At 39.9% G+C, this 60948-nt stretch overlaps 1 pseudogene; it reads left to right on the plus strand.

Moving 5' to 3' along the window:
- Window positions 1-12479: 12479 nt before the first annotated feature.
- LOC140614330 (U1 small nuclear ribonucleoprotein A pseudogene) lies at window positions 12480-58685 on the plus strand (annotated as a pseudogene).
- Window positions 58686-60948: the final 2263 nt, after the last annotated feature.

Raw genomic sequence — 60948 nt, forward strand, 5'->3', positions numbered from 1 at the left:
ATATAATATTCATTATTATATATATTCATTATATATATTATTCAGCCATTAAAAAGATAAGGAAATCTTGCTGTATATGATAACATGGATGGCACTTTAGGGTATTATGCTAAGTAAAATAAATCAGAGAAAGACAAATACTGTATGATCCTATTTATATGTGGAATCTAAACAAAGAAAATAAGCTTATAGATACAGAGAACATATTGGTGGTTGCCAGAGATGGGTGAAATGGGTGAAATGGGTCAACAGTACAAGAAGAAAGAAAAAAAAGAAAGAAAGAATTGCTATTCTATTTTAGAGTCAGAATTACTTTTGCACAAGTGAACCTAACTCCTTTCCATAGTACAATATCATGTTAAAAGTCTCTCTGGTTTATAACTCACTTTCAACAGAATTTACAATACTTTCCCATTATACATTCTGGACTCAGTCCGTGCACCACTCCTGACAAGCTGGGCCCTGCCTCCCCCTTCCACCGTGGATCTCAGCCACTTTCTTTGTATAAGTGTCACATGTTTGTTAAGGACTAGTTTGGCTCTGGAGCTAGATGGCCTAGGTTTGAGGTGGCTTCTGCATTTACAAGTCTTATGGCCTGGCGTAAGTTACTTACCTTCTTTGCCTCAGTTTTCTCACCTGGCAAATGGGGGTGCCGTGAGCTTAACTAGCTGTTCAGTTTGAGGGAACAATCCTCCATAAAAGTGAAGGATTCTCACTTCTGACTCCAATTGCAAGCTGGAGAAGTTCCCAAAACTACCCACAGGTTCAATAATTTGCTGGTAAGACTCACAGAACTCACTGAAAGCAATTATACTCAGAGTTTATTACAGTGAAAAGATGCAGGTTAAAATTAGCCTCAGGAAGCGACTCACAGGGCTGAGTCTAGGAAGGGTCCAAATACAGAGCTTCCAGTTGTCCTCTTCCTATGGAGTCCTAGATGGCATTACCTTTTCTAGCCACACTGTAACAATACACACAGGATATTGCCAGCCAGGGAAGGTCACTGAGTGTCTACTGGTGATTGACCAAATACTGCTTAGGTGTCTAACCTTTAGTCCTCTCTTCCTCCAGAAGTCAGAACTGATAAAGCATGGCCTAAAGTCTCTATCATAAATAACGTTGTTAGAATATCTGGTGGCTGAAGCCCCCAGGCACCTATCAGGCAAGACATACCAGGGTCTAAAGATCAACCAGACCTAGGGTCAAGTTCATTCTTCAATACAGCAGTTCAATAACAGCTCTTATTTCATGGGCTCATTATGAGGAGTAAATGAGTTAACACAAGTCTACCCAATGCAAATCCAAGGTCCCAAATACTCTGAAAACTGGAATTTTCTCACAAATCAGTTAGTGGCAAAATTTACAGCGCAATTAGTGGGAATTTTCATTTTCCCACAAATATCCTGCATTTTCCTACAGAAATATCACTTGGGTGTGATTTAGGAGAGAGTGCTACAAACCCCTCCAGGGGGTACAACAGTATAATCAGCATCTACCACACATTGCCCTTCTAAAACCCAAAAGTCTACCTGGCCCCAGGGACTTGGATAAGGAGTTGTGGGGGATAAATGCAGGTACTAATAAGCTTCTAGCATATAGAAACCATTCAATAAATGACAACTATTATTATTATTTTTTAAGTTAGTGGCTTTATTTTTTTAATTTATTTTTATTTATTTTTGATAGACATAGAGAGAGAGGGAGAGGCAGCGACACAGGCAGAGGGAGAAGCAGGCTCCATGCTAGGAGCCCCACAAGGGACCCGATCCCGGGACTCCAGGATCGCGCCCTGGGCCAAAGGCAGGCGCGAAACCACTGAGCCACCCAGGGATCCCCATGACAACTATTATTATTATCTAGTAACATAAATAAAAATGTAGTAAAAGAAGAAAACACCTCTGGAAGTGATCAAGACCACTGACTGAATATTCCTCTGGCAAAATTTTACCCCAACAAATTTTCACAAGAAAATTCCAGCAGAATATACAGTAAAAATAAACTTTGTAGAATATTGCCCTTGTTAGCTTTAGTATCATAAGTATTACATATTATATATTTTTACATAATAAATACAAATTAAACATTGCCATAACAAAGTTAAGCAGGGTTTGCTGAGAATTGGGGGAACAGAGACTGTATCATGGTAGTTTTGAGGGTTTGCCACAGGCTTTCAGCCCTTTGTGTTTATTGACAAACTTAATGTATATTTAGTTCTGAACTGCCTGAAACTTGTCACCTGGTGAATTTCTTAGCACTTCCTACCAATGTTTAGACAATTCCATTTGTTGCTCCCTGAGGCTACTAATTAAGCGTTTACATTATTGTTTTTCCCTCTCTAAAAAAAAATTCTTTAAAACCGTCCTTATGCGATTGTGTCAAAGGAGTAGAGGCATGCCTGAAACCAGACCACTGGGAAAGGCAAATTAGGATAGCAATGTCACAGAAGAAAGGGAAATTCACAAGAGCCTACTCACATTACAAGCGGAGGAAAACAGAGCTATCCGGGAGCTAGCCTTTCCACTTGTTTCCACATGGTCCTTTCGGGAAGCAGTAGGAAAATGGATAGGTGGACAGAGAGACTGATCAGAAGACAACTACCTGGGGCAGCCCCAGTGGTGCAGCGGTTTGGCGCCGCTTGCAGCCCAGGGCGTGGGCCTGGAGACCCGGGATGGCCGGCGTCCGGCTCCCTGCATGGAGCCTGCCTCTCCCTCTGCCTGTGTCTCTGCCTCTCTCTCTCTCTCTCTCTCTCTCTGTCGCTCATGAATAAATAAATAAAATCTTTTAAAAAAGAAAAAAAAAAAAAAAAGAAGACAACTACCTCTAATTTCCAATCCCCAAATCCAAAGAGCTCTGAAAACAGAAAGATTTATCTGTCACTTAGTTACAAACATGCCCTGGACTGATGAGGGGCTATTTTTAGTCTTTATGCTGCTCAATGTGAAATATTCATAGTTTTGGCTACAGAAATATTAATGTCTTTGATTACAGGGTACTTCCCCAGTCTCCACTGGGGGTGTTAAATAATATATGTGCTGAATTACCTTTCTAAAAATCCCCAAAATTCTGAATTTAGAAATACATCAAGGTTTTTGGATAAGGGATTACAGTCTTACAATTGCATGAAACCCCAAGGAGTAGATGTTATCTTTTATCTTAAGGATTATAAAACATATGTAGAGATGTTAAGTAACTTGCTCAAGGTCACACAATAAGCAGCAAAATATTATAAGCTTTGATAGAACAACTATGTCAGTTGCAACTTCCAATGAACAAGACTTTGAATGACACAACTAGGAAACTGATGGTTCCTGAAGGTACACTGAAAATTATGAAGAGAGCTTTTGCCACTGGCAAAGTTATGCTACTGAGATTTCAGACCAGGTCCCAGAGAGGCCTTCTATCCCCAATTTCAAGGAAACCATGCCCTCTGACTTTAAGAAAATAAATTTCTTCTCATCCCTGAAAAGTAGAGGAATTTGATAAAGAAGTTGCCTGGCAAAGAAAAAAAACTCACCAGACTGAAATCAAAACAAATCATTTTTTGCATATTAATCAGGCTTTTGATTGAAACTGTGATGGTTGCTTCCAGAGAGGAATATTAACAGTAAAGTGCTGCTAATTTAAGCACAACCAATTTAAAAAGATGTACCTAGAAATGGCCACATGGGAGAATCACTTAAGCTGCATCAACCACCCACTTCATTTGGTGGGATATGCCTGGTTTGGGAGATCCAATGTCACGACATTTGCTCGTCCCTGAGGGGGACGTAATCCACAGATCTCTGGTTTTTAAGAATCCATCCCAATTTACTCCTTCCAAGTAAGCAAGAAAGGTCTGGAGGAAGGAGCCTGATCTTGGGCTAAAAAAACTATCGAGGAACTGCCACAAAGTTTGAGCTCCATTCCCATGATACTAGAAGGCCACCCCTTCCAAGAAGGCAGTAACATAAAATCAGCATTGGGCTCAATGGTAAACTTCATCTGTTAGAGCTCTTCCCAGATCCCCTCTCACTGGTTCTGTTTGTCCCTCTATGAGCTTCTTAATGCTTGTAGCCATAAGTCTCTTGGAAAGACTACTGGAGCTACTGGTGCAGCTTTGCCTGCAAGCACCATGCTTTCATCCCTGGGGTGACTGTAGACAAAGCCTGACTAATGCAAGAGTGTGGAAGCTTTGCTACCTTGCCTCCAGTCCAAGCAAAATTTAGGCCCCGGAGCTCCTTTGAGGGATCAAGTCAAAGCTGTGACTTTGCCTGAAATTGCCTTTCTGGACTGCTTCTCCCTCTTTCCCCACAGTCCCTTACTGATATTCTAAGAGCTTATCCTTTTAAAAAATCATCCCTTGAGTGTTATCCCACCCAAAACCATTATATCCAAGGTTTTGAGATCTCCATATAGAAAGTACATGTTACACGTTGAGGTGAATCATGAACCTCAAGTAAATCCTCTAGATTTCTGGAAAGGACCTACTTATTTAAAGATTATTTCATGGGTGAGCTCATCATTTGCCACCTGGGTCTGCATGGGGATGAGGCAAAAGAGAATAAGCTAGAACCAGAACAGAAAACATGACCCACTCAGATGCTCATCTTTCCTCTCTCCAGAGCTATGGATAACACAAAAGTATATCTGTTGTGGAGGCTTGTAGCTATCCCAAGGACTACCCTCCCTTCTCTCTCATAACCATGGAACCACAGTTATAAACTGGACAGATACCTACCCAGTCAGCTACCATTCTAGTTAGATGTGGCCATGTGGCTAGATTCAAGCCAATAGGGTGTGAACTTCAGTGATTTGCACTTCTGAGGCATGCTTCCCTTCTCCATCACCCTATGTGGACATGGTGGGAGCCATTACAGACTATTTGGATGAAGGATACACGGATGTAAGTCAATTATTTCTCAATAAAACTAGGCGCGCGCGCGCACGCGCACACACACACACACACACACACACACACACACACACACCGTCACAGACCCCTGATAATCTCTTTCTATTACTACCAGGCTCACTAAGCACCAGAACAAGTAGATTCGATTTTAAAGGTTCTAATCATTTTGTTGGTAAATACAATTTTTTTTTTGTTCCCAGAAATAAAAATTCCCTGGCACTACCAGCTATCTATGTGCAGAGCAGGTCCAGCAGCCTATAGGTGGGTGCTAGCCATTGGAAGTGAAAACACACTGGGGGCCACATGCATAAAAATGATACTTGAATCCAAGGGAACATGAGTAAAGTGCTGACAAGGCCTGCTTAAAAAGGTCCTTTCTAAAATTTTTGCCTGGAGATCCCAAGTGATTACTTGTGGCACTTATTCATGTAATCCTTTTTATAGGAAACAAGTCCGACTTTCACCTGGACATTTCTATTAGTTATGTTTTCAAGGGCCTAACATGGCATTTTTGTGGTAGCCACAATGAGAGACAGTTACATTTCATAGGTCTCTGCAAGTTCTAGAGAAAGGATAACAAATTTTAGGAGTTCCTGAGAGGGTCCTTTATTCCCCACTGATAGCTCAAAATATTCAGCAGCAGAAGGGATCCCTGGGTGGCTCAGCAGTTTAGCACCTGCCTTTGGCCCAGGGCGTGATCCTGGAGTCTCAGGATCGAGTCCCACATCAGGCTCCCTGTATGGAGCCTGCTTTTCCCTCTGCCTGTGTCTCTGCTTCTCTCTCTCTCTCTCCTCTCTCTCTGTGTGTGTCTCATGAATAAATAAATAAAGTCTTTAAAAAAATATTCAGCAGCAGAAGTCATCTGTCTGATTCCTGAATATAGAATAACAGTGACCAGATTTATTCCATACCTATTTAGGAACAATCACAGGCATTTCATTATATAAAAAGGCACTTGACAATATGGCCTGAGATGGATACATGTAATTCAAAACAAACTAGGGCTGAATGACTGAAAGCTGTACACACACACACACACACACACACAGAGGCACTCACACACACGCACATGCACACTCCCTCTCCTCCGTCTCTCTCTCTCTTTTAAAAAGCTCATCTAACATCATTTATACATATTAAATTGGAAAATATGATAAAGAGTGATAAGTCTTGGTGATGGTGAGTGAGGGTGCAGGAGCATAGGCACTCTTAGGTGCTGTTGATTGGGAGGCAAATTATCGCAACACTTCTGAAAGCCAATATGATTCAAAAGACTAAATATATGCATATACTTTGACCCTCAAAAGATCTGTGTTTAGGAAATTTGAGGGGTGTATAGTTCAATGAATTTTATACATATGTAGATTCAGGAAACCACCAACAATAAGCATACATTAAAAACCTCAAAAAATAAATAAAAAATAAAAACCTCTGGTGTGGGACACCTGGGGGGGCTCAGCAGTTGAGAGTCTGCCTTTGGCTCAGGTCTTGATCCCAGGGTTCTGGGATCCAGTTCCGCATTGGGCTCCCTGCAGGGAGCCTGCTTCTTCCACTGCCTGTGTTTCTTCCTCTCTCTGTGTGTCTCTCATGAATAAATAAATAAAATCTTTAAAAAATAAAAATAAAAACCTCTGGTGCTGTTCCCTTGAAGTCATTCTCTTCCTACCATAATTACTGGGAACCAGTGATTTGTTTTTCAATCCCTTCAGTTTATTTTTTCAAGAATGTCCTATAACTAGAATAATATTATGTAACCTTCTTTCACTCGATACAATGTGTTTTAGGCTCATCTAGGTTGTTGCGTTATCAATAATTTGTTTCTTTTTATTGTTGGCAGTGTATTCCATTGTATACATGTACTGTAGTTTATCCATTTGCTAATTAAATGATATTTGGGGGATGCCTGGATGGCTCAGCGGTTAAGCCTCTGCCTTTGGCTCAGGGCGTGATCCTGGAGTCCCCAGATCGAGTCCCACATCGCGGGACTCCCTGCATGGAGCCTGCTTCTATCTCTCTCCGTGTCTCTGCCTCTCTCTCTCATGAATAAATAAATAAAATCTTTAAAAAAATAAATAAAAAATAAATGATATTTGGGTTATTTGCAGTTTTGGGCAGTTATGAATACAGCTGCTACAAATATTTGTGTACAGGTTTTTAATAAACATAGGACTTCAATTCTCTGGATAACCAGTAGTGGATTGCTGCGTTATACTGTAAATAATTGGTTAACTATTAAAGAAACTATATTTTTACAAACAGCTGAACTATTTTCAAAATTTACATTCCTACCAACAACATAAGAGTTTCAATTATTCCACATCCTTTTAACACTCAGAATTGTATTACTTGTTTTCATCTTCTGCTAGATGTATAGTGTTATCTCATCACAGTTTTAAAGTACACTTACCTAATGATTGTGTTGAATATCTTTTTGTGTGCTTATTTGCCATCTGTATATTATCACCAATGAAATGTCTGTTCATGTCTTTTGCTAATTTTTTTTAATTGTTGAGTTTGAGAGTTCTTTATATTTTGGATATAATTCCTTTGTCAGGTATATGATTTCTAAATATTTTCTACCAGTCTGTAGCTTCTGTTTCATTCTTTCAAAAGTGTTATTTGCAGACCAAATTTTTAAATTTTAGTGAGGTCCAGTATATTAGTATTTTTCCCTTACAGATTGTCTAAGAGCTCTTTATCTAAATTTAAGTCCTGAAAACTGTGTCCTATGTTTTATTATAAAAGTTTTATAGTTTAATGTTTTACATTTGGATCTTTATTATTTCAGTTAACTTTCGTATAAAGTATAAGGTGTAGATTGAGGTTTATTTTTTTTGCCTGAGGATGCTCAATTCTTCCAACACTATTGAAAAAGCTATCCTTTCCCCCATTGAATTACTTTGAGTCCTTGTAAAAAAAACAGTTGGGCATATTCAAGTGAATCTATTTTTGTAGTCTCTAACCTATGTTTATTTGATTGTTATGCCTATCTCTTCATCAATATCATACTCTCTTGGTTACTGTAAGTATTAAAATCAAGTAGTCTAGTTTTTCCAACTATATTCTTCGTTTTCAAAATTGTTTTAGCTGTTCCAATTTATCTGTTTTCCGTAAAATTTAGGATAGTTTTATCTACATTTACCAAAAAACCTTTCTGGGAATTTGACTGATACTAAATAATCACTGTACATTATTAGTATATAGAAATATGACTAGTTTTTATATATTGATCTTGTATCCTGCAAACTTGCTTACCTCACTTATTAGTTCTAGGAGATTTTTTTGATGATTCATTGAGATTTTCTACATAGAAAGTCATGTTGTCTATGAAAGGGTATCATTTTATTTCTTCCGTTGCAACTTATATTTTTTTTAGTTGTTGTTCTTTTGTTTCATTTTGTTATTTGTTTCTTTTTTCCCAATTCCATTAGCTAACACTTCCAGTGTCATGTTGAATAGCGGTGGTGAGAAGACATCTTTGCCTTGTTCCTAGTGTTCTAATGTTAGAAGGAAATTATTCTACCTTTTACTAACAAGCATGTTAGCTGTAGATTTTTTTTTTTTTGTAGGCATCCTATATCAGGCTGAGGAGATTCTCTTCTACAATTCTGCACCCACTTCTGATATGTGTGTTTTCTACACCACTAAGCAATTCTGACACCAGCTCAGCATCTTACATTTCAATTCAATTCTGACACTATCTGGAAATAGCATCAGATTCCATGGGCTCAGTCCCACGAGACCACTCCCCTTCCCACTTCAGACAGCAATCACAAGACCAGGTTGTCACCTGTGCTTCTGACCTGCTGGCTACAGATTGGAAGTTGCAACAAACATCTCCTCTGATTTGACTAATTTGCTAGAGCAGCTCAGGACTCAGAGAAACATTTTACTAGATTATCAGTTTGTTATAAAAGGATCTAACTCAGGAACAGCCAGATGGAAGAGATGTGTAGGGCAGGGTATGTGGGAAGGGATGTGGAGCTTCCATGTCCTTTCCAGGCATACCACTCTCTCAGAACCCACCACATATTAACCAACTCAGAAGTTCTCTAAACCCATCCCTTTTGAGGGTTTTTGGGAAACTTCATTACATAAGCATGTTAATTAAATCATTGATGATAAAATTCAATCTCTGGCCTTTCTCCCTTCCCAGGAGGTATGTGTGTTGGAAAGTAGTGGCTGAAAGTTCCAACCATTTTTTTTTAAAGATTTTTATTTGTTTGAGAGAGAGAAAGAGAGTACATATGGGGGGAAGGGCAGAGAGTGGAGGAGAAGCAGACTCCCTGCTGAGCTTGGAGCCCTAGGCAGCCCCACTGTGGAGATCACTCTGAATCAAGGCGGGGATCACCAAGGGTTTCAACCCTAGGACTCTGACATCAGGATCTGAGCCGAAGTCAGGCACTTAACAGACTGAACCACTAAGGCATCCCTAAAAGTTACAACTTGCAAATCACACTGTTGATTCTCCTGGCAACCACCCCTATACTTAGGTGCTTTGTAAAAGTCATCTATTAACACAGTAAGAGACACTTTTATTGCTCTTATCACAGGAAATTCCAAGGGTTTTAGGAGCTCTGCCAGGAACAAGGACCTAATATATACATTTTATTATAAATCCCAATAATGCCTTAAATTCTTAGTTTGTTAAGAATTTTTATCAGGAATGTGATGTGGGGCCACATAGCAAATGGTCAAGAAAGAATTTTTGAGACATTTTTGATGCAAAAAATGTGCTTTTTTTTATGCAACAGGGAGAGGATCTATGGGCAGAAAGAGCTGCCCTGTGATTGTGTGGAGCAACTGATTATATACTTTTTAAGTTGGGTAGGGTAAGGATAACAGAAGTCTCTAAAGGGATTTCCATATGTTAAAGAAGACACAGAATCCTGGAGATGGTGCTATATTGTCAAGCTAAGGTTGCTTTTACTCTTTAGCAAAACATCAACATTAAGGCGGCCTTGAGTTCCTTAAGGAATGTCACACTCTGCATGTCTCAGATACCTTTCACTGGGTTACAAATTGTCAGGAAATTTAATTTTATCTACATTTCTCTTCCCTTTGTTCTCATCAGAATGGCTGTTGGAATTTGTCAAATGTCTTTTCTGCATGTATTGATTTGATCATATGGGGTCTTTTTTCTTTGGACTACCAATGGTCAATTACATGGATCAATTTCTGAATATCGAATCAGCTTGCATTCCCAAACTAAACCCCACTTGGTCACGTGTATTATCCTTTTTATGTATTGCCTCTTATAATTTGCTAATATTTTCTTGAGCACTTTTATATCTACTTTCATGAACAATGTTGGTATGTACTTTCATTTTTGTACTATCTCTGTTTTGGTATCAGGGTAATGCCAGACTTATAAAATGAATTGAGAAGTATTTCCTTCTCTTGGTATCAACTACTATCCCCACTTGACAGGATTACCTGGGGACTGGGATATAAGACAAAATAAATCCAGGAGGATTTCTGCCTTTCTTTTTCTTTCTCCCACCGCACCCAACCCCTCCCCCCCCCCCCGTGTGTGTGTGTGTGTGTGTGTGTGTGTGTGTATAAGTGTTAGCTTTCAGGGATCCCTGAGTGGCTCAGCGGTTTAGCGCCCCCTTCCGCCCAGAGCCTGATCCTGGAGTCCTGGGATAGAGTCATGTCGGGCTCCCTGCATAGAGCCTGCTTCTCCCTCTGCCTGTGTCTCTGCCTCTCTCTCTCTCTCTCTGTCTCTGATAAATAAATGAATAAAATCTTTAAAAAAAAAAAAAAAGAGTTAGCTATCCAACTCTTCAAGCAAGAAAGACTAAGGGATTCTCCTGGAGCTTTTCTGTGCCACAGTGCTCACTTCTGAGTCTCTGATTACATGGAGTTTGACTACTGTAGGGGGAAAAAAAACAGTAAACTCCCTACCAAATTGGTGGTACCTTTGTATCTGGGTTCTTCCTCAGTCAGCCTCTACTATTTATTTTTCAAAGTCCTCAAATAGCTATTTCATGCACTCTGTCCACGTTTCCTAGTCACATAAGGTAGAAGTGATGGACGGGTGCTTATTCTATCTTATTCAGAAAAAGAAAAGCAAGTTTAGGAATGTATCCTAAGGAAATAATCAAGTCATGTACTGATAATTGTTGCAGTAGCCCTCCCCCCACCCCCCTTATCCACAGTTTAGCTTTCTATAGTTGCATTTACTCAGTAAACCAGGGTCAAGAAGCTGATGATGATCCTTCTTGTGATAGGTTTTCTTTCTTTCTTTTTTTAAAAGATTTTCTTTATTTATGTGTCTCATGAGAGACACACAGAGAGAGGCAGAGACACAGGCAGAGGAGAAGCAGGGGAGCCTGATGTGGGACTCTATCCCAAGACCCTGGAATCATGACCTGAGCCAAAGGTAGATGCTCAACCACTGAGCAACCTGGATGCCCCTTATGACATATTTCCAGAAAGTCAATAGTAGCCTAACATTGTATCACAATGCCCACATCATTTGCCTCATTCCATCTCATCATGTAGGCATTTTATCATCTCACATCATCACAAGAAGTAGAAGGGTGAGTACAGTGCAATAAGATATTTTGAGAGAGAGAGAAACTAGATTACATAATTATAATTACAGTATATTGTTATAATTGTTCTTTTATTATGTTGATCTCCTACTGTTCTGAATTTATAAATTAAATTTTATAATAGGTATATATGTATAGAAAAAGCATAATAAAAGTCTAGGTACTATTTGCAGTTTCAGGCATCCACTAGGAGTTTTGGGATGTATCACAAGAAGATAAGGGGGTCAGCTATATCCTTAAAGGATTTTCATCACAGCCATGTTTAAAATAATTGTATAGTCTGTGTTATTCTTTAAGCAATAAAATCTGTTTATTTTAACTTAAATCTAGCAGATTTAAGCAGGATATGTATTTTTAAAGGGATATTGAATGGCTTAAAGAATGCCAAGAAGGATAAAGAAGAATTAATACCTATTTTTCTGAAAATGTTCCAAAAAATAGAAATGGAAGGCAAACTTCCAAACTCATTCTATGAGGCCAGCATTATCTGATCCAAAACCAGACAAAGGCCCTACTAAAATGGAGAATTACAGACCAATATCCCTGATGAACATGGATGCAAAAATTCTCAACAAAATACTAGCACATCGTATCCAACAGTACACCAAAAGAATTATTCATCACGACTAAGTAGGATTTATTCCTGGGCTGCAGGGGTGGTTCAACATCTGCAAATCAATCAACATGATACACTACATTAATAAAAGAAAGGATAAGAACTATATGATCCTCTCAATAGATGTGGAAAAAGCATTTGACAAAATACAGCATCCTTTCTTGATAAAACCTCCACAGTGTAGGGATAGAGAGAATATACCTCAATATCATAAAAGCTATCTATGAAAGACCCACAGCAAATGTCATCCTCAACAGGGAAAAATTTAGAGCTTTTTCCCTAAGATCAGGAACAAGACAGGGATCTCACCACTGCTGTTCAACATAGTACTGGAAGTCCTAGCCTCAGCAATCAGACAACAAAAAGAAATAAAGGCATCCAAATCAGCAAAGAAGTCAAACTTTTGGGTAACCACGCGGGGAGCAGAAGCGGTGTCCTGCTTTCGCTTTGTTTCCTAGCTGTACTTCCTTCCCTGCTCTCCAGACTTCCTCCTGGAAGGAAGATCCGCATCCCCGAGCAGCTCGTTAAGCCTGCTTTAGGGTAGATGATTTGGAGAAACCCGGGGCTGAAGTTAACCTTTTCCCCCTTCTTTCAGCTCTACCTCGGCACCTCTCTCCATGGCAGTTCCCGAGACCCGCCCCAACCACACTATTTATATCAACAACCTCAACGAGAAGATCAAGAAGGATGAGCTGAAGAAGTCCCTCTATGCCATCTTCTCCCAGTTTGGCCAGATCCTGGATATCCTGGTATCTCGAAGCTTGAAGATGAGGGGCCAGGCCTTTGTCATCTTCAAGGAAGCCAGCAGCGCCACCAATGCCCTGCCTCCATGCAGGGTTTCCCCTTCTACGACAAGCCCATGCGCATTCAGTATGCCAAGACTGACTCAGATATTATTGCCAAGATAAAGGGTACCTTCGTGGAGCGGGACCGCAAGCGGGAGAAGAGGAAGCCCAAAAGCCAGGAGACCCCAGCAGCCAAGAAGACTGTGCAGGGTGGGGCCGCCGCCCCTGTGGTGGGGGCTCTCCAGGGCCCTGTCCCGGGTATGCCCCCAATGACTCAAGCCCCCCCACATCATGCATCACATGCCAGGCCAGCCTCCCTACATGCTGCCTCCTGGCATGATCCCGCCTCCAGACCTGGCACCTAGACAAATCCCACCAGGAGCCATGCCCCCACAGCAGCTTATGCCGGGGCAGATGCCACCAGCCCAGCCTCTTTCAGAAAATCCACCAAATCACATCTTATTCCTCACCAACCTGCCCGAGGAGACCAATGAGCTCATGCCGTCCATGCTTTTCAACCAGTTCCCTGGCTTCAAGGAGGTACGACTGGTCCCCGGGCGGCACGACATTGCCTTTGTGGAGTTTGACAATGAGGTACAGGCAGGGGCCGCTCGCGATGCACTGCAGGGCTTCAAGATCACCCAGAACAATGCCATGAAGATCTCTTTTGCCAAGAAGTAGCACCTTTTACCCCTGCCTGCTCCTGCCCCCTGCTCTGGGGCCACCCCTTCCCCCCTTGGCTCAGCCCCCTGAAGGTAAGTCCCCCTCAGGGGCCTTCTCAGAGCCGTGTGTGAGTGAGTGGTCCCCACACAGCATTGTACCCAGAGTCTGTCCCCAGACATTGCACCTGGCGCTGTTAGGCCGGAATTAAAGTGTTTTTTTTTGAGGTTTGGTTTTTCACAAAAAAAAAAAAAAAAAGAAGAAGTCAAACTTTCACTCTTTGCAGGTGACATGATATTCTATGAAAAAAACCCAAAAAACTCCACCAAAAAATTACTAGAACTAATACACAATGTCAGCAAAGTTGCAGGATTTAAAATCAACACACAAAAGCAAGTTGCATTTCTAGACACTAACAATGAAGCAGCAGAAAGAGAAATCAAAGAATTGATCCCATTTACAATTGCACCAAAAGCCATAAGATACCTAGGAATTAACCTAACCAAAGAGGTAAAAGATCTGTACTTTGAAAACTATAGAACACTTATGAAAGAAATTGAGGAAGACACAATATGGAAAATCCACACCCATGGATTAGAAGAACAAATATTGTTAAAATGTCTACACTAAAAAAAATAAAATAAAATAAAATAAAATAAAATAAAATGTCTACACTACACAAAGCATTCTACACATTCATTGCAATCCCTATCAGCATTTTTCACAGAGCTAGAACAAACAATCCTAAAATTTGTATGGAACCAGAAAAGATTCCGAATAACCAAAAGAATGTTGAGGGGGAGAATAAAGGCTGGAGGCATCACAGTTCCTGACTTCGAGCTCTATTACACTGCTGTAGCCATCAAGTCAGTGTAGTACTGGCACAAAACAGACACATACATCAATGGAACAGAAGAGAAAACCCACAAATGGGCCCTCACCTCTATGGTCAATTAATATTTGACAAAGCAGGAGAGACTATCCAGTAGAAAAAAGAATCTCTTCAACAAATGGTGCTGGGAAAATTGAACAGCCACATGTAGAAGAATGAAACTGGACCACTTTCTTACACCATACACAAAATAAATTCAAAATGGATGAAATACCTTAATGTGAGACAGGAAACCATCAAAATCCTGGAGGGGAACACAGCTTTTTGTTAGACACATTTCCAGAGGCTAGGGAAACAGAAGCAAACGAACTATTGGGACTTCATCAGGACAAAAAGCATCTACACAGCAAAGGAAACAGTCAACAAAACTAAAAGGCACCTATAGAAAGGGATATTCTCAAATGACATAGCAGATTATGGGCTAGTATCTAAAATCTATAAAGAACTTAATAAATTCAGCACCTGAAAAACAAAAAATCTGGTCAAGAAGTGGGCAGAAGACATGAACAGACATTTTTCCAAAGAAGAAAGACAAATAGCTAATAGACACAAGAAAAATTATCACTTGTCATGAGGGAAATACAAATCAAAACCACAATGAGATACCACCTCACACCTGTCAGAATGGCTAAAATTAACCACTCAGGAAACAGCAGATGTTGGCAAGGTTGTAGAGAAAGGAGAACCCTCTTACTCTGTTGGTAGGAATGCAAACTTGTATAACCACTCTGGAAAACAGTATGGAGGTTTCTCAAAAAGTTAAAAACAGAACTACCCTACAATGCAGCCATTTCACTACTAGGTATTCATCCAAAGGATATAAAAATAGTGATTTGAAGGGGCACCTGCACCCCAGTGTTTATAGCAGCAATGCCCACAGTAGCCAGATTATGGAAAGAGCCTAGATGTCCATTGACAGATGAATGGATAAAGAAAATATGGCACATATATTTAATGGAATATTACTCAGCCATCAGAAAGAATGAAATCTTGCTATTTGCAATCATTTGCTAAGCAAAATAAGTGAGTCAGAGAATGACAAATAACTTATGATTTCACTCATATGTGGAACTTAAGAAACAAAACAGATGAACATAGGGGAAGGGAAGGAAAAATAAAATAAGCAGAAAACAGAGAGGGAGGCAAACCATGAGACTAGAGAACAAACTGAGTGTTGCTGGGGGGGAAATGGTTGGGAGGATAGGGTAATTGGGTGATGGGCATTAAGGAGGGCACATGATATAATGAGCACTGAGTGTTATATGCAACTGATGAATCACTAAATTCTACCCCTGAAACTAATATGTTTCACTATATATTAACTAAAATGAATTAAAATTTAAAAAAATAAAAAGAATGCCAAGGAGGATGAGAAACTACCTTAAGAGATTGTGTAACCTCAAACAATGCCCAAATTCAAGCCACTAGTGACTACCTCACAACATCATTATCCAGCTTTGGCTACTGTGAATTACACTGGACTCTGATCACCATTAATCATACTGTAGCCATTGCTGTCCTCAGATGCCACCATCAACAAAGACAATAAGCTGTTGTTCTCTCTTGCATCCCTTGAGCCACTCATAGTGTCTCTTCTCTATAACACTTCCAGAAGGCCAGTGAAGGCTTTGTGTTTTTTAATTTATTTTTACTAACACAAGATACTAACTTTAAGCACTAAACTATGTACCAAAGGTGATAAAGGTAGAATTTTAGAGGGCAGGACACCACTGAGAACGAGTCATAGGAAAAAAGATTTTTTGTAGAGTAGGGGCAGAGCTGGGTCATGAAGTATGATATCAGAAGGAGGGTTGTACAAGTCAGCTATTGTACAGACTGAAGTGTAACTATTTTTAAACAGTATTTCCCACTAATGGACTTAGAGCCAACCAGGGAAGTTCTAATTCTGGTATTAATTTTGTTTTCTACAGTTCTATGGACATTTGTGGTTTACATCTTCATATATCTCATAGCTTTCAACCTGGCAGCGTTAAGTTGTCCCAAGTTTGCATTGCAACAACCTGGCCTCACCAGTTCCTATAAGAATTTACTCATGTCAAATATTTTGTGGTTTTGTTATACTTCATCAAGGATTTGAGGGATCATGTGAAAGGGTACCATCTTGAAATACATGGCCTTCATCCACCTTGCTGGCTATTTTCTCTCTCTGTTTCTCCTCCTCCCCCTCCTTCTCCTTTTTTCATTCATTTCCACATCCCCCTCCTCTCTCAACCACAAATATCTTCTCTTTGCTTTCACTAACCATTTTACTTTCACCCTGTCCCCTCAGGGTCTCACCTGCTTCCCAGTGGCTTAACAAAGTACTTCTTTCAAACATATCCAGTACTCTACTCAAGAGAACACCTGGTAAAGAATATTCTCTCTCAAAGCAATCCCAGTTATGTGTTTTCTTCTATTGTGAATCAGTTATTCTTACTTAAGTTTTTATTCAATAATAACTAGACATGCAATAAGCAAATGATCTGTAGATTTAACCAATTTAAAAGGGGAAGAAATGAGATGTAGCTACCTATGTACTATCCCTTGAAGAAGCTTATAAAAGTACAGCCCCAGTAGCTGGGATGCTCTGAGGAGAACCCCATTGGGGAGAACAATGGCTAAAAATAGCACTTGACCTTGGGTATCTGAAAGGAAAATGATCAGAAGTGTTGACCAAAGAGTTTAAAGTATCTTTGAAGAAAAAAGAAAAATAAAAGCACACGCACTTTTTTTTTTTTTTTTTTTTTTTTTTTTTTTTTAAGTGCATGGAAGTCACCTTCTGCACTTTCTGGAAAGGAAAAGCTATTCAGCCAAGATGTAGGCTTTCGGGCATGACCTTCAATAGGCAAGGGGCAGCACTCCATGTACAAGAAGACGGTGGAGGCAACAGGGCAGCAAAGGAGAGTGATAGATGCCCCCCAAATACTGGAGAGATCACAAAGTAAGTTGCCAGATCAGGAGGCAGAGCTATCATGGAATCGAAACTAAAAAGGGCTGCTTTCACTCTCAGCAAAGAGATACATGTCAGATGGGCTGCAGGTTCTGGGACTGATGGCATTCATGGGGACTGAATGTTCCCACAGAGCAATGAGGGAGGAAGAATCTGATTCTAACATCTTACTACAAATGTGTTCACCAATGCCAGCACCCTAGCCACTTTGCAATGGAGATTCTTCTTAATGGGAGGAAACGAAAGAGTAAAAGAGGTTTCTTTTTGACTCTCACACTCCCCAGTTGCTGTCTTGCTCTGATCTTTCCCTTGTGTTATTCCCCTTACTCTTAACTACAAAAGAGCTCACCATGTGCTACCAACTGTGAAGAGCTCAGAAAGGAATGAGACCATCAGGATCCAGGCTGTAGAGAACCTAGTAAAATTAACAGGATAATGAAACATATGTAAAATAATAATAATAATAATAGTGCCCTTAGAAATAAGGAGGAAGACTTTGGTTCATGTAAGAAGTAGCTTTAAGCAAAGCCACGAAGAACATACAATACTGGGTAGAGCTGGGCTGGGAAAAAAGATCTTTAGTGGGTAGAGGTAAGTGTATCTGCCACGTGCTAGTTAGTTAAATTTGTAATAACAATTTATTGACTGATACTAGATGTCAGGCTCCAGGGAACCGGCTATGAACAGAGGAATCAGTTTCTTCACTGACAACTTTGTTGTCTGATGGTATGACAGGCAGAATAATGGCCTACCAACGTGTCTACATCCTAATCCTGAGAACCTATGAATATGTTATGTGGCAAAGAAGGATTAAGGTAGTGGGTGGTTAACTGATAGACATCTTAAATAGCTGGATGATCTTCATTGTAATGACAAAGATTCCCTAAATGTGGAATAGAGAGGCAGAAGACAAAGTGTCAGTGATTGATGTGAAAGACTTGACCAGCCATTGCTGGCTTTGAAGATGGGAGAGGCCTTCAGCAAAGACCATAGGCTGCCTCTAGAATCTGGAAAAGGCAATAAAATAGAGCCTTGAGAAAGGAACACAGTCCTACTGACATATGGATTTTAGCCCAGTAGCATTCATTTTGGACTGCTGACCTCCATAGCTATAAGATAATAAGTTTGTGCTGTTTCAAGTCACTAACTTTTGGGGAACTACATGTTGCTGCCAATGCTTTTCTCTGATAAGGAGTAAGGCAGAAAGGGCTATAGAAGGTGTGTTGCAGTGAGAGATGGCAAAATGCTTTATAAGAGAGGACTGGACAATGAAGGCATCCCCTCATTTGCTCATTTTGTGAGACTTGGTGCTTTGGGAGAGATAAGGATATGACTTCCTTTGACAGCATATCCTGATTAGGGAGACACCTATATGATGCAGTTGGAAGTGGTGGGGTTCAGAGCCAATGGCCAAGAAAGAATTTGAGATGTCTTTGGTGCAAAAAGGGGGTTTTATTAAAGGATGGAGATAGAACCCATGGACAGAAAGAGCTGCACTGAGGTTGTGAGGAGAGAGATTTTCTATCCTAAGACAGGGAGGGTGATGTTAGAGCTCCAGAAAATTGAGTCTATAGGTTTCTGGAGATTACCTTTTTTCTTGTAAATCATGAAGATAGTTGCAAACTGATGAAGACTCATATCCTGTGTGACTGTGATGTCTATCAGTTAACCATTTGTTTTTCCCTTTCCTTTGTTCTAGGGCAGTCGGGAGTACCAGAGGAATGTTACACATATCCCACCTTGGGGGTAGGGGGGAGGGAGGCAGTTGCAAGGTGTTAGCTTGTGCTTTGCCCTCAGCTTGCCTTCTGCTCCCTCATCATATAGAGCACCTCTCTTACTAGGCTCTTTGACCAGGCATTATGATAAATCTCCGCAAGTCAATGGATTAATAACAGTCACAAAACAAAGCATTTTGCTTGATTGGAAAGGCTAATCAGATTCTCTCAAAGCTATGTGAGCCCAGCCACTCCTGATTCCATACCATAGCTCAAAGGCTGGAACTTCCAACTTCCCCTGTCATGCCCAAGGTTTCTTTTTTCCATACTTTTTACCAACTTCAAATGTAATAAACATGATAAATAGGTAAATCTGATTATGCTTATTTGTCCTCAACTAGAATATTAACTCCCAGTTCGAGATTCCCAAAAGCTTAGACATGTGGCCAGCATTAATAGATGTTCTAACATTTGTTAACAAATTTTGAAATAATGTAAATTACTTCTGTTAGGTTTTTTCCAAAATGAACGGCAGAGAAATAAAAACAAAAACAAACAAACAAAAAAAAAAAACAAAAAAAAAAAACCAGCAGAGCCAGGCAGTAGGTCCGAGAGTGCTTTCGGGCGAGGTTCCGTGACTGGAGAGGAAGCACCGGGCGAGGTTCCGTGACTGGAGAGGAAGCACCGGCGTTGGGGAGTGTGGGGGTTCCGGGTCCGGATCCGGGTAGGTCCCTTGCCTAATTTGGAACACCGTGTCCCTAGGTGATTGGCTGGGGGTGGGAATAGTACAGACGATGGGGGGTGGTCCCTGGCTGGAAAGTCCTGGATGGAAAATTTCAGTTTCCCGTCTAGGCTCTGATTTACTGGAGATGATGTGGTGGTCACGACTGCTTTGGAGGGAAGATCAGCCATTTTGACCCAATTTGAGATGTCCGCCATTTTGGGTACCCCTGTCTCTCAGCCAGCCCAACAACTTCCAAATTTTAAGTTCAAAGATCATGGTCCAAAGCTGGTGGGCTGAGTGTCAGTGGTGTTTGTTATTAGAGAAGCCATTTGAGTATTACTGTTTATGAAAAGAAGAGTCCTGAATTATGCAAAGCTTATATTATGCAAGATTGTCATAAATGTCTCCTCATGTAAAATATAACCAGTTTGTAATTTATTACATATTCATGCAATAAATTAGTGTGCAATCATTAAGATTTAAAATATATTTAATGATATATGAAAAATATATGTTACAGTTATGTTACTTACAGTTTTGAGTTCAGATAATGGGACATAAAACTACACATAGAGGGGTTGGTGGATGGCTCAGTCAGTTAAGTGTCTGACTCTGGATTTCAGCTCAGGTTATAATCTTTGGGTTGTGAGATTGAGCTCCATGCTCAGTAGGAAGCTGCTTTTCTCCTCCCTTTCCTTTCACTCCTCCCCCTGCTGTCTCTCTCACACATGCTCTCTTTTTAAAGGATGTAAATAAATAAATCTTAAAACTACATATAGGGACGCCTGGGTGGCTCAGTGGTTGAGTGTCTGCCTTCTGCCCAGAGCATGATCCCGGAGTCCCGGGATCGAGTCCAACATCGGGGTCCCTGCATGGAGCCTGCTTCTCTCTCTGCCTGTGTCTCTCTGTGTCTTTCATGAATAAGTAAATAAAATCTTAAAAAAAAAAAAAAAACAACCCACTACATATAGAATATGAGAAGCACATTTCTGAAATGGGAATAAAATGAATCAGAAACACACATTAAACCAGAGTATATACCAAAACAGTTTTCTTTGCATCCTTTTGGTTTTCTGCTATTAACATGTAAAACTTGTACAATAAGAAAACACAAACCATCAACAAATTGAGAGTCCCTGGATGACAATTTTCTCTCAGAACAGAAGGCACTTTTAGGAACACCAAAGAAAGCATCATTGAACTAACCGTCCTATGGCCTCCTAGAAATCAGCCATGAAAGCAAAGAGGGGCCAGCAGCCATGGGAATGCATTAGTTTTGTCTGAGAGTATTTCTCAGCTGGATTGGGCCCTCTTCATATTAAAGTTTTGTGGTTGCCCCTGGGCCTTTCCAAAATGCCAGATATTCACCCTCACCTACCTTTCCAAATAACAACACCTAAAGCTGTAGGTAACAGAAAACCAATTTATCTGGTCTCAACTACAAGAACACTATTTCACATAAAAGAATCCAAAATGGGCAGGGCTTGGATTAGGCTTATAAAAGCCAGGTTATGGTTTCCCTTTCAATCACTCCAGTGCTTCAGTCTACCTCTAATTCTGATGCTGCAACAGCTATGGACATTTCTGGCCTCACTTGCAGGCAGATGGACAGGCAGAAGAGGTTCTGCCTCTTTCTTACACATAGAGAATGAGACTATCTTTCAAGAAAGACACTAGCTGGAGAAAGCTCGGGAGAATAGCAAAGTAAGAGGATCCTGAGCTCACCTTCTTCCATGGACACATTGAGGCAACAACTACATATAATGCAATTTACTCTGAAGACAATCTGAAGACTCCCTGAACAGATCATCCGCAGCTAAAGACATAAAGGAAAAGCTATATAAGAAGGGCAGGAGGGGCAGAAACATAATCAGAAAACAAACTCCCAGTGTGGTGACCCACAAGCAGGAGGGGTATCACAGGTGCAGAAGTCCTCCCTGAGTAGTGAAGGGATCAAGATCCACATCAGGCACCCTTAGCCCTAGAGACCTGAACCAGGAAGATAAGCCCCCATAATGTCTGCTTTTGAAAATTGGTAGCCATTAACTCGGGGAGAACCAGAGGGCTACAGGAAACCAAGTCTTCATTCCTAAAGGAGTAGCATTCTATATAACTCCAGCACTGAGGTTTGAAAAGAGCCTGGGTTGCACCTGAAGATTTACTTCAGAGTAAATCAGAGGGGCAAGGATCTGAAGGAGCTTTCTCTGGAGACAGAAGTGTTGGTAATTGCCATTTTTCTTGTTTTCCTTCAGCTTAGCTATCTGGATGCTTGTGAGAATCAGTTCTGACAATCTCTTCAATAAATGGTGCTGGGAAAATTGGACATCCACATGCAGAAGAATGAAACTGGACTATTCTCTTACATCAGACACAAAGATAAACTCAAAATGGACGAAAGATCTAACTGTGAGACAAGATTCCATCAAAATCCTAGAGAAGAACACAGGCAACACCCTTTATGAACTTGGCCACAGTAACTTCTTGCAAGATACATCCATGAAAGCAAGAGAAACAAAAGCAAAAATGAACTATTGGGACTTCATCAAGAAAAAAAGCTTTTGCACAGCAAACAGTCAACAAAAGTAAAAGACAACCTACAGAATGGGAGAAGATATTTGCCAATGACCTATCAGATAAAGGACTAGTATCCAAGATATATAAAGAACTTCTTAAACTCAACAGCAAAGAAACAAACAATCCAATCATGAAATGGGCAAAAGACATGAACAGAAATTTCATCAAAGAAGACATACACATGGCCAACAAGCACATGAGAAAATGCTCTGCATCACTTGCCATCAGGGAAATACAAATCAAAACCACAATGAGATACCACCTCACACCAGTGAGAATGGGGAAAATTAACAAGGCAGGAAACAACAAATGTTGGAGAGGCTGTGGAGAAAGGGGAACCCTCTTACACTGTTGGTGGGAATGTGAACTGGTGCAGCCACTCTGGAAAACTGTGTGGAGGTTCCTCAAAGAGTTAAAAATAGATCTGCCCTAGGACCCAGCAATAGCACTGCTGGGGATTTACCCCAAAGATACAGTTGCAATGAAACACCGGGACACCTGCACCCTGATGTTTCTAGCAGCAATGTCCACAATAGCCAAACTGTGGAAGGAGCCTCGGTGTCCATCGAAAGATGAATGGATAAAGAAGATGTGGTCTATGTATACAATGGAATATTACTCAGCCATTAGAAATGACAAATACCCACCATTTGCTTCAACGTGGATGGAACTGGAGGGTATTATGCTGAGTGAAATAAGTCAATCGGAGAAGACCAAACATATATGGGAATATAAAAAATAGTGGATGGGAATAAAGGGGAAAGGAAAAAATTGAGTGGGAAATATCAGAAAGGGAGACAGAACATGAGAAACTCCTAACTCTGGGAAACGAACAAGGGGTGGTGGAAAGGGAGGTGGGCGGGGGGTGGGGGTGACTGGGTGATGGGCACTGAGGGGGGCATTTGATGGGATGAGCACTGGGTGTTATGCTATATGTTGGCAAATTGAACTCCAATAATAAAAAAAAAAGAACCAGTTCTGAAACTTTCCATTTACTTTACTAGTACTGCTCACCCTGCATTATTATTCCCTTGTACAGCTGCCCCACCTAACACAACTGCTCCAGAAGGTACCCCTCCAATGTAGCTTCTTCCCTGCCATGCTCAGCTGGTAGTCTCAGTTGGGACCAGTGTTCCCTCAAAGTGACTACTGCCCTGCCAAACCCAAAAGACAGCCTAGGCACTCTTATGCTCTTTCTAGAGGGATTCCTGCCCCATTGAGGTGACCGCACCACCCACCCATGCATCTGCAGCCACTACAGTGGTATATAAGCCAGCCACACCCATCAACATACTCACAGCAGTCATAGCCCAGTTACAACAGGAGGGCACATACAGCCCACACAGAAGATTAGCAATCTACCTGATAGAGTTCAAAGTAATGGTCCTGAAGATGTTCATCAGACCTGAGAGAAGTATGGCTGAATTCAGAGAAAACCTCAACAGAGAGAGAGAAAATATAAAAAGGAACCAATCAGAGCTGAAGAACACAAGAACTAAAATGAACTAGAGGGATTCAACAGCAGATTCGAAGATACAGAAAAATGGCTCAATAATCTAAAAGACAGAGCAGTGGGGGCACCTGGCTGGCTCCGTTGGAGGAGGATGTGACTCTTGATCTCAGGTTGTGAGTTCAAGCACATTGGATATAAAAATTACTTAAATAAAGCTTTAAAAATAAACAAATTTTTAAAAGATTGGGCAGTGGAAAGCAACAAGCAGAAAATAAAAAAATTAAAAAAAAAAAAAGAATTTTTTTAAAAAGCAGGCTCCATACCTAGCACTGAGCCCAACACGGGGCTTGAACACACAACCCTGTGATCAAGAACTGGCTGACATCAAAAGTCAAACATTTAACTGACTGAGCCACCCCAGGTAACCCCCCCAATATTTTTTCCTGAGAAAAAGGACCGAAGGGACTTCTGGGACAACATTGAGTACACTAGCATTCATATTTTAAGGGCTTCAGAAGGAGAAGAGAAAAAAAGAGGTACAGAAAAATTATTTGAAGAACTAATAGTTGGAAACTTTCCTAACCTGGTGAAGAAAAAGATACCCAGGTCCAGAAAGCAAAGAGAGCTCCAAAGAAGATGAGCCTAAGGAGGTCCACACCAAGACACATAATAATTAAAATATCAGGTCCCCCCAGCCAGTGGTGACTGGTAGGTATGTGTGGGTGTGGGTAGCTACCTGCGCCATGGAGGTTGCTGGCTGCAGCAGCAGTGGGAGCAGCAGCAGGGCACAAAGGATGGTGCCAAGATGCAGGGAATGCAATGAAGTGGATGAGAAGGCAAGTATCCCCAGCTTTTCCAGGAATAATACCAGGAGTTTAAGATTGTGCCTAAGGATGAGTAGGACCATGTCATGGAAGCACTTCATTATTTTCTATAATTTTATCTTCTATATCACTGATTTCTCTACTTTGTCCATCCTCATTGTCATTACATCCATTCAGTTTTGCATCTTGGTTTTAGAATTTGTATTTCAGCCTGACCAGTCTTTAGTTCTTTTATCTCTGCAGTAAGGGATTCTCTAGTGTCTGCTATGCTTTTCTGAAGACTGACTAGTATCCTTATGATTGTTGCTTTAAATTCTGGTTCAAACATATTACTTAACCTCTTCATGTTCTTTCTTTTGGGGCAAATTTCTCTGTCTTGGCATTTTGTCTAGGTCATTGTTTTGTTTTTATGGTGTGTTAGGAAAGCCTATTAAATTTCCTGCTCCTGAGAGTAATGGCCAAATGAAGAGGTCCTATACAGTCAAGAGCTGGCACTTCAGGAAGTGTATCAGAATGAGCATTCTGCTATTGTATTTTGGCTTTCAATCTGCATGGGTCTTTAGGTCTAAAATCTGTCCCTTAGGCTGCATATAGATGGCTCTTGTTTTTTAATGCATTCTTTCACCTTATGTGTCTGGTTTTGAGTGTTTAGTCCATTTATATTCAAAGTAATTACTGATAGATATGTATATATTGCCATTTTATTACTTTTTTTGGTGGTTGTTTAGAGAGGTTTTCTCTGATCCTTTCTTGTGTTTCTCTCTTTCATGGTTTTTTAAAATTTTCTTTAGTGATATATCTGGATTTCTTTCTTTTTTTCTTTCTTTTTTTTAAATTTATTTTTTATTGGTGTTCAATTTACTAACATACAGAATAACCCCCAGTAACCGTCACCCATTCACCCCCACCCCCCGCCCTCCTCCCCTTCTACCACCCCTAGTTCGTTTCCCAGAGTTAGGAGTCTTTACATTCTGTCTCCCTTTCTGATATTTCCCACACATTTCTTCTCCCTTCCCTTACATTCCCTTTCACTATTATTTATATTCCCCAAATGAATGAGAACATATAATGTTTGTCCTTCTCCGACTGACTTACTTCACTCAGCTCCTTCTTTTTTTCTTTACATATTTATTAGTGGTTTTTGATATTTGGTTTGTATATAACACCTTCTGCATATAGCAGTCTATATTAAGTTGATGGTCATTGAAATTTGAACCCATTCTTTTCTCTCCTCCCCCATGTGTTAGGCATATGTTATTATATTTTATATCCTTTTTTTAATGAATTCCTTGATGAATTTTTTTACAGAATATTTATTTTTACTGCTTTTGTGTTTCCTACCCCTACACTGTCATTTTGGTCTCTCCACTCCACTCAGAGTCCCTTTTAATAGTTCTTGCAAGGCCGGCCCAGTTGTCATAAACTCCTTTGGTTTTTGTTTGTCTGAGACACTTTTTCTCTTCTTCTATTCCCAATGATAGCCTTGCTAGATAAAGTATTCTTGACTACAGATTTTTCCCCTTCAGCACCTTGAATATATTATGCCATTTTCTTCTGGCTTGCAAAATTTCTGTTGAAAAATCTTCAGGCCTTTATGGGTTTTCTTTTGTAAGTTACCAACTTCTTTTGTCCTCCTGCTTTTAAGATTTTTTATTTATCATTATATTTTGCAAGTTAATTATAATATATCTTGGTGTGGGTCTGCTTTTGTTGGGGGTTTTCTTTTTTTTATATAAATTTATTTTTTATTAGTGTTCAATTTGCCAACATATAGAATAACACCCAGTGCTCATCCAATCAAGTGCCCCCCTCAGTGCCCGTCACCCAGTCACCCCCACCCCCCACCCACCACCCCTTCTACCCCCCCTAGTTCATTTCTGTTGGAGGTTTTCTATGCCTCCTGGATATGGATATCTGTTTCTTTTCCTAGATTAAGGAAATTTTCAGCTATTATTTCTTTTTTTTTAAATTTTTATTTATTTATGATAGTCACACAGAGAGAGAGAGATTGAGAGAGAGAGAGGCAGAGACACAGGCAGAGGGAGAAGCAGGCTCCATGCACCGGGAGCCCGACGTGGGATTCGATCCCGGGTCTCCAGGATTGTGCCCTGGGCCAAAGGCAGGCGCCAAACCACTGCGCCACCCAGGAATCCCCTCAGCTATTATTTCTTTAAAAAATTTTCTGCCACCTTTTCTTTCTCTTCTTTTTCAGGATCTCCTGTAATATGTTATTACATTTGATGGGGTCATAAATCTATTCTCATTTTGAAAATTCTTTTCTCTCTTTTGTTTGGCTTGAATACTTCCCATTACTCAGTTTTCTAGGTCAATAATTTGTTCCTCTGCTTCTTCTATCCTGCTATTCATTTCATTAAGTTTATTTATCTCTGCAATGTTATTCCTTATCTCTGTGTTAAGGATCTTGCTCATGTCTTCCACTCTTTCCTCAAATCCAGTGAGTATTCTCATGATCATTGCTTTAAATTCTCTTTATGTGTATTACTTAGATGTTTGGCTGTGGCCTTGTCCTGTTTTCATTTGGGAGAAATTTCTGTCTCCTTTTGTCTGCCTCTCTGTGTCTGTTTCTGTGTGTTAAGAATGTCACCCGTGTTTTCTGCTCTTGAAAGTAGTGACTTTATGAAGAAGAGTTCCTGGAGTGTCCTGGAGTACAATGTTCCCTGTTTATCAGAACCTGGTACTTTAGGACACTGTCCTATGTGTGCTGCTTACACCCAGCTGTTGAGTTTTCACTTTTCCTTTCAGTGCAGTCATCTGAACTCCTGTTGTGGGCTGTGTTTGCTCTTTGTTAGTGGGACCCAGGAAGGCCAGCTGTGAGGGGGTGTACTCACTGAGGAATTTGGAAGTGGGACAGTGGTGTTAGTAAAATTTGTGCTGGACTGCTAATTCTATGTGATATTCCTCCAATCACTGTGGTGGTTGGGGGCTGTGTGCCAGGATTGTCAGGGACACAAGGCTGGGCAGGGCTGGACCTAGTGTGTGATGGTGGCTTAGAGTGTGTAGCCAGCTGCAGTGTAGTAGCTAGGCCCTGAGTGGTAGGTGAGCCAAGCATGGCAGTTCTGCATGGTGCATAGCAGCTATGTACCCAGTGGCTTTTAGGGATCATGTGTGGCTTTAACAAAATTTTTCCTTAGCCCAGGGCCAAGGCTATCAGGTTTGAAGCAGACTAGTCTTCAGGAGAACTCATACTAGTGTGTTAAGTAGCGAGTGTCTGTGTAGTCCCACCTCTCACAGGTGACTCTGTGTTTATGCTGGGCAACAGGGGAGGAAAATGGCACCTGTCACCTCCCTCATTTTTGGAGAAGTACCCCAACACACTCCAAAACAAGATGTCTCCCATTTGCCCATGGCTTTGTGTAAATTGCCATTTTTATGTTGCCTCTCCATGTAGGCAGCTGTCTCCCTAAAGGTGGTGAGGATAGAGCTATTACTCATCCTCCCCTCCTTACCCACTGCTGAGTCAGCAGAATTTTAAAGCTCTAGGGTGTAAGTACCATTGGTTGTATAAATTCATAGAATTCAGCCCCTCTGGTTTTTAAAGCCAAACATTATCAGCATTAGTCTTCCCCATGTGAGCTCCCTGGTACAAGGGCCCATTTCTCTACCCCCTCTAGGTGCACAGCTCTCTCCCTCCTGCAGGCAGCCTCACTCTACCTTTCTGACCTTCCTAACCTTTCAGAAGCAGCAGCTTCTCCACATTTAGTGTGGAGTTTCTTCTGCCAGTCTTCAGGTTGCCCAGTTTATTGAGTTGGATATGCACAATATCCAGTTGAAAAAGTGGAATGGGGATCTCATGGTCCTCCTACTCTGCCATCTTTCCAAACTCCTCTAAATTTCCCTCTTAAAAACTGTTTTTATTGCATCTCAAGGTACTTTTTGATTTCCCCTTTAATTTCTTCATCGACCCATTGGTAGTTTAGTAGCATACTGTTTAATCTCCATGTGTTTGTGTTTTTTCCAGGTTTTTCCCTTGTAATTAATTGCTAGTTTCATACCATGGGGTTAAAAAAAAAGGCTGGATATAATTTCAGTATTCTTAAATTTACTGAGACTTATTTTGTGGCCCAATAAGTGATCTGTCCAGAAGAATGTTCCCTAGGCACTTGAAAAAAAGTGTGTATTCCGCTGTTTATGGATGGAATGTTCTATATATATCCGTTAAGTCCATCTGACCTAATATGTTGCTCAAAGCCAAGTTTCCTTACTGATTTTCCATCTGGGTGATTTATCCATTGAAATAAGTGGGGTGTTAAAGTCCTCTACTATTATATTGTTGTCAGTTTCTTTCCCTTTAGTTCTGTTAATATTTGCTTTAGACATTTAGATGCTCCAGTGTTGGATGCATAGATATTTATAATTGTTATATCTTCTCATTGGATTGATTCTTGATCATTATGTAATGCTCTTATTTGTCTCTTGTTACAGTCTTTGTTGTCTATTTTGTCTGATATAAGTATTACTACAGCAGCCTCTTATTGTTTCCATTTACGTGGAATTTCTTTTTTCCATCCCTTCACCTTCAGTCTGTATATGTCTACAAGTCTGAGTGAATCACTTTTAGATAGCATAAAGATAGGTCTTGTATTTTTCTTTATGCTGTCACCCTATGTCTCTTGATTGGAGCACTTAGTCCATTTACAAAGTAACTATTGATAGATATGTGCTTAGTGCCATTTTAATTGTTTTCAGTTGTTTTTGTAGTTATTCTCTGTTTCTTTCTGCTCTTTCTGTCTTTCCTTGTGATTTGATGACTTTTGTTAGTGTTATGCTTGGATTCCTTTCTTTTTATATTTTGTGTATCTGTTACAGGTTTTTGGTTTGTGGTTACCATAAAGTTTACAAGAGATAGAGAAAGACACTTAATTATATCATAATTAAGGGGTATATCCAACAAGAAGATCTAACAATTGTAAATATCTATGCACCCAACTTGGGACCCTCCCAAATATGCAAATCAATTAATAACAAACATAAAAAAACTCATTGATAATAATACAATAATAGTATGGGACTTTGGGGGGCCTGGGTGGCTCAGTCACTTGAGCATCTGCCTTTGGCTCAGGTCATGATCCCGGAGTCCTGGGACAGAGCCCTGCATCAGGTTCCCTGCTTAGCAGGGAGTCTGTTTCTCCCTCTCCCTCTGCTCTTTCCCCTCATTTGTGCTCTCTTACTCTATTTCTGAAATAAATGAATTAAAGCTTTAAAAAAAATAGCAGAGGACTTTAACAATCCACTTAAAGCAATGGACAGACCATCTAAACAGAAAACCAACAAGGAAAAAATGGCTTTGACACTGGACCAGATGAACCTAACAGATATATTCAGAACATTTCATCTTAAAGCAGTAGAATACACATTCTTTTCAAGGGCACATGGTACATTCTCCAGAACAGATCACATACAGGGTCACAAATCAGACCTCAACAAGTAAAAGAGATCATACCATACATATTTTCAGACCACAACACTATGAAACTTGAAGTCAACCATAAAAAGAATTTGGAAAGATCCAAATACATGGAGGTTAAAGAACATCCTACTAACAAAATGAATGGATAAACCAGGAAATTAAAGAAGAAATTAAAAAGTACACAGGGCTCAGCGGTTTGGCGCTGCCTTCAGCCCAGGGTGTGATCCCTGGAGCCCCAGGATCTAGTCCCACATCGGGCTCCCCGCGTGGAGGTTGCTTCTCCCTCTGCGCGTGTCTCTGCCTCTCTCTCTGTGTGTGTCTCTCACGAATAAATACATAAATAAATAGTACATGGAAGCAAATAAAAATGAAAACGTGACAGTCCAGAACTTTTGGGATACAGCAAAGGCAGTCCTAAGAGGAAAGTATATTGCATTACATGCCTTGTTTCTCAAGAAACAAGAAAAGTCTCAGATACACAACCTAATCTTACACCTAGAGGACCTAGAAAATGAACAGCAAATAACATCTAAAGCCAGCAAAAGAAGAGAAATAATAAAGATGAGAGCAGAAATAAACTATCGAATCAAAACAAAACAAAAACCTCCAGAACAGATCAATGATACTAAGAGCTAGTTCTTTGAAAGAATTAATAAGATCTATAAACCTCTAGCCAAAAACAAAATCACAAATGAAAGGGGAGAGATCACAACCAACACCATAGAAATATTAACAATTATAAAAAATATTATGAAAATTTATATGCCAACAAACTGGGCAGTCTGGAAGAAATGGACAAATTCCTAGAAACATACAAACTACCAAATATGAAACAGGAAGAAATAGAAAACCTGTATATAGACCAATACCAGCAAAGAAATTGAATCAGTAATCAAAAATCTCCCAACAAACAAAAGTCCAAGGCCAGATGGCTTCCCAGGGGAATTCTACTAGACATTTAATGAAGAGTTAACTCCTATTCTTCTCAAACTGTTAAAAAAAAAAAAAAAAAAAAAACAGAGGGAAAACTTCCAAACTCCTTCTATGAGGCCAGCATTACTTTGATTCTAAAACCAGAGATCCCCCTAAAAAGGAGAATTATAGGCCAACACCCTGATGAACATGCATCCAAAAATTATCAACAAGATACTAGCACATCAAATCTAATACCACATTAAAAGAATTATTCACCACAATCAAGTGGGATTTACTCCTGGGCTACAAGTGTTCAATATTCACAAATCAATCAATGTAAGATACCACATTAATAAAGGAAAGAATCAGAACCATATGATGCTCAGTAGATGCGTAAAAAAAGCATTTGACAAAATACAGCATCTATTCTTGATAAAAACCCTCAGCAAAGTAGGGATTGATGGAACATACATACCTCAACTTCATAAAAGCCATATACAAAAGACCCATAGCTAATATTTTCAATGGGGGAAAAACTGACGGCCTTTCTTCTATGATCAGGAACAAGACAGGGATGTCCAACCTCACCATTACTATTTAACATAGTACTGGTAGTCTTAGCCTTAGCAATCAAACAACAAAAAGAAATAAAAAGTATCCAAATCAGCAAAGAAGAAGTCAAACTTTCACTATTCACAGACAATATGATACTTTATGTAGAAAACCCAAAAGACTCCACAAAAAAAATTATTTGAACTAATACACAAATTCAGCAAAGTCACAGTATTTAAAATCAACATAAGAAATCTGTTGTATTTCCATACATCAATAATGTGTGGAGGCTGAGAAAAATTAAGGCCATTCCATCTCAAGTTTAGCATTAGCACAAGTACAGCCATCTTGTGCCCCTGTGAATAAGAGTTGAACTTTACAGGAAAAACTGCAGAATGCCCTCAGGACATCCCATATCAGAAAGACGACAAAGCTCAGAATTGCCCTCAGCAGAGAATCCCATATCAGATCTTAAGAAACTCACCCACCCTTTCCCCCATATTGGAATGGGAAAAAAAATCATCCACCCCTTCTGAAAATCCCCTACACCAGCCCATAAAAAACCCAGCTGTAACCCACTTCAGGGTCCAAGTGCCTGCTCTGCTGTGTGGAGTATACTTGGACCCAAGCTTGAGCTTGTAAATAAACCCTCATGTACTTGCATCGGTGTCAGCTCCTTGGTGGTTTCTTGGATTCGCAATCTTGGGCACAACAAATGAAGCAGCAGAAAAAGAAATCAAGGAATCAATCCCACCTACAATTGCTCCAAAAACCATAAGAAACCTAGGAACAGATCTAACCAAAGAGATAAAAGATCTGTACTCTGAAAACTATAGAACACTTGTGAAAGAAATAGAAGAGGACACAAGGAAATCAGAAAAAGTTCCATGCTCATGTAAGAAAAAATATTGTTTAAATGTCCATACTACTTAAAGCAATCTACACATTCAGTGCAATCCCTATCAAAATACCACCAGCATTTTTCACAGAGCTAGAATAAACAATCCTAAAATTTGTATGGAACCACAAAACCCCAAATAACCAAAGCAACCCTGAAAAAAAGCAAAGTTGGAGGCATCACAATTCCAGAATTTAAGCTACACTACCAAGCTATAGTCATCAAGACAGTGTGGTACTGATACAATAACAGATACATAGATAGATCAATGGAGGAGAAGAGAGAACCAAAAATGGCCCTAAAACTAATTTCAACAAAGTAAGAAAGAATACTCAATGGGAAAAAAAAAAAGCAGTCTCCTCAGATGGTATTAGGAAAACTGGACAGCCACATGCAGAAGAATGAAATGGACCACTTCCTTATACCATACAAAAAAATAAATTCAAAATGGTGAAAGATCTAAATGTGAGACTGGAAACCATCAACATCCTGGAGTTGAACACAGGTAGCAACCTCTTTGACATTGGCTAGCAATTTCTTACTAGTTGTCATAGGAAGCAAGGGAAACAAAAAGCAAAAATGAACTATTGGGACACCATCAAGATAAAAAGCTTCTAGATAGCAAAGGAAACAAATCTAAAAAGCAGCCTACAGGGCAGCCCTGGTGGCTCAGTGGTTTAACGCTGCCTTCAGCCTAGGGCCTGATCCTGGAGACCCGGGATCAAGTCCCACATGGGGCTCCCCGCATGGAGCCTGCTTCTCCTTCTGCCTGTGTCTCTCATGAATAAATAAATAAAATCTTTTTAAAAAAAATAAAAATAAAAATAAAAAGCAGCCTACAGAATGAGAGAGGATATTTGCAGGTGACATCTGATAAAGGGATAATATCCAGGGGCACCTGGGTAGCTCTGTTGGTTAAGTGTCTGACTCCTGATCTCAACTTAGGTCTTGATCTCAGGATTGTGAGTTCAAGTTCCCCACTGGGCTCCACACTGGGTGCAGAGCCTACTTTTAAAAAAAGGGTTAGTATCCAAAATGTATAAAGAACTTATCAAATCAACACCCAAAAAACAAATAATCCAGTTAAGAAATGGACAGAAGACATGAATAGACATTTTCTTTTTTAAAGATTTTATTTATTTATTCATGAGAGACAGAGAGAGAGAGAGAGAGAGAGAGAGAGGCAGAGACACAGGCAGAGGGAGAAGCAGGCTCCATGCAGGGAGCCCGGTGTGGGACTCGATCCCGGGTCTCCGGGATCAGGCCCTGAGCTGAAAGCAGCACTAAACCGCTGAGCCACCTGGGCTGCCCATGAATAGATATTTTCATGAATAGCCACTTACAAGTGGCTAAGAGACACATGAAAAGATGTTCAATATCAGTCATCATCAGAGAAATACAAATCAAAACCACAATGAGATATCACCTCACACCCATCAGAATGGCTAAAATTAACAATACGGGAAACAACAGATGTGGTGAGGATGCAGAGAAAGGAGAACCCTCATACACTGTTGGTGCAAATGGAAACAGCATGGAGGTTCCTCAAAAAATTAAAAATAGAGCTACCCTACAATGCAGCCATTGCACTACTAGGTATTCATCCAAAGGATATAAAAATAAGGATTTGAAGGGGCACCTGCACCCCAATGTTTATAGCAGCAATGTCCACAATAGCCAGATTATGGAAAGAGACTAGACATCCACTGACAGATGAATGGATAAAGAAAATATGGCATATATATATAATGGAATATTATTCAGCCATCAGAAAGAATGAAATCTTGCTATTTGCAATCATTTGCTAAGCAAAATAAGTGAGTCAGAGAAAGACAAATAACTTATGATTTCACTCATATGTGGAATTTAAGATACGATACAGATGAATATAAAGGAAGGGGGGAAAATGAGAGAGAGGAACAAACCATAAGAGACTCTAATGATAGAGAACAAACTGAGGTTTGATGGCGGGAGGTAGATGGGCAGAATGGGTAATAAGAAGGACATTTGTTATGAATAAACACTGGGTATTATATGTAGATGATGAATCACTAAATTCTACTCTTGAAACAAATATTGCACTATATGTCAACTAACTAAAATGTAAATAAAACTTCTGGGGGGAAAAAAAGAAAAGAGAACACTCCTACACTATTTATGGGAAGGTAAATTGGTACAGCCAGTATGGAAAACAGTAGGAAGGTTCCTCAAAAAATTAAAAATAGAAATACCAAATGATCCAGTAATTCCACTTCTGGGTATTTACCCAAAGAAAATGAAAAAACTAATTCAAAAAGATATATGCAACACTATATGTATTGCAGCATTATTTACAATGGCCAAGATAGGGAAGCAACTTAAGTGTACATTTATAGAAGAATGGATAAAGAAGATGTGAAACATATATATAATGGAACATTACTCAGCCATATAAAAGAATGAGATCTTTCCATTTGTGACAACACGGATGGACCTAGAGAGTATTATGGTAAGTGAAATAAGTCAGATGGAGAAAGACAAATACCACATGATCTCACTTGTATGTCCAATGTAAAAAACAAAGAGAAAAAAAGAAATAGAGTCATAAATAAAGTCATAAATACAGAGAACAAACTAGGGGTTGTCAGTGGGGAAGTGGATTGGGGGATGGGTGACATAGATGGAAGGTATTAAGAAGTACAAACTTCCAGTAATAAAATAAAGAAGTCACCAGGATAAAAAGTACAGCATTGGGAATATAGTCAATAATATTGTAATAAATTAATATGCAAAAGATGATAAGTATTTTGTAATGTATATAATTGTCAAATCATTATGTTGTGCAGCTGAAACTAATACAATGTATTGTATATCAACTGTATTTCAATTAAAAAAGAACCTTCAGCACCTATTTCTAATATTCTTTGTGTCATCCAACTTTGCCAATCCAATTACCTACAAGACAATAGTTCTCTGAATGCACCAATCAAACCCACCCCTGGGGGTCAGCGTCCTCTGAAACCGAAATGTGTGAATACCAGGAGTTATTTGGGAACACAGGAAGAGTGTGTGGTTGCCAAACTGGCAGTCAACAGCATCTGCTATGACTACTGGATTCTCCCTACCAGCCAACAGGTTTTCTCGTTCCTAACTGGAGGAAGGAAGCCACATGAGGTTTCTCTTTGGACCAGCCTGGCCTCAAAACATGAGGCCTTCCTAGAGATCCATAGAAATTCCTTCAAAACACACTTGGAAATAAGATTTACAATATGGAGGACTTGCATCTCTGTTCCATAATGTCTGGTTAACCTGCATTTCCTCCTTCTGGTAGTACTTTTTATTTAACTGAGCTAAGTTATGGATTATCAAATTTGTCAGTTGCTCAGAGGTAGACCACAGCAACATCTCCCAGGAAGTCACAACCTACATCTCTGCTTTGAAGAGCAGAAGTGCTCATACAGTTGGTTGTGGATTGCAGCAAGGCAGCATAGGATGGAGTGAAAAAAAACCATGGGTTTTTGTCAAAAAAATCTGGATTTGAATCCTGCGTTTGTTAGTTAATTACTGAGTGATTTTAGGCAAGATATTTAGCCTCTCTGAAACTACTTTCTCATCACAAAATGGAAATACTATACCCACCCAGAGGGCTGTTGGTGTGATTAAATCTTTTCTCTCTCTTTTCTTAGAGAAGTCTGTATAGGGATTAATCAGATCATATAAGTGCAACCAATGCACAGGTTCACCTTTATGTTCGTAGTTTTCAACATTTGGCTTAAATTCTCTTTGGCCTGAACCAGAATAACACAAAACAAGTTGACTGGCTTTTAGCAATTGTACTATAGAGAGTGGTGCTTCATTGCACACATAGCTGAGATCAGAAGGCAATCTGTAATTCAGAGAAGTCATGAAATGCTTGCCTGGCATTTGATTTTTCTATAGAGGAAGTCATGATGTTTTCCAATATATTTGGAGGCATTTGTGAAATTCAAAATGGTGTAAGCAGTCACTCTGAGCACTGTCAAAACTGAACATTGTTAGTGGGGTGGATAATTTATGTTAGTGCTACTTAAATTATTGCATACTAAACACAGAATGTGCTACAAACCAAGTTTTCTAAAATATGTAGGATGAGAATAAATGTTTCCATCAAGAGCATTAATTTTCAGCAAAATTCTCTTTATCTCCATTGAAGTCCCAATGGGGAATTTCTAGGCGCTCACTTCGGCAGCACATATACTGAGTGGGAATTTCTAAAAGTTCCTAATGTCTTAGAGTTTATTTCTCCTTCAAGATTAAAAAAGAAAAGCACTTTAGTTGTAGTTTTCCAAATAGGTTTGTGTACGTGAGTTTTGTTTTTTACAGTTCTTACCTGATGTCAGCTATGGCAAGTTGCCTATGGCTCTAATGACTTACACCGTGAGTAGGATGAAGGGCTTCATCAATCCTCCATTTGCGCAAACCCTGTGTTATCACAAGGAAAGGGGGTAATTCCCTCAAGTTAGCCTCCTTTCCCACACTTGTCAGCGGACGGCCGTCCAGAGCCCAGAGCCGGGTGTGTTAGTCCCCAGCCTCACTGCGCGGATCGTGGCACACTTGCCGCTGACGACAAATCAAGCTGGTTCCAAAGAGGCCAGGACAGCTGCGAAGCAACCCGCAGCCAAGGACGCAGGGTGGTGGCGGGACGGTGGCGGGAGTGTTGAGGATGGAATGATGGCTCCCAAGTTCCTGGAATGATAAGTGCCATTTTCTCCTTTTCGAAAGACAGCTTTAAAACTGTTGGGCTGGCGAGACTGGGGACCTCAAGACGCGGAGCCGAGGCCAGCAACCTCCCAATACCTCCCAATAGGCCGCCTCGCCGCCCTGCCAACTTGGCCTGCGAAGACCCGGGACCCTTGCCCCAACCGGAGCGCCGCCCTGCCCCCACCTTCCCGCGGGAAACTCTTTACAGACCCCCTGCGGCTTGCCTGGGCGACTTCCCGGGCTCCCCCCATCCCCCGCTCCGAGGCCCCAGGCCCGGGAGCCGCCGGGAGCATCCCCGTAAAGCACTCTCCAACCTACCGCCTGGCCCTGCTGTCTCTAATTTTCCCCGCCGCTCATTAAAAGAAAACAAAAACATCTTTAGAGTTCTGCAATTCACCTTCTGAAATGCTGGTACCATGCTCCAATCCTTCACTATGTGGTGAGCGCACAGATTTTTACTCTTTCCATCAGGTAAACAAGGACACCCCGCGCTGTGCCTGAAGAAGGGAACCGAATGCTCTCTGTGGCAATTCTCACACAGATGCAGGCACAGGAGCTTTCAGGCTTGCAGCTTATCTAACCCTGAGGCAAATGCTGGCCATATCATTCTCCTCAATTTACTTCCACTTCCTGTATCTTTTTCTTTTCACTAGTCACATAGTCATCTATTTTCAACAAAGACTATAGGACCTTCATTTACGTTTATTGGTCATAGAAACAGCAAGGCTGAAGACAATTGGAAAGGACTAACTTTGATGGGAATCCCTTTAACTGACAAAAGAGTGGCGCAAATTTAAGTGCAGGGTGGTCATGTTTGTGCTATGTCCAATCTTGCCTTGTGTCTGTGTTTCTATGTCACTGAGAGAAATGATGAAAAATGGAGAGTAATGAGTACTCAGTGTTCCAACATCTGCTTTGGAGACCACACTCTGAAAGAAGAGTTCAGAAGCTCCAATAGCTGATAATAGCAGCTATCATTTATGGAGTGTGCTGTATATACTAAATACTGTGCATCAGTTTTCATGTATTGCATCCTTACTTTCTCCAACAGTCCTCTCTGTGAGCTGCTGTTTTCTCTACTTTAGAAGAGGGATAGGAAAGCTGTGAGGAAGAGAGGTTGAGTGCCTTGCTCAATGTTCAAGAGTAATGCCATAGGATTATATCGTGGCTTCCTATGAAGCAGTGAAGGAATATCTTGTTAGAAGATCTCCACTCAATGCATAGGCTTACAGCAGTCCCAGCCAGACTCTGTAGGCAGCTTTCCAAGCTCATAGGCCAGGCAGCTTTCCAAGCTCATAGGCCAGATTTCTCTCTTCCAGAGCCTGAAAATCTTTACCCAAGGTCATTCATTGGCCACCAGAGCCCCTCTGTCAATGTGTTCAGCAGGTTGTGCTAGGAAATTAATGCCCAATGATTGATCAGGACAACTCTGAGGTGTGTGTTTAGAATAGGATTCTCCAGAGAAACAGAAGTAATGAGATGTGTGTGTGTGTGTGTGTGTGTGTGCATGCGTGTGTATGTGTGTGTGTGTGTGTGGAGAGAGAGAGAGAGACAGAGAGAAAGAGAGAGTTTAAGGAATTGGGTCACATGACTGTGTAGACTGGCAAGTCCAAAATTTGTAGGTTCAGCTGGCATGCTGGAGACCCAGAGAAAAGTTGATGTAATAGCCCAAATCCAAAGGAAGACTGCGGCAGAATTCCTTTCTTGTTTGGGAGAGGTTAGTCTCTTTCTACTCAGGCCCTCAACAGTAAGGAGGGAATATCTGCTTTACTCCAAGTCAGCTGATTTAAATGTTAATCATCTAAAAAATCAGACAGGGATCCCTGGGTGGCGCAGTGGTTTGGTGCCTGCCTTTGGCCCAGGGCGCGATCCTGGAGACCCGGGATCGAATCCCACATCGGGCTCCCTGCATGGAGCCTGCTTCTCCCTCTGCCTGTGTCTCTGCCTCCCTCTCTCTCTCTCTCTGTAACTATCATAAAAAAAAAAAAAATTAAAAAAATAAAAAAAAATTATAAAAAATCAGACAGCCCAGGTGGCTCAGCGGTTTAGCACTGCCTTCAGCCCAGGTGTGATCCTGGAGACCCGGGATCGAGTCCCATGTCAGGCTCCCTGCATAGAGCCTGCTTCTGTCTCTGCCTCTCTGTCTCTGTCTCTCTCTCTGTGTCTCTCATGAATAAATAAATAACATCTTTTTAAAAAATAAAATATTAAAAAAAATACCTTGACAGAAACATCCTAAATAATGTTTAATCAAGTATCTGGATATGGTGGCCTAGCCAAATTAACACATAAAATCAGCCATCACAATGTTCTGCAGTATCCTCCAAGTTTCCCAGCAGAACTAAACTCCAGGTACTCACAGTGATCTCTGCCTTGAGGATGCACTGTACTGACCCGTTCCTCTCCTCTCTCACTTCTCCAGATTTCTATCTAGTGCCTCCTGGGCTCACTTCCCAAATGTACAATGTGGCTAACTCCACATCTCCCAAAGAGAAGTCTGATCGGCTGTATTGATGCTATCAAATCAGGCCCCTTGGCCATTGACTAGTGTATATTTGGACTTCCTTTGGGTCACTTTACTCAATGTCCAGATAACCAGGGTTAGAGAAGTGGGGTCAGATGGAACAGATGTGGCAAATGCTCAATTGTCCCTCAAAAGATTATGCTGAGAGTCTTCCCATCAGTAGGAGGAAGGGCAGAAAGACCCAAAACCCATGTGGACGGAAATCACTGTATAAATATTAGGTAGATTCCCTAAAGAAAGACTAGATTGGCTAGGATTCATTTTCACGGTCACATTATGAACTCGGTGAGGCAAAATAAAAAATAATTAACTTGTTTTCATCCAAAGTACTTCCTTGCATTTTCTCTTTTTGAAGAGCTGTTAACATGATATGAGAGGTATTTGAAGCTGATACAGCCTTCAGCACCCAGGAGTGATTACTTGATCTTTGTAAAGTCACAGAAATTAAACCAGACAGAGTCAAGACTAAGCCTACAGACACCTGAATTCACATTTCAAAGCAGAAATCAAAATATCCCAAACTTAGTCATTTCACAATAGATATGTGTATAAAGTAATCATATTGAACATTTTATTTTTTGCATGTCTATAAAAATTATTTTTAATTTATATTTTGTTGTTGATATATAATTACATACAATATTATATTTGTTTCAGGTGTACAACATAATGACTCAGTATTTGTATACATTGTGAAATGATCACCACAGTAATTCATTTACGTAAACTATAAGACAGACAAAACTAAAGTGATAGAAGTTAGAAAGGGCTGAGGAGAGATAAGGGAGTTCCTGAGATATTCTTAAGTGATGGAAACATCTGTACCTTGCTTTGAGTGCTGGTTATCTGGGTCTGTACAATTTTTAAAACAGTAAACTGCACACTTAAGATGTTATATTTTAATTAAAAGAAGGATGGGTCCAATATAAATAGTTGAATCAGGAAAGAAACATCAATGGACACTGAAACAATTAAGAAAAAAGGGGCAGCCCCGGTGGCACAGTGCTTTAGCGCTGCCTGCAGCCTAGGGTGTGATCCTGGAGACCTGGTATCGAGCCCCACGTGGGGCTCCCTGCATGGAGCCTGATTCTCCCTCTGCCTGTGTCTCTGCCTCTCTCTCTCTCTCTCTCTCTGAACAAATAAATTTTTTAAATTGTTGGAGAATAGGATATTTGCTTGATTGCAAAGTATCATGCCTCAAGCAAAAACCTATCTGTTCCATGGCAGTTACCACCTTGGGATCAGGCATAGCAGCAGGACAATTGTTGTATGATTTGTGATACAGTGCAATGGGAATTAGCACCACCTACGAAATATCTTTGCCAAAATGTATGACTTGAATCTAATCAAGCCTTTATTTATTTTTTTTAAATATTTTATTTATTTATGACAGATACAGAGAGAGAGAGAGAGAGGCAGAGACACAGGCAGAGGGAGAAGCAGGCTCCATGCACCGGGAGCCCGATGTGGGATTCGATCCCGGGTCTCCAGGATCACGCCCTGGGCCAAAGGCAGGCGCCAAACCGCTGCGCCACCCAGGGATCCCTAATCAAGCCTTTAGACTAAATTTCCAGGATACAGAAAATACAGGAAATAAAACAGTTAAGTGACGCCATGAAGAAACAATCAGAAAAATCCAGAATGTAGGATACTCTACAAGTAGCTTGGATGCAAAGTCAGTATTACTGGGGGGGGCGGGGGGGGGAAGGAGAGGGATGGGAGGACAGGGGGAAGAAGTAGGAAGACTATTCTAGATTAAAAGAAACTAAGCACAGATAAAAATAATGTGTCAGCCTAGCTGGCTCAGGCAGTAGAGCATGCAACTCTTGATCTTGGGATTATGAGTTCAAGCCCTATGTTGAGTGTAGAGCCTGCTCAATAAAAAATAAGATAGGGAGATTACTCTTTTAAAAAATTGGGTGCAGGGGCAGCCTGGGTGGCTCAGTGGTTTAGCGCTGCCTTCGGCCCAGGGCCTGATCCTGGGGACCCGGGATCAAGTCCCACATTGGGCTCCCTGCATGGAGCCTGCTTCTCCCTCTGCCTGTGTCTCTGCCTCTCTCTCTCTCTCTCTCTGTGTGTGTGTCTCTCATGAATAAATAAGTTTATTTTAATTTTAATAAAATTTTAATAAAAAATGAAATAGGGAGATTATTTTTTTAATGTAAAGCACAGACTTTAATTAAATCCTGATTTTTAAAAAAGGCTATAAAAGCTTTTTGGGGACAAATGGGAAAATTCAAATCAGGGAACTAGATATTAAATATTATAGAATGATTATTAATTTTTAAGGTGTGATAACGGATCATAATTATATAGGAGAATGTTCCCATTCATAGGAGACGAATGCTAAAGGCTAAAGCATTTAAAAGTGGGATGTCATGAACTCTGTAACTTCCTTTCATGGTTGAGAAAGAAATTGTAGTCACACAAATATATGGTACAACTTAAGAAATGGCAGAATATTAACAACTGATGCAGAATATAGAGGTGTGCATGGTACTCATCATTCAAATTTTCTATATATTTAAAATGTTTCATAATAAAAACACTGGAATGTGATTTGGTTAAAAGGAGGCTAAATGCAATATGGTACCCAGATAGTTCCTGAAATAGAGCAACAACATTAGCAGAAAACCTAGTAAAATAGGAATTATATCTATCATATAGTTAATATTATTGTACCAATGCTAATGTCTTAATAAAGATACTATAGTTATATAAGATTTTAACATTAGAGAAAGCTGGATAAAGGGAACTCCTTGTGCTATCTTTGGGAATTTTCTATAGATCTAAAATTATTTCAAAAAAAGTCTTAAAAAGTGGCAACCAGTAATGTAAAACCTAGAAATTTTTATTATATTTTAATATGTATATAATCAAACAGCTTCAAGATCCAGTATCTACAACAATGACCTCCCACAAATCCCTAGTTTGGCATAAAGAGAGTCCAAACATGAAAAACATTTCCACAGGACCATGTATGAGACAGAAAGGAAACATGTTGGTACCCACAGCCTGGACATTAGTCCTGCAGGTCTAACAGCAGCCTTGATCCTTGAAGAGGGTGAAGTCACCATCTGGGCAGCTGCCACCTGTTCTCCTGGCTCAGTGGAGCTTTCCTTAGTTCAGCAAAGACTAGGGTTGAGCTGTCTGCTTGTGCAACACTGACTGAAGAACTGACAGTGGGTGCTAGGAGGTCTGGTTTCTCCCCCAAATAGTGAATGATTGGCACAGTTGGGGGCATCCCAAAGGAACATCTCTCTTGGAGGGCACTGCTAGAAGCAGGGGAGGGAAAATAGACCTTTGAGATTGACCAATCCTGTTGTGGAAGGAGAGCTCCTCCTGGTCTGTCTCCTAACAATGGGAACATGGCAGGAAGGGGGGAATGAAGACCTTAGAAGAATCACTTTCCAGAGGTTGGAAGAAGTGGAGGTGGCTTGCCCACAATGGGTGTATTCCTGCCTTGAAATGAGGAGTGATCATTGCTAGTCAAAGACTCCAGGGTCTCCAAGCCTTCTAGTTACCCTTTCCTGGTCTTCTGGTGGTCAATGAGAAGTTCAAATCACTCCTGTACAAATGCTTTCTCTCAGTCAACAGGAAGAGAAGGTACTGAATGCCAGAAGGCACAGAATAACTGATGAGGCCCAAGCCAAGCCACTCCCAAGCCAAGAAGTCCTCCACCAGATCTCATGGCTAAAGAGCAATTCAGCACATTGCTGCTGCTCCTGTTTAGAGAAAAATCTTCTGTATTCTTTAGCTAAGGCATTGTCCAGGGGAATATAAGATGCATTTTGATAGACCCATGAAGCATAATTGTGGTACAAGAAGAAAGTTTTACATTAGACTGTTCAACAAGAATGCAAAATGGGGACCCATCATCTTTAACTTTCTAGGGTGCTTGTGCAAGACTCAACTTGGCAGGGAGGTGAGCCATTTCCACCACAAAGCCATGATCCTGCCACTGATGACCTATGAGTGCTGCATATTCCCCGTGTCCTTTGTTGATAGAAACTATAACACTGTCCGAAGGCCTCTCTCAATCACCTTCTTTCTGAACCACTTGATAAAAGTGCCCTGCTTTCTGAGTGTCCCTGCTGCTGGCATCACCTGAGTATATTGGTATCACTCATGGTTCTCTTCATTCACTTTTGAATAATCAGCCACATTCTGCTGTAATATGGCTGATTATTTAATGCTTAGCATGTCTTCACTCTCCTTTAAGTAGTTCTCTTTGGGAGAATAAGTTGGAAGAAAAGGTTTCTATGGCTTACTGCCAAAACCTTGAGGACAAGGCATAGCATTCTCTCCTGAGCATGAAGCTGGCTCTGGGGGCTGCTCCTGAAGCTGCCTTTTGCATTGATAATCATTCTTCTCTTCCTTTTAGCTACTGAAGATCTCCCATATTGTCTTCTGAGAAGCCTGACTGATGAAGACATCCTAAGTCCTGAATGTGAACGTTGCAAACACCTCTGGGCAGGAGGTTCCAGAGGCCTTAGAGGAATATGCTGTTTCCTCGTTGAGAATCTAAAATTGCCAGGGAGGTATCTCAGTTGGCTTTTGGTAGAACCTCCAGATTTATTGAATGTCAGCTCCTGAGATCACACAGCTGGTAAGTGGCACAGTACTGATAAGCTGCGAAAATTTTATCCATGGAAGAATGACAAAGTCCATGTGTAAAGCTCAGCTGCTGAGCACTCCCCAAAAGTACTACCTATGTTGTAAGCTTTAAACTTACATATGTTGTATGTTAATAGTGTCACAATAAGGCTGGAAAAATAAATAAAAATCAGTGCAGTAAAAAAAGAAAAAAAAATATATATACCATATATACCACACACACACATACATAAATACATAAATCTTGGCCAAGTAGAGCTCTAATAAAACTTGGAAAGTCTTCATTGGCTTTATCCCTCCACTGATTACATTGAAGCTTTTGTTTTTAAACATTCTGCAACTAATTGTGAGGATGTCTATATTTCAAGTAATGAGAAACAAAAGACAAGAAGTATACTGCAGCATTTCTAAAGGTAATAATGATGATTCATTGTATTTCACCAGCATTAAATATGTAGTTAAAATGGAAGCCTGGTTTTCTTTCTGCTCATTGCCCACCATGTGCATTGGAAGTCCATTCTGACAACATGTGTCCCCAGGTTCTCAGTCAATGAATACTTCCCAAGTGACTGCAGCCATCTGGTGCTCTGTGAGGGCAGAAGCAAGTCCATCACATACAGTGTTAGGTCACCAATGCCCATCAACATTTGATGAATGAATTAGCAAAATGCCCACTAATGTACCAGGCTCTATGAAAAATGAAGAGGAACCCACCACACCCAACAATAAGAACTCATAGAGAAATTAATCATTCTGTCACAGAATTAATCATTCTGGATTTGTCAGTTTCTCTCTATATTTCTGCCCTTTAGCTATCTCTCCCTACCATCCCCATGTTTCTCAGTATAAGCAACTTCTAGTCTACTTTATGTATCTATAGATTTGCCTGTTCTGAACATTTCATATAAATGGAATCACATAATATGTGGTCTTTTGTGACTGTCTTCTTTCACTTATGTTTTTATGATTCATCCATACAAAGCGACATATAAGCACTTTATTCTTTGCTATGGATCAATAATATTCCAGTGAATAGATATACTATATTTTGTTTATACATTCATCTATCAATGGACATTAGGATTATTTCCACCTCTTGGCTACTATGAATAATGCTGCCATAAACATTTGTGTGCAGTTTTGTATAGATAGGTGTTTTCAGTTATCTCAGGTGGATATCTAGGAGCGGATTACTGGGTCAAATGGTAACTCTATGCCGAACATATTTTTGCTATCTAATTTTGCTTTTTCTTTTCCAAGGTATCAGTTTCTTAAACCAGTACTACCACCTACATACCTTTTTTCTGATTTGTTGAATTAAGTCTCCTAAATTCCAGTTTTTTCTTCTACTAGTTAGAAACTTATATATTCTATATTCTTTTAGTAATTTATCCTTTAACTTTTACCCTTTAATTTTAAGCTTTAAATGTTTAAGCCAGGGCAGCCCAGGTGGCTCAGCGGTTTAGCGCCACCATCAGCCCAGGGCCTGATCCTGGAGACCTGGGATCGAGTTCCACGTCGGGCTCCCTGAATGGAGCCTGCTTCCCCCTCTGCCTGTGTCTCTGCCTCTCTCTCTGTGTCTCTCATGAATAAATAAATAAAATCTTTAAAAAATGTTTAAGTCACAAACATTTTTTTCTAATCAGGTCCTTTTCTATATCTCTCCCTGCCAAGACTGGGCAAGAAGCATAAAGTTTTTTATACCTCTCTACTCCCCCCACCACCTGCTGCCCCACTTCCATATTGAAATCATCTGGAATTCTAATTCCAGATAATTCTTTTAAAACACTTCCTCAATTAGTACTAATTTAGTTCTAGATTTTATTCACCATTGCATCTCGCCCCTTTCTGCTGAACTAATTTTTCTTCTTGCTGAATTATAACATCTAGTATTTTTTTCAGAGTCCACGAATGGTATGTTTTAAATCCAACCTTTGAAAAAACCTGTATATAAATCACATATTCAAATGTCCCTTCTTGATTAAACCATGCAATGGGCCCTGATTTTACTCACAGCAAAAGCCACACTTCCTAAGTGCTAGTATGACCTGGCTCCCATTCCTCTCAGGCTACATCATTGGCCACTCAGATTCTTTCATTGTGCTCTAGTAACCCTCCTCACTATTCCTCTAATATGAGCTGGCAGGCAGATGCCATCTCACGTTATGCATTTGTTCTAGCTCTTTTCTCTTTGGAATATAATATCCTTACCCCAGACAATTATTTAGCCAACTCCCTCACCTCAATTCTTTGCTCACATGTCACCTTCTCAGTGTGGTCTCCTCCATACTCATTGCCTCCTTCTAACCTAGAACACTCAGTTCCCTTTATTTCACTCTATAGCTTTTTTTTCCATAAGAAAAACAAAAACAAAAAAACTTTAACCTCCCAAGAAACAAAAGTCTAGGACCAGATGGCTTCACTATTGAATTCTACCAAACATTCAGGATTAATACCAATCCTTCTCAAATTCTTCCAAAAAATAGAAAAGGAAGGAATATTCCAAAATTATTTTATAAGGCCAGCATTACCCTGTTAGCAAAATCAAACAAGGACATCACACACAAAAAAGAAAATTACAGGCCAATATCCCTGATGAATATAGATGCAAAAATCCTCAACAAAATATTAGTAAACTAAATTCAACAAATATTAAGGGAATTATACACCATGATTAGGTGGGATGTATTACACAGATGCAAGGTGGTTCAACATTCACAAATCATAGATACAGAGAATGGCAGTTGTCAGAGGTGGGGCATAGGTCATGTACAAAATGGGTGAAGGGAGTCAAAGGGTATAAACTTCTATTATAAAATGAATAAATCCTGAGGATATAATGTACAGTAGAGTGACTATAGCCAATAATACTATATTGCATATTTGAAAGTTGCTAATAGAGTAGATCTTAAAAGTTGACATCCCAAGGGAAAAATATTTTGTAACCATATATGGTGATGGATGTTAACTAGACTTATTGTGGTGGTAGTTGTACAATGTATACAGATATCCAATCATTATATTGTAGACCTAAAATTAATATGTTGTAGGTCAATTATACTTAAGGTTTTTAAAGGTGATTTAAAGTCTGATAAAATGCATATCTAATGCATTTGCTTTAAATAATTTAATGAATTCTTTTAGTACATATATGTTAGTAATATATTTTATTGGTATATTACTTGCCCAGTGCTAAGATTGATGTCTAATTGATGTCTAATTTATATTAAGAGCTCAGTGTATTTTCAATGAATAAAGAATGAATGAGATGTCTAGAAATTATGTATTTCTGAGTCGTAAAAAAAAACTTTGAAAACGTTTTGTCTTGCAAGCATACTATATTGTTCAATGGTGGTTTGCTCTCAGATGGGTCCCCACTGTTCTGCCCTTTTCTATCCCAGGGATCTAGGTTTGCCAGGCTCACATTCCCCCTGGCTTCTGGGAGCTTCCGTCAATGGAAGGCTCTGGCAGAAGACTGAAGAATGGGAAGAAGAGACAGCCTCCAGTACTTCTCCTCTCTCTGCTTCCTGAGCACATCCAACAGTATCTATGTCTTCTCCGTGGCTCCATCTATCTCCACATACGCCCTTTTACTGCGGTCCAGTGCATTCCAAGCTAATCCCCCACCAATAGCCTCAACTTCTAGATTCTTGTAAAACTGCCTCTTTGTTTTGACCTTCTGGCCCTAGAAGTGGCAACAATTTTCTACTGTTTCTAACTCTGGGTAACTTAGATCCTCTTTCGTTTCCCTACTGTCCCAACACCTAGAGTAATCTTATGCACAAAATCCCTTCCATATTAAAATTCTAACATGGTTTACTTATACATTTTTTATTGAAGTATAGTTGACACACAATGTTACATTAATTTCAGGCATACACATAGTAATTCAACAACTTTACACATTATGCTATGCTCACCACAAGTATAGCTACCATCTGTCACCATAGAACACTATTGTAATCCCATTGACTACATTACTTGACTTTCATCCCCATGACTTATCATTCCATAACAAAAACCTATACCTCCCACTCCCCTTTACCCATTTTGCCCATCTCCCCCCACCCTTTTCACTCTGGCAACCACCAGTTTGTTCTATGTGTTTATGGGTCTGTTTCTGTTTTTTGGTTTGTTTATTTATTCATTTTTTTGTTTTTTAGATTCCACATGTAAGTGAAATCACATGGTATTTGTCTTTCTCTGTTTGACTTATTTCACTTAGCATAATACCCCTTAGGTCCAACCATGTTGCCACAAATGGCAAGATCTCATTCTTTGTTACGGCTGAGTAATATTCCAGTGTGTGTGTGTGTGTGTGTGTGTGTGTGTGTGTGTGTGTGTAAAGAAGATGTGACATATATATGTGACATATATAAAGAAGAGGTCACATCTTCTTTACCCATTCATCTATCAATGTACACTTAGGCTGCTTCCCTATGTTGGCTACTGTAAATAATGCTGAAATAAATATAGGTTGCATATATCTTTTTGAATTAGTGTTTTCATTTTCTTTGGGTAAATACCCAGTTGTACAATACTGAATTATATTATATTTCTATTTTTACTTTTTTGAGAGATTTCTATACTGTTTCCCCAGCGGTAGCACCGATCTACATTCCCACCAACAGTGTAGGAGGGTTTCCTTTTCTCCATATCCTTGCCAATACTTGTTGTTTCTTGTCTTTTTTATATTAGCAATTCTGACAGATGATATCTCCTGATGGTTTTGATTTACATTTTTATGATAATTAGTGTTTTTGAACATCTTTTTCATGTCTGTTGGCAATCTGTAGATCTTCTTTGGAAAAATGCCTATTTAGGTTCTCTGCCTATTTTTAATTGGATTATTTGGTTTTTTGGTGTTGAGTTATGTAAGTTCTTTATATATTTTTGATATTAACCCCTTATTGGATATATCATTTGCAAACATGTTCTCTTACTCAGTAAATTGTCTTTTCATTTTTTAAATGGTTTCCTTCACTGTACAAAAAATTTTTATTTTGATGTAGCCCCAACAGAACCACAAAAGACCCCATATTGCCAAAACAATCTTCAGAAAGAAGAACAAAACTGGAGGTATCATAATCTCAGACTTCAATATATACTACAAAGCTATAATAATCAAATCAGTATAGTATGGACACAAAAATGGGCACATTGATCAATAGGAAAGGATAGAGAATCCAGATACAAATTAATGCTTATATGGTCAATTAATCTACAACAATGGAGGAAAGAATATACAATGGGAAAAAGACAGTCTCTTCAATAAGTGGTGCTAGGAAAACTGGGAAGCTACACGTAAAAGAATGAAACTAGGCCATTTCTTATACTATACACAAAAATAAACTCAAAATGGATTAAAGACTTAAATATAAGACCTGAAACCATAAAACACCTAAAAGAAAACATCAGCAGTAATTTGTTGAACATCAGCCTTAATAAAATCTTTCTAGATACATCTCTTCAGACAAGGGAAATAAAAGCAAAAGTAAATTATTGGGTCTAACAGGATTTTGATACTGATTGATACCCAACTATATAATTTACTTATTTATTACATTTTAAGTTTGTATTCCCATAAGCTCCACAGAGGCAGGGATATTTGGAGTTACTTTATTTACTTGATATGTGGCAAATGCCTAGAATAGTATCTGGCACTTAGTAGGTGCTAAATAAATATTTGTTGGATAAATGTTAATTTCTGTGCTGGATGCTGGGATGTGACTCCCCAGATCCCCCTGTCAAGACTGAAGAGCTTACTGCCAGTGCTGCAGGCAGGCAGGCATATATCAGTTTTCAGGCCACTCCAGAAATGGCCCTCAGCTAGAGAGAGCTGCTTATCCCTTTCCTGGGGGCATCCTATGCCCAATAACTGACCTATATAAAAGCAGAAAGACCCAATTCCTCACTATAATGTGGGACAACTGTGAAGTCCATCTCACCTTAGAGCTCCTCTTGGGTTCAGCAGAAGCCTTTTCCAGGGCTTCACTGCAGCCCAACTTTTCTCTTTGCCTAATCCGGCCTCCTTCTCTTCCCCTAGAAGTGCTGATCCCTCATAAAACTGTATGCAAATCATCTCAGTGTCTGCTTTCTAGTGAGCCCAATCTAAAGCAATTTAGTTGGGTATAAAGCTCTAGATAAGGTTCTTTTCCTTCACTACTTCGAAGCACTAGTTCTGTTGCCTTGTTTCTAGAGATACTGACTAGTATTTTAATTCCTTCTGAATCTAGATCTTTTACAGTTGTGACAGTCAGTTGCCTTCCTCTCTTCCCTGCTGACAGAACCAGAGCATTCTGGTTTCTGAAATGGCCAGTATTCCTTGGTCTTCTTATCTAGCCTCAGGAACAAAGATGAATTACTCTTAGCCATTGCCTCCCATCCTTCTTCATATCCAGTCCCACACAGGATATGATTCTTATATGTCACCTTTTAAGTGCTTCCATATATCTTGAAAGGTGACTAGCCTGGGAGGCTCTAGATACCACAAGTTCCACGTAGGTTGCCCTAAGCACCAATGGAATCAAAGTCTCAGAACTGTCACCCACTTTCAGCACTGGCCCACTAGCTAAGACTCTGTTCCAAGTCAGTCATTTGGTCACAATAACATTCTTTGTCTTGGTCATGCTTTTGTTATGGAAGACAGGGTTGCCTTTTCTAGCCTTTCGTTATTGTTGGGTTGATAAATGATATGTGCAGATTTGCCCATCTTGTAACCATGGGGGTAACTAAAAACAAAAAGCAAATGCTCTATGGGAGGCAAAGGCAAAAAAAAAGGAAATATTCTGGATATCTGATGACATTGAGCCACTGAATTAATACTGGAAACTTCCTCTCTCAGGACGTGCAAGTAAAGAATTTTCCTTGTTTTTAAAATCTTCTTTTGAGTCTGCCATTGTTTGGACTGAAAAGCATCCTATCCAGTGCAATGATTAATCTTGTTTGTTTCTAGTAATTTTTTGAATAGCACGTAAAAATAGCAAACCCCTTTTTGTCCTTTTCCTGCTGTTTCCTTCCTGAGGTTAAGAATGTACACTTCTTGTTTGAAGCTCTAGAAGCCATTTCTAGTTTTAAAAGAAAAGCCAAGCAAATGAAGACACCTCAGTCTTTAACCAGTGGCAGCAACATCCTCCCTCTGAATGAATTACAAAAGCAAACAAATCCTCAAGTCTTTAAGCTAGTACAGATGGGTCTCTGTCAAATGCAGTCAAACATAACTCCTTACTGATTCAATATCCTTTGCATATTCATCTAGCAGATTATCTATTTCTTGTCAAATTTTATGAGCTCTTTATGTATTATAAAGATTCACCCTTACCTGCACTACATTTTTTCAAGCAGTCTCTTGTCTATTAACTTTTATAGTATTTTGCCATGCAAATGATTTATATTTTCATATAAGCAGATTTTTTAAAGCTTCTGAGAGTCTCTTGGTTACTGTGGTAGTGTTAAAGATAAACCCATATATTCTTTTTTTTAATAAATTAATTTTTTATTGGTGTTTTATTGGTGTTCATGTTGGTGTTTACCAACATACAGAATAACACCCAGTGCTCATCCTGTCAAGTGTCCCCCTCAGTGCCCGTCACCCACTCACCCCCACCCCCTGCCCTCCTCCCCTTCCACCACCCCTACCTAGTTCGTTTCCCAGAGTTAGGAGTCTTTATGTTCTGTCTCCCTTTCTGATATTTCCCACACATTTCTTCTCCCTTCCCTTATATTCCCTTTCACTATTATTTATATTTGCCAAATGAATGAGAACATACACTGTTTGTCCTTCTCCGATTGACTTACTTCACTCAGCATAATACCCTCCAGTTCCAACCACATTGAAGCAAATGGAAACCCATATATTCTGACCTTGAATCAGAACCACCCAGCTAGCTAAGTGACTCCAAGATTCCTAGAAAGCCTGTGAGATGATAAATGTTTGCTGGAGTGCTGGAGTAATCTATTACACAACAATAGATAAAGGAATTCAGTTACAAACTATGTCCATTTTCCCAGATTATAACTGTACTGTCTTGCATTTTCTTGTAAGATTTTAACTTTTTAAAAATAAATATTTTAAGATCTTGACTCTGTTAGATTTGATTAATTATATGGCATAAATTAAGTTCACATACTTTTCCAGTATGAGTATAATGTATTATATAATCTATTATAAATCTCTTAATTCCTCAAAATACTACATTTTTATAGAAATCAGGATTCTTTCTAAATTCCCTCCTAGAACAGAGACATAACTTATCTATTTGCTAATCCCTAAGCCAATAGAAATCACTTGATTACAGAGACCACCGGGTGAGTCTAGAGGTTCAGTGGGGGCAGTGTGGAGGGGATTGGACCATAGAGGCCAAGGGTATGTTACATGGACAGAGATGCAGATGTGAGAGAAACATAGGGAGATATCTCTGGAGGTGCCATAGGAAGCAAAGAGAGGAGGAGAAGGACCCTGTCTTTTCCTCTCCTTCCATTTTCCAATCTTCTGCCAATGACTAACTTTGGCTGGACCTCCCAGAAAGAAAGAAGGAGGAGACAAGGTAGAGTAGGAAAAGTCTAAGATTGCAATATAGTTCCAAAAAAGTTTCAACCCAGCCAACTGGGAGTCCTCAAGCAAAAACTGTTAGAGGGGTCCAACATTCCACTAGAATGCCCACCATACTTGGTCACTAGTTGTGAGTAGCCCAGGAAAGCATGATTTCAATGCAAACATGGTAAGGAATCCAGAAGAGCAGCAGCTAGAGCTGTCAGTCAACTATATTCCCCTTGGCAGGAGATCTGATCAGTGCATTTCCACAGTCACCACCTTTGGTTTTAAATTCAATATATATTTAAATTACTGAAATAGAACCACCAGTGATTTCTAACTGCAAGGCCAAAGTTATATACTTTCTGACTATATATAAACACTTGGCATTGTGCATTTTGATAAAATACTATTTTATAAGAAAATGCATGCCATATTCTACTTTCATCAACTGTCACAAAATAACTATCTTTTATACTTGAGGGAAAATCAAAATATATTTGTTATGTTCAAATTGAATGGCTATCATGTTCCAAGCAATGTTTTTAGGCCTGGGGTGGGGGTAAGAAGAGACAAAAGGGTTAAAAAAAAAAAGACAAATAGCCTCTGCCCATGCAGAGCTTACATTCTAGGGAACATGGCAGAATGCAAAATAAAAGAGAGTAATATAATGAAAATCCCTTATTTATAGGGTGGAGGATACCCAAAGGAAAGGAGAGAGGGGAAGACATTAGATAAAGTAACTCAGGCCTCTAAAGAGGTGACAACGGAGCCAGTACTTGAATGAAATCACTTTTGCTGTCTCAAAATGTTTCATAAATTATGTTCAATGCTTTAAGTGCTTTTGGATAGTCTTGATCAGTGATAAATAGCAGTCAATATATTCGATATTTAGAATTCTTATATTTTGAGACAAAATCAAATGGCTTCTTTTTATAATCTTTATGATTTTCTGTTAAATGACAAATTTAGAGAGACAGTTTTAGGTTATTTGCAAGCATTTATTTACAAATAAGACATTACAGATGTGGATTGTATTAATTCACAATAAAAAGAAAGCCAAATTGAAGTAATTCTCTCTTAGCACCACATGCCTAAGTAAGAGAGACATATTAACCTGCTGTATAAAGATCTCAACCAAAAAAATGCAACTTCTAGATCTAAGAAGAACATCTTGAGGAAAATTTGAGGAATTATCACTTATCTTCTGGAACATATATTTCAATGTTCGTCATGTCTTCTATGTTCCATCAAGTGTTCATTACAGCTATGAATTAAATACTATGACTAAGAAAAACAATTTGAAACATACAGTGGTTAAGGTAATTGCAATGTCCACCCTGCTCTACTTTCTACAGTAAACTTGGTTTAGATAGACAAACTCTTAAGACACAATAGGCTCCACCTAGCATCAAATTTATTTAGCTTTACTAAAGGATAGAGGACATGTTAGTATCCTGACATCCATCACATGAGAGCCCATGACTCTTAGGCACAAGCATTTTGAATGTGATGAGACTTGTGTGCTCACACGAGACAAGAGTGAGTGCAGATGGCCCTAGTTGAGGGAAGCCATGGGCTCTTAGCCCTCCTCAGCTTTATGCCAGCTGGCCATGGAGCCCCTGAAGCATGCGAATACCCCCTCATTCTTTAGGGCAGCATCTCATCCATGTCAATGACTCAGGACTAAAGAACCGATTTTGACAGTGTGTATGCACAGACTAAGCACCTGTGCATAATCCTCAACCTGATTCTATTTAATCAGTAGTATATCATCCCAACATTTCCTTAAGTTTAATATTGCAAAGAGAAAATATCAGGATTCAAATCCTCAGATATTCCTAAGCCTACAGGAAAACCACAGAACCAGTTGTTAACCTTTTCCTTCATTTACCTCCTGGTCCCCATTCAAACCTCCTGGATACATATTTTAGGCATTTTCTTATTCTTAGTACAGCAATTTCTATAATAGTGGTACAAAAAATATATATACTACAATATAGACAATCTCCAAGACTTGTATCCTCCAATGAGGATTTGCAATTCTTCAAATTCTCTTTACAAAACAAGTTAATAAGACTCTGCTCCATTTACAAGTTTTCCAATATATATTCCTTTACCAGTTGCTCCATTCCTCTCTCCTCCCTCTTCCTCCCCTGCATTGTTTGCCCTTTTCTATAGGTATTGATAGAAGCATTCAACTTCATAGTGTCTTTTGGCAAGTTTCCATGGGTAGTACATCAATTGGGGATCTTAAGTCAACTCCCCAAAACATCTATTCATCCTGGAGATGATTTTCCACATTGCCTAGATTTTCATTTAGCTCTATATGTAAAACTAAAAACCTTTTATTATACTCTGTAACTATAACAGAGATTAAAATAATGCTTAATACATCATATGTTAGTTAATATTATGGTGTCATTTTTCCAATTTTCCAAGCAAAAATACCTTTTTACAGACACTACTTATTTCCCTTAACTAAGGTGGTCACTATAGGTCACTGCTTGGTAAACTCTAGGTTCCATCTGGTCTGGGGCATGACCATGTCCCAGCTACCAGGAAGCAAGTTTTCATTATGCCAGGCTTTCAGTTTCCACTCTGCAGCACCACCCTTTGCTTTCCCAAATTCCAGGGGTATCAATGGGACATGGCCATCATATCACACAGATGGTCACCCTCTGGTCATTCTGATTCCACAAATGCTTGCTTGTATAGTTTTTATAGTCAAAGTCACGTCTGACATGGTCAAAGGCAAAGTAGATTCTGAGATACTGTGTAAATAGCAGGATGCAGCTCTTTTTATGTCCTTAAATAGAGGCCTTATTGGCTCTCAACAATACAAAGTATCAGCTTCTAGGCAAAATAAGACAATGTGTCCATCTCAGTTCAAAGATAGAATTTTTCTCAAGGCTAAAAAAGAACCAATATTATAATATAAACAAAGCAAATAAAATTAAATAAGAACTACCCAAATTAAGCCTGCTATTATTCAGGTTGCTCATCAGGGGATACTGAGTGATGTCATTTCTCTAAATCAACCAACTAGAATTCTAAAGTATAGCTTATATTCCAGCTTCATTCATTTAAATCTCATTCTCAAGGGAAAGCAAATCCAGAGGTTTCTCCCACATTTGCCGTGGTTTGGCACAACAAACAACTAAGAGCATTTTTCTCTTGCTCCAAGATGCAGCATAGGGAAATATCACTTTATCCCCCTTACCTGCATCATTATCCATTTGTGTCCTCCATTTCCATCTACCACAATTTCCCATAATGAATGGACAACATTCATTATCTGTCTCAAACAAAATAATGAACCTGGATTTCTGGATTCAGCCATAATGTCTACCCATAGGGTAGAGAGCTGGATTAGCCTTGCTATAACTTCCCCTTTTGTCCATTTTCAGGAAGAAGAAGAAGAAATCAAATTAGAAAAGCAAAGGATGAGGGAACTGGGCAGGCAACTGGGTAACATTTAGAGACAGTCCTAGTGTAGACATGAGGTGAAGCCACTAGCTTGCCTTTTTGCCTTTGGAAAAAATCACAGTTAAATTCCAAGATAATGAAATTGTATCCTGAGTGGCAAAGTCTCTCGTCTCTATAGTCTCAACCCAAGTTATTCCCAAGAACTGAACTGATTAAGCCTTGCCTTTTAGACAATCAATTGACCATCTTTAGCTGTGCTGTATATGCTGTTGGAGTTCTCCAATTTTCCCTTGTTGCTTCTTCTGAAAAGAGCATCATAATATCATCAATGTGGAAAAAAAAAAAACAACAACTTAATTTTGATGGTTGTGAGCATATACTGGAGACCTCAGTTACTGCTGTGGGAAGATTGAATGCATACTGCATTCCTTCCATAAGAAAACAAATTGTGCCTGGCCTCCTTCCAAAAATTCATACAGAAATGTAGGCATTAATCTAATCTGTCAACCTTTAACTTGCTATACTTCCTAAACACCTTTCACTATGTCTATAGCTTGCTGAAAAGACCAAAAAGACCAACATGTGGTCTCCAGGAGCCACCTGCTTTACTCTTAGACCAAATGAGACTACTAATATGAAAGTGGAGAGATTATCAGTCCTGCTTCTTGCATTTAGTCTTCCCACAATGGCAGTATTATTTAATATTCAGTTGAGAGTGTGTATGGCGGAGAAAGGAGGGACTATTATATTTGGGAACTGAATTCCACATACAAATAGCAGCATATTCTTTTTTTAAGATTTTATTTTATTATTTATTAATGAGAGACACACACAGAGAGAGAGGCAGAGACACAAGCAGAGGGAGAAGCAGGCTCCATGCAGGGAGCCCAAAGTGGGACTCGATCCCGGGTCTCCAGGATCACACCCTGGGCGGAAGGCAGCACTAAACCGCTGAGCCACCGGGGCTGCCCCCAATAGCAGCCTATTCAATACTCAGACAAGCACGTTTGATCTTCCCTGTGGTGGGTTTTCTTCTCAATCACATTGGAATGGTGTCAATAACTACAGAGGGTCTGAGATTTTACCCTACTTGCAAGCTAAAAAATTTAGTCTGCTGCAGTGTCATAGTAGAAGGTCAAAATACTTTATTACGGGATCCCTGGGTGGCGCAGCGGTTTGGCGCCTGCCTTTGGCCCAGGGCGCGATCCTGAAGACCCAGGATCGAATCCCACGTCGGGCTCCCGGTGCATGGAGCCTGCTTCTCCCTCTGCCTATGTCTCTGCCTCTCTCTCTTTCTCTCTCTGTGACTATCATAAATAAAAAAAAAAAATAATAGAAAGTTTAAAAAAAACAAAATACTTTATTACTTATGGAACAGGAAACATATGGTTCTTTTTAGCATGGTTCCCCTGGCACCAGGTAAATGTAGCACTGCAGATATCAAAGTCCCAAGATGGGAAAGGCATCATCATGATTAAGAGTAGAAAGAGTAGGGGATCCCTGGGTGGTGCAGCGGTTTGGCACCTGCCTTTGGCCCAGGGCGCGATCCTGGAGACCCGGGATCGAGTCCCACGTCGGGCTCCCGGTGCATGGAGCCTGCTTCTCCCTCCGCCTGTGTCTCTGCTTCTCTCTCTCTCTCTCTCTCTGTGACTATCATAAATAAATTTTAAAAATTAAAAAAAAAAAAAAGAGAAGGAAGAGTACTAGGGTGCCTGGGTGGCTCAGTTGGTTGAGCATTGAATGCTTGATTTCGGTTCAGGTCATTATCTTAGGGTCATGAGATTGAGCCCTGCATCAGCTCTGGGTTCAGTGTGGACCCTGCTTGAGATTCTCTCACTCCCCCTCACCCTGCTCATGCTCTCTACCTCTCCCTCTCTACAATAAATAAATATTTAAAAATAAAATAAAATAAAAATTTTAAAAAAGAACAGGAAGAGTCAAGTGTGCCTGAAGGCTGATCATCAAAGGGAGAAGCAGAATGAAGAGATTAGCAAGGTAAGTAGGGGCCAGATTTTCAGAACCTATGGATCATGGTAAGAAGTCTTGAATTTTATTTTTATTTTTTTAAATATTTTATTTTATTTATTCATGAGACACACAGAGAGAGAGAGAGAGAGAGAGAAAGAGAGAGAGAGAGAGAGGCAGAGACACAGGCAGAGGGAAAAGCAGGCTCCACACAGGGAGCCTGATGTGGGACTCAATCCTGGGACTTCAGGATCATGCCCTGAGCGGAAGGCAGGCACCAAACTGCTGAGCCACCCAGGGATCCCCCTAAGTCTTGAATTTTATTCTTGTAGAGAGGGACCCATGCAACTCTTCAAAGTAGGAAATGCCATAATGTGATTTATGCCTGAAGAAGATCATTCTGGTTGCAATGTGGAGAGAAGATAGAAGGTCAAGAGTGAAACGTTTAGTCCAAGTGAGAGGTAAGGATAGTTTGATTAGGAGGTGGTAGAAATATGGAAAGACATAGATTTCAGGCCATATGGGGCTCAAATCAACATGTCTTGCCAATGGATTGGTGAGGAGAGGCTCTGTGCTAGAGGTAAAGGAAGAATTAAGGATGAGTTCTATGTTTTTTGGCTTGAAGAAAAACTAAGCATACAAGAGGTGAGAAGCTAGGAAACAAGATTTGGGCAACCAGAGGGGCATCATAAGCTCTCCTTTTGAACAAAAGTGCCTTGAATACATATAAACTTTGGACTGTTAGTATGTTGGATATAAGTAAAGGAATGGAAGTAGACAATGTGGCCCAGTGAAGGAGTATAGAGAAAAGACCAGATCAATATCACAGATGTGGGTAAAGATTCAGCTACAAGTGTGGACAACATGGTGTTTATCATAACAGAACAAAACAGTAGCCCCAAATCCATCAATAGGAGAGTGATTAAACAATACTACTCCATCACTTAAAATTGTGTTCTATAATGTATTTGCTCACATAGAAGAGGTTCATATTAAAAGAGTTATGCAGCTACATATTCCATTTTTATTCAAGGACTCTCTGTAGGCAGGCATAAAAGTAAGAATAAAAGAAACAAATATACATAAAAATATTAATGATAGTCTGAATGGCTAGATTACTTTTTTTTTTTTTTTACATTTCTACAGCTTCCTCAATGAACATGTATCATTTGTATAATAGGAGAACAGCTATGAAAAAATGAATTGACTTCTCAAAGCTCATCTTTCTAGGGATTTGTGTGTAGGCATTAAGCTAACCCCAGGAAATCAGAACAGTCCAATCTGTCTTATTTCTTTGCATCATTGGTGTAGCCAGCGGTTCTGAATCTTCATTGCACATTAGAATCGGCTGGGAAACTTGCATTTCTATGCCAGGGCCCTCCCCCTAGAGATTCTGACTGAAATGGTCTGGACTGGGCCCAGGCATACCTATTTGGAGGCCCAGGTGATTCTGATGGGCAGGTAGAGATGAGAACCATTGGCAAGCCCTGGCTCGGTCTCCAAATCATGGTCTGTGAAAAGTGGGAGAAGTGAGGAGGGTAGAAAAGGTAGAGAAGGAGGAATTGTGAAAGAAAGAAGACTTAGAATAAAGCATTAAAGAGAAATTAATCAGGACACAAAATGCAAGGAGGAAAAGGTTGAGAACTCCTCCCACCTTAAAATAGCTTTTATTTCACACCAGGCACTAGTTAGTTGCAAAAATCTGATCCTTGCACAGAAGCTGATAATAAGAGGCCGTTCCCAAAGCTGCTGGAGCAGGTGTTTCCTCCCAAAAGAGGGTGGGCCAGAACTGTAAATCTCATTTTGGAAGTTTCAAGCCCTGGGGATACTATTCTGTGTTGCTGCCACTCTTGCTGCCATCTGTACTGAATCTCAGCTCCCGTTTCTGGGGCAGCCCTCCATCCAACTGGCAGCCCTACCATTTGCATTCTTGCACAGTGTGTGAATGAAGGGGGAGAACCTTTGGCAAGGCAGCCCTGGGGTCTCCTTCCCTCAAAAGATTTGCCAGTGATCCTTGCCCTGCTGGCGTCTTTAATTGCTCCACTATGGGGAGCAATTGAGATTAAATGGCTGCTTGCTGGGTGGCTGTGTAATGCAGGGCCTATGCGGCCCTATTTGGAGCATTTGTTGTATCCCAGGATTGAATGAAGCAACTGCTGCTGTTGCTGAAGCTCCCGGAGTGTTCCTTGAAGCCATGTCAAAGCAGGCTCTTAATTTTGCAAAACAGCCTCCAAAGTCAAACCAGCTCTGTACTGGAGTCATTACAGATAGAAGGATGTCACAAACAGAAGCCAGAAAGCACAGAAAGAACTGGGCAGAAGGAAATTTAGGGCTATGAGCCAAGAAAATGGGTTCTCATAGAAGTTCAGGTTGCTCTGAATAGCCAGCAGGGGAGAAAAAGACCCCACACTCCTAGAAGTTCCACACTTCTCTAATAAAGCTGGGCAGCCTCTGGGGCAAAGGTCATCCCAAGAGAGTCCAGAAGTTCAGTGTTTTGGATGCTCAGGCCCAGAGTAAGGTACTACTACTGACTACTTGGACAAGTTGCCAAGCTTCCTAAAACCTCAAGTCACTAAACTTGCAAGATGGTAAAAGGAAAACATAGGAAATCAAGGTGTGTTTACATCTTCTCTTGGAAGTGTTTTCAAAGATGAGCTTTGATGGGACACCTGGGTGGCTCAGTGGTTGACTGTCTACCTCCAGCTCAGGGTGTGATCCCAGAGT

The sequence above is a fragment of the Canis lupus genome, chromosome 22 (genome assembly GCF_048164855.1).
Source record: "Canis lupus baileyi chromosome 22, mCanLup2.hap1, whole genome shotgun sequence".
Taxonomy (NCBI): domain Eukaryota; kingdom Metazoa; phylum Chordata; class Mammalia; order Carnivora; family Canidae; genus Canis; species Canis lupus.